At 44.5% G+C, this 72,089-nt stretch overlaps 2 protein-coding genes across 5 annotated transcripts; one reads left to right on the forward strand and one right to left on the reverse strand.

Moving 5' to 3' along the window:
- Window positions 1-14,267: 14,267 nt before the first annotated feature.
- On the forward strand, window positions 14,268-22,485 carry LOC102709506 (mitochondrial arginine transporter BAC1). 4 transcript variants are annotated; one of them, XR_005812798.1, is made up of 11 exons: window positions 14,268-14,479; window positions 14,619-14,751; window positions 15,402-15,491; window positions 16,467-16,568; window positions 18,677-18,781; window positions 18,875-18,967; window positions 19,051-19,251; window positions 19,327-19,425; window positions 19,537-19,677; window positions 21,636-21,749; window positions 22,087-22,485. XR_005812798.1 is itself a non-coding variant. In XM_015842036.2 (10 exons), exons 2-9 carry the CDS (start codon window positions 14,656-14,658, stop codon window positions 19,669-19,671), a joined length of 921 nt encoding a protein of 306 aa, XP_015697522.1. In that variant the 5' UTR covers window positions 14,269-14,479; window positions 14,616-14,655; the 3' UTR covers window positions 19,672-19,677; window positions 22,087-22,485. The 4 variants fall into 4 exon arrangements, 3 of the variants coding, with proteins under 3 accessions (XP_015697522.1, XP_006663387.1, XP_015697523.1); XM_015842036.2 differs by lacking the exon at window positions 21,636-21,749 and having other exon boundaries at window positions 14,269-14,479; window positions 14,616-14,751; XM_006663324.3 differs by lacking the exon at window positions 21,636-21,749 and having other exon boundaries at window positions 14,269-14,479.
- A 29,114-nt stretch (window positions 22,486-51,599) lies between these two features.
- LOC102709785 (serine carboxypeptidase-like 18) lies at window positions 51,600-57,157 on the reverse strand. Its single transcript, XM_006663325.3, has 13 exons — window positions 56,968-57,157; window positions 56,727-56,872; window positions 56,444-56,643; window positions 56,013-56,115; window positions 55,876-55,913; window positions 55,645-55,746; window positions 55,432-55,515; window positions 54,457-54,609; window positions 53,839-53,910; window positions 53,625-53,749; window positions 52,504-52,617; window positions 52,354-52,399; window positions 51,600-51,925 (listed from the first exon to the last, which is right to left on the reverse strand). Exons 1-13 carry the CDS (start codon window positions 57,084-57,086, stop codon window positions 51,842-51,844), a joined length of 1,386 nt encoding a protein of 461 aa, XP_006663388.2. The 5' UTR covers window positions 57,087-57,157; the 3' UTR covers window positions 51,600-51,841.
- Between the last annotated feature and the right edge of the window lie 14,932 nt (window positions 57,158-72,089).

Genomic DNA, 72,089 nt, shown 5'->3' on the forward strand with positions numbered 1-72,089 from the left:
TGGTGGGCTGTGGGTGCATGGTTTCGAGAGTCGCACCCATGGCGATTAAGGACCGGTTCACGGGAAACCCTGGAAGTAAATAAGTGCTAACCACATGCCGAAATGGGTAAGGTGGGATTTGGAGCATGACTTCGAACTATTTGACGTACCCAGGCAAGGGTAGGCGTGATGGAGTATGGACGGGCAATCGTGGTGTAACGAAAGCTTCTCCTGCTTCCGGATCTACCAAGGCACAAGAGGGGACTGCCCGACTTGGTGTAAAGGAGGGGGTGAAACCTGAAGTGTGGTACGATTAAATAGGGAGGGTTGTGTAACGGGTCCTATCACGGTCTCCTTTCCGGTATACCATGGTGGTATGTCGGCGCACGTTCAAGTGTAGTGGAGTCGTGTCTTGTGGGTACAGTAGTACACCTCTGATCAGAGTATAAACTATTCGAATAGCCATGCCCACGGTTACGGGCGAGCTCCCAGCTTCACTGTGATTAGTGAACCTCTAATAACTTGAGTAATTGGTTTTCACTCGGGACTACTGCAACGTGGTGTAACGTTGAGTAGTGGTTGGGTCTGTTGCAACGTGGTGTAACGTTGGACAGTGTTGTGGTATTTTACAACTGCTTATTTTATTTATGCTTTACTGTACTTAATTACCTTTATTCCTTAAACTCTGTTATTTATTTAAACTGCTGCTTTATCGCAACTCACCCTAGCCTGTCCTTGCAAATCCCGTTGCATCATTTATTTTCCCCTTGTCCGTGTTACTTGTTGAGTACGGTGGTTTGTACTCAGCCTTGCTTAACTTTCCCAACCCAGAGCTAGAAGCAGAGTCCGATGGAGGTGCCTCTCAGGAGTGAGCTATTCCGCCGTCGAAGTGTTGCCTGTGGACTGGAGCCGTACCCGCTGGAGCTGGTCTACCCCTTTGTTTTTCTTTCCGCTGCATTTCCGCTAGAATAAGTGTAATTTTCAGTTGTTTCTAAGAACGATGGTTATGTAATCAACATTGTCTTTTGTGTACCCTGGCTGGTCCTGGACAGGGATTTAATACACAATTAAGTTCAGAAATTCGTGTGAGGAATTTCTGGGCGTGACAAGTTGGTATCAGAGCCTCCTTTGACCGTACGATTAGCCCAATGGAAACCCTAAGAGCCCTCTGCTTTTCATGTTTGTGCATAGTTTGCGAAAGTTAGAGTGTTTTGAAAATGGGTTGGTGTTTTTCAAAAGCATGAGTGTTTTAAAAAGACAAAACCCCTTTGATTGAAAAGCGTGAGTAAATCGATTTACGGGTAAAACTTTATTTACTTTCTTTCTTTTATGGTTTATTTATCTTGAAATAAAATTTTGCATCTATTGATTCCAAATCCTTGTGCTCTTTAGATGGCTGACCACCCTTTGTATCATCGTGGCAACGGAATGGCTGGATTCGTGGTAGAGTTGGCAAGAGTCTCGTTCACAGCAGGGTACCCCTATGAGCCAGAGTACACCACGGTTCACCCTCTCGAAGGCGAGTTTCCCCACCGAGTCAGATTGGAGCTACATGGAATCCCCGGTTTCCTCCCTAACTTGGAAGCAGAAGGAGCTGGAGGTTCGCATGAGCATGCCTGCCAGGAAGCTGCCTACAGTCTGATGACAACGCTCAGGGCCAGGCATGACCTGACGTTTCGGCATTCGGCTTACCGGTATCACCCTGGTCGTGGACCCAATTCCATGGTCAGTAGGTTTCGGTCTGCCCGAAGTGAGCAAGACCCTACCTTCGGTAGGATGTGCACGGTGCTGCAGGGCCTCGACCAGATGCATCACGACCTCCACGAAGCGTCCAAGGCTCTGAACGACGCCAAGCTCACCCAGATCGTTCGTCTGCAAGATGAGGTCGATCGGTTGAAGAAGGAGAACGCCAGGCTCAAAGGACTCCCAGAGCCCGGAGGTGCAAGGTGTCGCACGACGGCAAGGAAGCGAACCCGTGGGCCGCCAAGAGTTCAGTCTTACCCTGGTGCCCCAGATGAACCAAGAGCCCTGATGCAGATGGTGCCAACCTCTCCGACCCCAGTGCCTGAGGAAGGTGTCTCCCCGTTCAACACTGCAAGGAACCGCAACAGGGTCGTCTCAGTCTCTAGCAGCAGTGAGTCCTCTTCTGGCGAAGATGAAGATGGTCTCCCCAGCAACTCAAGAAGCCGCTCTGAAGACGAGGAAGAAGATCCGTCTCCGGTCGTCGATCGTCGCTCTCCTTCCGTGCCCTAGACGCCGCCCTTAGCTTCGTTTTAGTCGTTGTGTGCTAGTTTTGGTGTGTTAGGTTTACTTCGCTTGGGGCTAGTGGTGAACCATAGCAGTAGTGGGGTTATGGTTGTGCCGCCAGGAGTTGTTTGGTTTTTAAGTGTGTTTCTTAAGCAAGACAATTACAATTCACTAATTAAATAAAGCCCATGTTTGCTTAGTCGTTTCTTTTTCTTCTTTCTCTTTCTGTTCCTCCCGCCCCGCAGATGGTGAACACCCGCCACGGCCACCGCGACACCGACCAGTCCAGCACCGGAGGACCGCCCCCGCCGCCTCCACCAGAGAACCCGTCGCTTGCCCAGATTCTTGCTAGCCAAACGCAGATGCTCTCTTGGATGATGCAGCAGATGCAACAGCAACAGCAGCAACACCAACAAGTGCTCCACCAGCTTCTAAATCAGAACCAGAATAACCAGCAACAGCATGGACCACCCCCTGTGCAGTCCAAGTTACCGGAGTTCCTCCGTGTTCGTCCCCCGACCTTCTCAAGCACCACGAACCCCATGGAGGCAAGTGATTGGCTCCATACCATCGAGAAGAAGCTCAATCTACTGCAGTGCACTGACCAAGAGAAGGTTTCCTTCGCCGCACATCAACTGATGGGTCCCGCCTCTGCTTGGTGGGATAATTTCCTGGCTACCCGCACCGCTACCACGGAAGTGACTTGGGCGGAATTCTGTCTTAATTTCCGCAAGGCCCATATCCCCGACAGGATAGTCACCCAGAAGAAGCGTGAGTTCCGCGCTTTGCAGCAAGGTACCAAGACGGTGACTGAGTACCTTCATGAGTTCAATCGCCTAACGCGATACGCTCCCGAGGATGTCCGCACTGACACCGAAAGACAAGAAAAGTTCCTCGGAGGCTTGGATGATGAACTGAAAAAGCAGTTGCTTTCGGGCGACTATGCTGATTTTGAGAAACTAGTAGACAAGGCCATCCGTCAAGAGGACCAGCACCTCCAGATGGATAGAAAGAGGAAGGCTTCGCAGTTCAGGTCTAACCAGCCGCCTCCTCAGAAGCCCCGATTCCACACCAGCTCCTATCCTCAGAATCAGCAGCACGGGCAATCAACCTTCATTGTCCGCCAACATCGTCCTTACAATCCCAGCAACTTCTCCAGTGGTTCGTCCCAGCGTGCTCCACCTCAACGTGCTCTTCCTGCACCAGCTCCCCGGCAACAGAATGTTCCTCCACCAATAGCTCAACCTCCTCCAGCCAGGAAGGATGCAGGTGCAAAGCCTAGGGTGTGCTACAACTGTGGCGACCCAGGTCACTTTGCTGATAAGTGCCCGAAGCCGAAGCGCAGTGGGCAAAGGTTCGTGCAAGCTCGCGTGAATCACGTCACCGCCGAAGAAGCACAGGCTGTGCCAGAAGTAATACTGGGTACGTTTCCTGTCAACTCCGTACCTGCTACAGTACTTTTTGATTCTGGTGCTACACACTCTTTTATTTCAAGGAAGTTTGTGGGAATGCTTGGGTTAAAAAGGGAAAAGTTAAGAGACCCGATGCGGGTTAATACTCCAGGGCATAGTATGTTTTCGGACCTTTATAGCCCTGATGTGCCCATAGAAATCCAAGGGACACCCTTTCTAGCCAATCTCATCCTTCTCGAATCTAAAGACCTAGATGTCATTTTGAGAATGGACTGGCTTACCAAGCATCAAGGAGTGATTGATTGTGCCAAGCGTACAATCACCTTGACCAGCGAAGAAGGTAAAGTGGTGACTTATCAGTCGCTGGAGTCAGTGTCAACCAGGACTTGTTTGAATCAGATGGAAGCCAAGAACAGCCCTCGGAAAAAGTCAAAGACCCAAAGAAGTGGGAAGACATACCAGTGGTTTGTGAGTATCCGGAGGTCTTTCCAGATGATCTCACAACGATGCCGCCAGAAAGAGAGATCGAGTTCCGTATCGACTTGGTACCCGGAACCGCACCGATCTATAAGAGACCCTACAGGATGGCCGCCAATGAGATGGCAGAAGTGAAGAAGCAAGTGGATGAGCAGCTTCAGAAAGGTTATATCCGACCGAGTACCTCGCCTTGGGGTGCCCCGGTTATTTTTGTTGAGAAGAAGGACAAAACCAAGAGAATGTGTGTGGACTATCGTGCTTTGAACGATGTCACTATTAAGAATAAGTATCCTCTGCCAAGGATTGATGACCTATTTGATCAGTTGAAGGGAGCCAAAGTTTTCTCCAAGATCGATTTGAGATCAGGGTATCACCAGTTGAGAATTCGAGAAGAAGATATCCCTAAGACGGCATTCACTACTCGCTATGGCTTGTATGAGTGTACGGTAATGTCGTTTGGACTTACTAATGCCCCGGCATTCTTCATGAATCTCATGAATAAGGTGTTCATGGAATACCTGGATAAGTTTGTGGTTGTCTTCATCGACGACATTCTTATCTACTCCAAGTCAGAAGAAGAGCACGAGCAACATTTGCGGATTGTGCTAGAGAAGCTAAGAGAACACCAGTTGTATGCCAAGTTCAGCAAGTGTGATTTTTGGCTGCATGAAGTGAAGTTCCTTGGCCATGTGATCAATGCCCAAGGTGTAGCAGTAGACCCTAGTAATGTGGAGTCAGTGATCAAGTGGACCCCGCCAAAGACGGTTTCCCAAATCAGGAGTTTCTTAGGACTTGCGGGCTATTACCGCCGGTTCATTGAGAATTTCTCGAAGATAGCCAAGCCAATGACACAGTTGTTGAAAAAGGAAGAGAAGTTCAAGTGGTCTAGTGAGTGCGATAGGAGTTTTGAAGAGCTCAAGCAAAGGTTGGTTTCGGCACCCGTGTTGGTTTTGCCGGATCAAACGAAGGACTTCCAGGTTTACTGTGACGCATCCAGATCAGGACTGGGATGTGTGCTAATGCAAGAAGGAAAGGTGGTTGCTTACGCCTCTCGTCAGTTGAGACCACATGAGGGTAACTACCCGACTCACGATTTGGAACTAGCAGCTGTGGTGCATGCCCTAAAGATTTGGCGACACTACTTGATCGGTAACAAGTGTGAAGTATATACGGATCATAAGAGTTTAAAGTATATCTTTACACAACCGGATTTGAATCTCCGCCAGTGAAGATGGTTGGAATTGATCAAGGATTATGATTTAAGTATCCATTACCATCCAGGCAAAGCAAATGTGGTTGCAGATGCCTTGAGCCGGAAGAATTACTGCAACGCTGCGATGTCAACAGAAGTATGTGAGCAGTTACAACAGGAGTTTGAACGACTAAATTTGGGTTTAGTCGAAGAAGGTTTTGTGGCAGCCCTAGAAGCGCAGCCCACTTTGGTGGGTCAAGTTCGCCAATCCCAAGCGAATGATCCGGAGATAGCCGAGCTAAAGAAAAATATGCGAGTTGGTAAAGCTCGAGATTTTTTCAGAAGATGAACATGGGACAATCTGGATGGAAAACAGGTTGTGCGTACCAGATGACAAGGAGTTAAAGGAGTTGATACTTCGAGAAGCTCATCAAACCCAGTACTCTATTCACCCTGGGAGTACTAAGATGTATCAGGACCTCAGAGAAAAGTTTTGGTGGGTTAGTATGAAGAGAGAAATTGCAGAATACGTCGCCTTGTGCGATGTTTGTCAACGAGTCAAAGCAGAACACCAAAGGCCAGCAGGACTATTGCAACCTCTCCAGATTCCAGAATGGAAGTGGGAAGAAATCGGGATGGATTTCATCACTGGTTTACCAAGGACCGCTGCCGGTCATGACTCGATTTGGGTAATTGTTGATCGATTGACAAAGGTCGCTCATTTCATACCAGTTCACACTACCTACTCAGGGAAAAGATTAGCCGAGATTTACTTGGCTAGGATCATGTGTTTACATGGAGTACCGAAGAAGATCGTTTCTGACCGGGGAAGCCAGTTTACTTCAAAGTTTTGGCAGAAGCTATAGGAAGAATTGGGAACCCGACTGAACTTCAGTACAGCCTATCATCCCCAGACAGATGGTCAGACAGAGAGGGTAAATCAGATTCTTGAAGATATGCTCAGAGCTTGCGCTCTCGACTTTGGTGGAACTTGGGATAAGAACCTACCGTATGCAGAGTTCTCATACAACAACAGTTATCAAGCCAGTTTGCAGATGGCACCTTTTGAAGCATTGTATGGGGGAAATGTCGCACACCCCTCTTCTGGGATCAAACAGGAGAACGTCAAGTTTTTGGGACTGATGTTTTAAGCCAGGCAGAAGAGTTATGCAGATAATCGTCGAAGGGACTTAGCCTTCGAAGCAGGAGACTATGTGTACCTCCGTGTCACACCTTTGCGAGGAGTACACCGGTTTCAGACCAAGGGAAAATTGGCACCACGTTTCGTGGGACCATACCGGATAGTGGAACGTAGGGGAGAAGTTGCGTATCAGTTGGAACTCCCCGCTAACATGGCCGGAATCCATGACGTGTTCCATGTGTCGCAGCTCAAGAAGTGCCTACGTGTGCCTGAAGAACAGACCAACTCCGAGCACATCGACCTGCAGGAAGATCTAACTTATGTGGAGAAGCCAGCACGGATTCTAGAAACCAGTGAAAGGAAAACTCGGAACCGTGTGATCAGATTCTGCAGAGTTCAGTGGAGTCACCACTCAGAAGAAGAAGCGACATGGGAAAGAGAAGATGAGCTCAAGGCCGCCCATCCGCACCTCTTCGCCAGTGCCTCCGAATCTCGGGGTCGAGATTCCGTTTAAGGGGGTAGGTTTGTCACACCCGGAGTTTCGTCCTAAGCCTAAATCGTAAAAAGAAATCCGTAAATAACAATTGGCTTAATTAACTCAGGAAAAATCCCTCTAAAAGGAATTAATTCAATTAAATCGAGGCTCGCAAATCGACTAACAGGATTTAAATTCAAATTGCAGAAGTATAAAATTTGGCCAAACAAATTAAGTTAAAACTCGGCAAAAGTGGGGTTTTCCTTTTTCCCTACTTTTTCCTTTCTTTTTCCCTTCCTTCTCAAATTGGGCCGAAGTCCAATTTTCCTCCCTCTCTCTTTTTCTTTTTCTTTTTCTTTTTCTTTTCCTTCCCGGGCCGGCCCAGCCGAGCCGGCCCACAGCCTCCTCCTCGGCCGGCCCAGCCGCGCCGGCCGCTCCCCTCCGCCCGCGCGCGCCCCGCTTGGGCCGCCGCTCGGCCCAGCTCGCCGCTCGCCCGCGCCGCGAGTCCGCGCCGCCTCCCTCCTCTCTCTCGCGCCACTGACAGGTGGGGCCCACCTGTCAGTGACCGTTTCGCTGCCTCTCCGCCAGCTCGCGCGCCCGCGCCGCGCCTCGCCGCGTCCGAGCCGGACTCCGCGCCGCCGCCGCAACCGCCGCCGCCGAGACCGCGTCGTCGCCGACTCGGTCTCCAACCTCCGCCTGCCCTAGCCGGTGCCGCCACCCTTTAAATCCCGAGCCGACGCACGCCGTCGCCCACTTTCCGTCGTCGCTCGAGTCGCCGCCGCGCTGTCGCCGTTCGCCGCCGCCGCGCAATCTCGCTACCAGTCGCCGGTCGTCGCCGCCTAGCCACGTCATCGTCTCCGCCTCGGTGTCGCCGACCTTTCCCGGGCTCTCGTCGTCGCCGGTGGACGTCTCGCGCCCGCCGCGGCTCCTCCGACCTCTCCGCCGCTGCATCTCGCCCGTCGCCGTCACCCGTCGATCTCCGCCACCGTTGCCGATCTCCCGCTCCCACCCGCGTCGCCACCTCCGCCTCGGCCTCGCCGACCCGTTCGCGCTCTCGCCACCGCCGGTGAGCACCCACACCCTCCTCCCCTCTCTCTCCCCCTCTCCGGCCGACCGCCGCCGAGTCGCGCGCCGTCGCCGGACGAGTGCGAAGCTCGCCGCTCCCGCCGGCCGCCGTGGTCGTCGTTGCCTCCGCGTCGCCGACGTCTGGCCGCCGTTGCTTGCGCCCGCGCGTGCCGTGCCGTCGCCGCTCGCCAGTCGCCGTCGCCGCTGTCCTTCCACCGTCGCCGTGCGTCGCCGCCTCGGCCGTCGTCGCCGCCGTGCCGTCGCCGCTCGCCGGTCGTCGCCGTCGCGCCGTCGCCGTCGCGCCGCCGTCGCCGCGCGCCGCCGCCGTCCGCCCGAGCCGCGCTCTGCTCCCCTCCTCTCTGTTCCCTCTCGCTGACTAGTGGGCCCCACCCGTCAGTCACCCCGCGCCCCTCCTTCCTCTCTCCTCCCGTGGGACCCGCGTGTCAGTCTCTCCCTCTCCCCTTCTCTCACCGACAGGTGGTCCCCACCTGTCAGCCGTCAGCTTCCTCTCTCCTCGCTGACATCAGCAGCCCCATTAACTGCGCAATAATTGATTTAGGACTTTTCTGTTTAGCTAAAAAACCCAGAAAACTTCTAAAATTCATAAGTAATTCATCTAGTCTCCGTTTAGGTCCATTCAAATTTCATTAAATTCATAAAATTACCAAGAATCCATTAAAAATAGTTTCTTTTGCTGTTTCAGTAGAGTTTGTGCCTGTTTTATTTATTTTTGTGCTTTGTCGCTTAGATTCGGACCCCGCTGAAGAGCCGGTTTACTTCGAGATCGTCGCCGAAGTTCCCCAAGGGCCAGAGCAAGGCAAGTGACACTCCTCCTTGAACATATTGAACCCATTATTGCAAATTCCCCGCTTATTTATTTCAAATATGCATTGTTTTAATTAAAGTACTTACTTTATGTTATTTCGGGTAAACCTTATTGTTATGCCGTTGTTTATCCAACTTTATTCATGCTGGACCAGGGGTAACTTGATTAGAGTCAGGCCTAGGTTAATGCTTAGCCATGCTTAGAACAAATAGCTCATGGGATCACTTATAATTATGCTTAGTTCGGAATAGCTGAGATATTGATTCACTACCCGGTTCGGGTTAATGTCAACTAAAATATTGATAATGGTGGGCTGTGGGTGCATGGTTTCGAGAGTCGCACCCATGGCGATTAAGGACCGGTTCACGGGAAACCCTGGAAGTAAATAAGTGCTAACCACATGCCGAAATGGGTAAGGTGGGATTTGGAGCATGACTTCGAACTATTTGACGTACCCAGGCAAGGGTAGGCGTGATGGAGTATGGACGGGCAATCGTGGTGTAACGAAAGCTTCTCCTGCTTCCGGATCTACCAAGGCACAAGAGGGGACTGCCCGACTTGGTGTAAAGGAGGGGGTGAAACCTGAAGTGTGGTACGATTAAATAGGGAGGGTTGTGTAACGGGTCCTATCACGGTCTCCTTTCCGGTATACCATGGTGGTATGTCGGCGCACGTTCAAGTGTAGTGGAGTCGTGTCTTGTGGGTACAGTAGTACACCTCTGATCAGAGTATAAACTATTCGAATAGCCATGCCCACGGTTACGGGCGAGCTCCCAGCTTCACTGTGATTAGTGAACCTCTAATAACTTGAGTAATTGGTTTTCACTCGGGACTACTGCAACGTGGTGTAACGTTGAGTAGTGGTTGGGTCTGTTGCAACGTGGTGTAACGTTGGACAGTGTTGTGGTATTTTACAACTGCTTATTTTATTTATGCTTTACTGTACTTAATTACCTTTATTCCTTAAACTCTGTTATTTATTTAAACTGCTGCTTTATCGCAACTCACCCTAGCCTGTCCTTGCAAATCCCGTTGCATCATTTATTTTCCCCTTGTCCGTGTTACTTGTTGAGTACGGTGGTTTGTACTCAGCCTTGCTTAACTTTCCCAACCCAGAGCTAGAAGCAGAGTCCGATGGAGGTGCCTCTCAGGAGTGAGCTGTTCCGCCGTCGAAGTGTTGCCCGTGGACTGGAGCCGTACCCGCTGGAGCTGGTCTACCCCTTTGTTTTTCTTTCCGCTGCATTTCCGCTAGAATAAGTGTAATTTTCAGTTGTTTCTAAGAACGATGGTTATGTAATCAACATTGTCTTTTGTGTACCCTGGCTGGTCCTGGACAGGGATTTAATACACAATTAAGTTCAGAAATTCGTGTGAGGAATTTCTGGGCGTGACACGCGGCGCGGCGCGGGCTTAGACTCGGCCGGCGTGGGCGCGGTTGCTGGCGCGGTCGTTGACAGGTGGGCCCCGCCTGTCAGCGGCGCAAAGGCGGAGGGAGGCGGCGCGGACTTCGCGGGTGAGCGCGGGCGCGCGAGCTGGGCCGCGGCGAAGCGGAGGGGAGGTGCGCGCGGGCGAGCGTGCTGGCTCGGCTAGGCCGGCCTGGAGGGAGATGTGGGCCGGCTCGGCTGGGCCAGCCCGGGAAGGGAGGAGAGGAAAAAAAAAGAAAAAAGAAAAGGAAGGGGAGGAAAATTAGACTTTGGCCCAATTTGAGAAGGAAGGGAAAAACAGAGGAAAACGGAAAGCCCCACTTTTGCCGAGTTTTAAATTAATTTGTTTGGCCAAATTTTATACTTCTGCAATTTGAGTTTAACTCCAGTTAGTCGATTTGCGAGCCTCGATTTAATTAAATTAAGTTCTTTTAGAGGGATTTTTCCTGAGTTAATTAAACCAATTGTTATTTACGGATTTCTTTTTATGGTTTTAGGCTTAGGAGAAAACTCCAAGTGTGACATAAAGTAACTTGTAGGGTTTCCTGCCAACCTGTCCTTAATTGTCATGGGTGCGACTCTCAAAACCATGCATCCACAACCCACCATTATCAATATTTTAGTTGGCATTAACCCGTACCGGGTATTAAATCATCATTATTAGCTATTCAGAACCAGTAATGATTAATGTGTGATCCCATGAGCTACTTGTGTAAGCAAAGCTAAGCATTAGCCCAGGCCTAACCCCTAGTATAGCATGAATAAAGATGGATAAACAATGGTATAATAATAGGTTACCCGAAAAATAAATGCAATAAATACTTTAATTGAAACAATGCATGTTTGAATAAATAAAGCAGGGATTTTGCAATAATAGGTTTAATATGATCAAAGATGAATGCTACTTGCCTTGTTCTAGTCCCTGAGGTACTTCGGCGACGATTTCAAAGTAAATCAGCGCGTTGATGGGCTCCAAATCTAAGCGACAAAGTACAAAACAAAATAAAACAAGCACAAACTCTACTGAAATAGCACAAGAAAGTATTTTTAATGGATTCTTGGCAATTTTTTAAATCTGGTGAAATTTGAATGGACTTAAACGGAGACCGAACGAATTAGTTATAAAGTTTAGAAGTTTTCTAGTTTTTTAAGCTAAACACAAAGTCCTAAATAGCATTGATTACGCAATAAAGGAAGCTACTGACATCAGCGAGGAGAGAGAGGAGACTGATAGGTGGGGTCCACCTGTCGGTCAGAGAGGGAGAGAGAGGAGAGATTGACAAGTGGGCCCAAGGGGGAGGAGAGAGAGGAAGGGAGGGGGCGGCCGACTGACATGGCGGCCCCACTAGTCGGCGACCCCAAAACTGAGAGGGGGTGGCGGCTTCGGCCGGACAGAGGAGGGAGGCAGCCGATGGCAACCGGCAGGCAGGGCGTGGACCGACGAAGGGCGACAGAGGGCGGTGGGTGGCGACCGGTGAGGAGGTGTGACAACGGCGCTAAGGAGTGGGAGGCGGCCGGCTCACAGAGGCGACAACGACGGCGATGGCGCGGCGGACACGGCGGCGCTTCGGCGACGACGGGGTGGCGTCGGCGATGGTGAGGCGAGGGGGACGGCGCTAGGACGTCGTGTCGGCTGTGGCCAACGGCGCACGCACGCGACGATGGCACATGGGCCGGCCGCGGCAGCCGAAGGGGAAAAGAGGGAGGGAGGGTAGCGTGGAGGACGGCGACGAGTCGGCGTGGCGAGCGAGATCTATGGTGGCGAGCGAGATCGGTCGGCGGTGGCGGGGACATTGGGCACGACGACGGGTCGGGTGGAGGAAGAAAAACGGTGGAGGCGTGCGGGTGCGGAGAATTTATAGCGGGAGGTGGCCGGCTAGGGCGGAGACGGTAGTTGGAGACTGGGTCAACCACAGTGGCGAAAAAGGCGGCGGCGGTTGCGGCGACGGAGTCGAAGTCGGTGGCGGTGCAGCCAGCGCGGGGAGGGAGGATGGACTTCGGCTCGGGCGGAGGAGAGCTGGGCTGGGCGGCCTAGGCGGGAGGAGGCGTGCGCATGGCGGGGAGGAGAGGAGCTGGGCCGTGCTCGGCTGCGGACCGGCCTAAGGGAGAGGGAGAGGCAGGCCAGGAGGGAGAAGGCAAAAAGGAGAAGGAGGAAGTGAGGGAATTGGGCTAGGGCCCAATTTAGAAAAAGAAAAGAAAAGAGAAAAAGGTACGGAAAAAAGAAAGGAAAAAGAGGAAAAAGGAAAGCCTCACTTTTTGCTGAGTTTTAGCTTAATTTTTAAGCGAAATTTTATACTCTGTAATTTGAATTTAAATCTAGTTAATGATTTGCGAACTTCGAGTTAATTAAATTAATTCTTTTTGAGGTGTTTTTCCTGAGTTAATTAAGCCAATTGTTACTTAACAATTTTCTTTACGAATTTAGGCTTAGGACTGAAACTCTGGGTGTGACAGAAGGAGATTGAGAGAGGAGAGGAACTACATCAGGGAGAAGGAGGAGGAGGAAGAAAATGCGGTGGCTAATCAAGTGTGGGTTCCCGTATAATATATTTACTTTTATTGTTGTATGTATTGTCATGTTGGATAAAATTTAAGTTAATATGGCATGTGTTTGCCATGTAGAACAAAATCACTGTTCAAATCGCTCGGCGGGCAAATGAAAGAATCCATTTTGGAAGATAAGGGATGCGATGTACCTAGGGCTCATTCGCGAGCGACTAATGAGGTTAACTTCTTTCTTTTCCGTGCGCACGTTTCCCAAACTTGTTAACTGATGTATATTCTGAAAAAAAACTTATATAAAAGTTGTTTTAAAAAATTAGATTAATCCATTTTTAAGTTTATAATACCCAATACTCAATTAATTATATAGTAATGTTTTTTCTCGTTTTGCGTCCGCTGTTAGACATATTGATCCATGCAAATGCCAAAGAGGAGCTAGGTTTGTGGTTGAGCAAGATAAATCTTACGGTTGAGGGAGGAAAACTGGACGCTACATAAATCTTACTGTTGAGCAAGATAAATCTTACCGTTGATTAGATACTTGTATGGAAAATCCATAAGAGACTACACTCCTCGCACTCACAGTCCCTAGCAGCCGTCCTAAGGGCATGACCAATGCAACTACGTGGCGAGTGACTCAAACTCGCCACTTAGGCGCAATGCTCTAGTGGCGGAGAGAGAAGATGGGGCACAATGGTTTCATCAGGATCCTCGTCTCCTCTGCAAGGCACTATGACCTTGTCTGAAAAAAGTCTACCAACCGCCATTGGCTTGAGTCGCCGCCTACCAGTGCGTGGCTCCAACCGGCCGACCGACGCCACTGGCGCCTGAGCTCCGCTATTACTGCCTGACCACCGTCGCCGTAACCCGTCTGCTGCCGCGATCCACCGCCACTGCTCGAGATCCACCGCGGCCGCCCTAGATCCGCCGCCACGTAGCCCGATCACTACATAGCTCCGTCGCCGCCTCTGAGATCCTCCACGCGACGTCGTCGAGCTCCTGGCGGATCTGCATCGCCTGAGCTCCTCCACGCGGCGCTCGAGCTCCATAGGCGGCCACCGCATCTCGTCGACCTCCGCCGCGTCCGGGGAAGGGAAGAGGAGCACTGCGCCGGCGACGGTGGAGGGGGAGAGGAGCACGGCGCACCGGGGAGGCGATGAGAGCAGGTCGCTAGTGGCGGTGGAGGGGGAGTGTCACGCCGGTAGAATGGGAGAGGAGCACGACACGTTAGGGGAGGGGAGAGGAGCAGGTCGCCGATGGCGGTGGAGGGGGAGCGCCATGCAGCGTCGGTGGGGAAAGGGTGGAGGTTTCAGAGGAGAATCGATGGTGTAGATCTAGTATTAATATTTTATTTTAGGATCTTTATTGTAAAGATATGGATTACTATGTATATAAAAAAGATATAGATTAAAATAAAAATATATAGGGGCTGATACGAAAAATAATGTATCAATTGAAGCCACTTATACCGTGGGATGAGATTTTTTTTTTTTTTGATGAGTGGCTTCATTGGTGGGGTCTTTTGCACTGTCAATGCCCTAACCGTTACCTACGCCCGCCGCCAGCGCCGTCACCGGCGTCCCGCTGCTTCCGCCGCGTGCTCTCGCCACTGACTCCGCCCAAATCAATCTCCCTGTGCCCTCGTCGTCGGCTCCCCTCTCCTCACGAATTCGTCCGCCGCCTGCGCCGGTCTCCATCTCGCGAGCAGCGTTGCCGTCGTCCTGCGGCCTCATCCTCCGGTGAGCACCCGTGGGGATGTAAATCATCTTTCTCATCCCTCACGTTCTACCCGCACCACATTTCTCTTTGCCTTAACCTTATCTTCTCTTCTAGATCCGGATGCTTCTCTCTTTGTCTTAACCCTAATACTTACAGCAGCTTTTTCCCCAAAAATAATTTGGGGGAGTACGCGGAGATGGCCGGCGCGGGTGACGCCGCGAAGGAGTACGCCGCCGGATGCGCTGCCGGGATCGCCCAGGTGGCGGTCGGCCACCCTTTCGACACCGTCAAGGTCGCTTGCTTCTGTATTTTCCTTCACATCTTCCTTCCGGTAGCGGACATGAATCTGTCTCTCGCAATGTGGTTTTCCTGCTTAATTGGATCCGGTGCCCGAATGGCTGCTGCGATAAGATACTTGCTTAGTTGGTTTCCTTGTGAAGACGAGATATATACCATTGACTGCCGCTAAATGCTTGGTTCAAAATGAACTTATCCATAGTTTTATTATTTGTAGAGTTGACGTCATTTTAGATTTGTAAAAATACTTGGGGAAATGCTTAAAAGACCAGTGCATCTTGCAATGGTTGTGGTAACGTTGGAGATTTTGAGAGGGATACTAATTGACATCAAGATCAACATGTCCTAGTGTATCTAGCCTACATGGTTGCAAGTACATATAACACATGGGTCCAGCATTCAGTGATGATGTGTGTAAGTTGGCAAGAAAATTATTTAACCGTTACATATATGCTTTTCATTTGTTTATGCTGTACTTGTGGAACAAATACTTGTTTGAAAAGTGCATGGCATTGCACAATTTTCATTGTATCTGTTCATGTAGTGCAGAATACTGCAAGCTCATGTTCACTTTCATTTATTGGATAGAACATGTGTGTGAATTCTGGTTCATTTTCTTCTTGCTAATCGTCTGTCCATTGATAGGTCAAATTGCAAGCTCACAACACCACAGCTCATGGAAAGGTATACAGGAACGCTTTCCACTGTACTAGAAGGACACTGGTTGAAGAAGGTGTAAGTCCCTTTGTTTTTTCATCTCTCACTGAAAAATTTGTGCTTAGTTTTAGGCTCATGGGAATTCTTCTTATAAAAAATGTGTCTGGGGTTAATTTATCAGCATACACCATAAGTTTTTTTTCATCCCTCAATGCATGTGGTTCAACATTCCATAGACAATACAAGTGAGATGGGTGAAATTTACTCTACCAATACAGGGAAAAATGCCTAGGTCACATTCATTTTACTTTTATTTATCAAGTCAACTTATATCTCTATCTACTATGTAAAAAGCACAGTCGTCCATCCTCCCTGCCCCCTTGCACGTAGCAAGCTCCCACTCTGAGAGATCTGAAAGATAAAACTGCTCCCCCCACCCTAAGAAAACCGAAAAAAAACAACTGCATTCCCACTCTTAATGCATTATGTTCCTGTGGAAAACAGAAAACAACCTTTGTTTTCTACTCGATCTATCTATTGGGCCAATTCCCAATGGGCAAATAAAACAATCAATATAATCTTATAACTCGATGTCCCGTTGAAAAGAATGGTTAACTTTCTAATGTTTATGGAAGCTCAGTTAATGAAGACGACTCACATACAACTTTCTATACAAATAACTACTCTATGAATGCATTAACCATACTATGGAGTTGTACCTTTTTTGTCTTTCATCTTTTCTACACTATAGGCTGTGAATATAACATCCAAAATTTCCCCTAAAAAGATCAATGGCCAAATGATTTTCTGGCATCACTCTTCTAGATAAAGCATCATTTTATCATAGCTGCTCTGTCTGTAATAATTATTGCTAGGACTGATATTAGAATCTGCTGCTATTGAACTGAGGATTGTAATTAGATATTTATTTACATCTCTGATTCTGTCAGGGTTTAATTTTCAAGCATCTGATTCTTTGAGGGGGTTTAGTGTGTAATTTAGCCTAGCAACATAATTACCAGTAGTTAATTGTCTGACTATTTTCTCTCACAGATTAGAGGACTTTATAAAGGTGGATCATCTTCATTTATTGGTATAGCACTTGAAAGCTCCCTTTTCTTTGGTACATATTCACAAGCCAAGCAATTACTAAAGGTATTTTACTGTTCTTCTCTGATTGCAAAACTATTATAATCTGCTTGGAAGTTGCTGTTTTTCACCCTCAGTCATAAGAAAAAACCCTGTAACATTTCTTTTCCAAGAATAACAGTGACATAAAAGAAAACCTCCCTTTGGCAGGCTGCTTGGGAGAAGGAAAAAAAATTCTAGCTGTCTATATGATTTGCACAACAACTATTCTGTATTACTCTAAAACTGTGAATACTGCACCATGCATGGAAATACCAAATTGAAATCAGCACCTTCATTAAAATGAGTGCAATGGGGTTTTTCTTCATTCACCAAAATATCAGAAAGGAACATCAAATTGGACAAACCAAACAATAATATAAAAATTGGCTAGAAATTTTACACAAAATGCAAATTGGCAATCAGCTCTGGGTTGTACCTGAAATTGCCTACTACTATTCTGTATGGTGGCATTATCAATTCAATATAAGTGATGGCAGTTTATGACAACAAAGGAGTAGGGATTAAAATTGCTTACAAAAATGAAAAAGTTAAATGAGGGAAATATCAAATTCACAAATGATGATCGATATTTGCTAAATATATCATCTGATATGCCAACCTTAATTTCCTCAATAGCCTGGAAAGAAGTGAATAAAAACATGTTTCCAACTTGAAAAAACTGTTAATTCCAACTTAAAAATACTAAGGAATAATCAAGAATAAGAAATATGATACATGTTGGTATTTTCGTTCTCCCATGTTTATTATTTACGTAGTTCTGTCACTGAACTACATATGTAAATAATAATCATGCAAGAATATAAATACCAAAATTCATCCAAAAGAACCAATAGAACTATACAACTCGGTCCAATAAAAAGTTATACAATAAAAATATAGTAACTATACAATGGAACTATACAACGGATAGGTGAAGAAACTTACAGCTTTGTTGATGCGCCAGTCTGTTTGTTTTGAGTCTTATGTGACTGTAACGCTCTAAGTCCGAATTTGACTTATATTGTTCAAATCCTACTGACAATCTGAAAAAAGATATTAATAATGACAACATTTAAAGCACACATTTTAATATTAGTGTTTTTTATCACAGCCCTGATTGCCACATTTAAAGCACATCATTCCATGTCATCATTGCTATCCTCATCTATGCTTGTTGCCAATGATCATCGTTTTTGGGGCCTCTTCCTTTTGGATCCCGGTTCCCCATCTTGAACTGTGGGTGCTCCGAGGCGGTCTTTTCCTTTGGTGTAGGTCCTGTTGGTTGTCTGAGGTGTTGTGTTTGTCGTATTTGTTTGCTTTTGTGTTTGGATCCCAGTTCCCAATCTTGGATGGTGTGATGTTTCATCTTTTAGTGTGAAGGCAAGTAGTTTGAGTTGGAGGAACACGAACCGGCAAAGCTATCAGGAAAGGGCAAGTTTAGAAGTGGGTGGCATTGAGGTGGCTCAGTTATCCAAGCCTGATGCATGGCATGTGAGGGACATGCATTTGTGCACCTGGCCACCTGTGTTGTGAGCTTGCGGGTGCTCTTGCTTCTGTGCTTATGGGTGATTGGGTGGTAACTTGGGCTGAGCGGATGTGATTAAGAAGATAGGGTGGTAACACTGATTTTTTTTAATATCTGGATCATTGTGCACCCCCTTGGGCCATTAAGCTATGCCCCTGAGCCCAGGCGTTAGTGGAATTTCGCATGGAGGAAAGAAATGCTGTTGGGAACTGAAATTGAGTTTGTATATGGTGGTGGTGAAGCGAATCAAAGCATGGGACTTTGCTTCTTGCTACAGCCCTTGAATTTCTTTTGCCCCCCAAATGCGATATCAAGCTCACACTGAAAAAAGATGTCGATTGCGTCGTTTTTTTCCCCTGTTGTGTCGTGAGGCTTTTTTATTCTCCTGGTGAATCACGTCCAGCTAGGGGATTTAGTATAGAAATTGGCCCACCTAAAGAGCATTTCTTGGACAACCAGTTTTCTGTGCCTGTAATTTATTGCAGTTTCGGTTCAAAACTGGCCTTCCAAGCCATACCGTTGTTTAGCAATAGCATGATCAATGTAACTAATGTGACATGCCTTGATCAAAGTTCAACTTAAGATTTCTGACAACTTTTTATACCAGGGAAAATCTGAGGATTCTAGGCCACAACTACAGGTAATAATACCTTCTGCTGCCTGTAGTGGAGCCTTGATCAGTTGCATTCTCACTCCAACTGAACTAACAAAGGTTAGTCTACCAGTCTATTTATCCAATATAGGCTAGGAGCTAGGAGGAATGATTCAGGTGTCATTTAATGTTGTAATGCCAAGATTTTTCCAGTGCAGAATGCAAGTTCAAGGGAAGGATGCAATGCATGCTGCTAGGTACTCCAGTCCTCTAGATTGTGCTGTAAAGACACTTCAAAGTGAAGGAGTGAGCTTAATTTGCCTTACTAGCTTCTTGTTCAATAGCACTTTTGTTTTTTTACCACTTTATGAGTTGTGATTACAATGCAGGTTTGTGGTCTATTTCGTGGTGGTTTGGCTACATTGTTTAGAGAGGCAGTTGGCAATGCTGTCTTCTTTTGCACTTATGAATACAGCCGGTATTGGATGCACAATTTTCTAGATTCACCCTGGTTTTCAAGTGGCAATCACTTAGTTCTGGCAAAAGATGTTGGCATAGGAATCATGAGTGGTGGCATGAGTGGGATGGCGGTAATTATCTACACATATCCTGAATCCAACACAATATTCTTTTCCTGTTTTGTCAGCAATCCTTCTGTTCTGCAGTTCTGGACAGCTACTCTACCACTTGATGTTGCAAAAACCATTATCCAGACTGATCCTGACCCTCATTTGAGTCGAAACCCCTTTCAAATTTTAAGCATGGTACATGCCCTTGCTATGGTTCATGATTTTTTTTTTTTACTTTCATTGGCTTTGTGGATCATTACGAATTTATGCTTGATTAAAGTAGATCACATGCTTGAAATGCCACAGGTTTACAGAAGAGCTGGAATGGGTGGCTGTTATGCTGGCCTGGGTCCGACTCTAGCAAGAGCATTTCCTGCCAATGCAGCAGCAATTGTTGCTTGGGAATACAGTGCTAAGATTCTTGGTATAAGGCGTGACTAGCATAAGGTACTCACATTGTCTGAAAGTCGTGTGTTTACCTTTTACGTCTCAAAATCATAACATTTTGATCAGATTTCCTTTTGTTAGTGGACTAGGTCTGTTCTCCGTTTTATCATTGTTTCAGATGCGGCAAGCTGAATTGTTGATCATTTCCCATAACATGCTAGGGTGTAGGGAGCACACCTGATTAATCAGTTTTTTCCTGGGATTGGTGGGTTTGATAGGAAATGTTTATATTTGGTCCCTTAACTCGTCACGTGGTTCAACTTTTACCCCTCAACTCCAACTATTAAAAACATGTAAATAACGTCCCTGGACTGGTTTTGTGGGCACTTTGAGTGAGATGGCTGCCACATCATCTTGACACATCAGACATCATACCTCTTTAAATTAATTGAGACGAGGAATATGAACAAAGGTGGACAACTTTTTTTGTTGTTTCCATTGATTTGTTTTCCATGTTGGTTATATACTTGTGCATGTCATTTAAGTGGTTATTACATGTGAAAGGATGGCATTTAAACGTTTTTGACGGTTCAGGAACGAGTTATGATAAATAAACCACAAAAGAGTTCTGAAATAGCAAATAATGATTAAAAGATGCTTCTTGAATAGAGAGGTTTCGTTAAAACTCGGCGGATGCCTTTTTCAACGGAGGATGTTTCATTAGGGTGGCAATTTTATCCACGGGTTCGGGTATCTATGGGTAGCCGACCCAATGGGTCTGGGTATGAGGTTAATTTTTGCCCGTAGGTACATCCGCCCGTGACCCAAAAATCTAATGGGTAGTAGCTGGGTTTTATATTTTACCCGTGGGTAACCCATACCGGACTTGAAATTAATGTAGATGTTGATTTTGTTCTATCTCATACCTATTTTCTATTGACCTATCAAAATCTTGAACTTCGATGAAATAATGCTAGCTTATTTATAATTTGCATTACTCTTTTAAACCATTGGTGATAATTTTGCAATTTATTGATTTTATTGCTCTTTATTTAATTACCTTTGTATTGAAATATTAATCATATAAAACCCATTGGTACCCATCGGGTATACCCGTACCTTATGGATATAGGTGTGCGTATGGATTTCTACCCGCCAATCCTATCGGGTATCAACCGGGTGGGCAAAAGGGGTATCGGGTCAGGCACGAACTTGCTCTACTCATACCTGACCCATTGACATCCCTGCAACAACAGCAATGCTCATCGCTAGCCCAAACTCACGGGGTTCACAGAAGTCCTTAGCCCACAGGATAAAGCCATTAAGAAAGTATTACTAAGATAGCCTGTCCCATTCCAGGTCATGTGATAGACATGATCGCTACGGCACTTGCATACCATATGGCAGTTGTTAGTTAACCTCATGATGTACTCCAAAACACACAAGTATCAGTTGCCAATAAATAAGATCATTAAGGGGCTGATCCACATATATATACATGCACATAATTAACATTTAAAATTAAAGTTTTGGTTTTCTATGCAATGGTGAACGTTATATAGGTTGCAAATACTTGATATAACTATCAATATGATCAAGAGATGGACTTGATAGAAAACACAATGAATACCCTCAGATTCAGTCGAAACAGATGATTTCTCAGGAACTCAAATTTCTAAAAAAAAAACGGAAGTCCGAATAAAGGACATATTCCGAACGCATAATTTACTGCATGCAATGCATATAAATGATGTATTTTAAATAACAAATATAATGATCAGGTGCTAGTATATAAATTTATTTTGTTATGTTCAGATTTTATTTTAATACTCAAATCCAGAATTTAGAAACATCAATTGATATGCCCTGTATACTTGCTCACGTTATGCTCAAAAATCAAAAATCTATTTTCCTGCATAGCAAGTACGATCAATACAGTACAGCCCACAGAAAAATAAATACAGCCCACTTCCTTTCTCCTCTCCTCACGTTCTCTCCTGTGCCGCCTCCCCAACCAGCGTCGCCTACGCCGACCAGCGCCGCCTGCGCCGATGCTCTCCTTCACTCTGGCTGCCATGCCCCACTCCGGCGACCTCTCTAGCAGCTGCCACAACCCTCACCAGTATCTCCAGGTTTTATTTTCCCCTTCTAGTTCTCCGTTCTATTTCTCATAATGTCTCACAATAAAAATATTGGTTGGATGTGTGCTACTGTAAACTTGTAATGCAAATAATATGGTCTCTAGATTCTTGATTTGAAAATAATCCGATTTCTAGTCATGATTATATGCCATGGATGATACTCGCATGAATAAAAATCTGATCAAGTGGACCTTTTGGTGGCATCTCTGCGGGGGAGGCAAGAAAAAGAGGGCAGATGGCAACATTTTTTTACAATGGGTCGGTCTGTTGGTTGTTTTTTCAGTTGGTTGCCTATAGTTGTGTTATGTACTAATTGTGAACTATGTAGGGATGGTCGCATGGAATTTGCTGATGGATGCCCTTGCGGTTGAAGGAGCTGCTCCATGCCGAGGCGTGCAATGGAGTGGGGACTGCCCAGGAGCTGCTGCATGCCCAGGCAGATATCAGCAATTGAGTGGAACGAGTACTGCTTTCAGGATGCTGAAATTCCTTTGTGCGAAGCTGGGCCTTGCATTGGCCGAGTGTATTGGTCCTCCGTAAACAAAAGTTATATTTTATGGGGCTATAGCACATAGGACATTTAAATTTCTAGGTGGTTGTGACAACCTATGACACGAGAATTTGATGATAGTCATGTTAAATGTGTGATACATGCAAGATATTTTTATCCATGGCTATGTTGAGCAATTTTTGCTGTCATGTTATAAGCTGATCTTATGCCATTTACTCACCCTCCTTTTGTTCTTTGTGCTGCCATTTACTCTACTTACTCTGTGTTGCTATGTCGTCTTCTTACTCATCGGAAGGCGACCTTAATGAAGATGACAGCAAAGGTTTTACAATGGAAGATTACATAGCCCAGCAACAAAATTTCAGTCAAGCAGTCTCCCAAGTTGAAACGAATTTGTCACATCTGCTGAATCCATCCACTTCCAGACGTCCAGGATGCAGTAGGAGCGTCCAGGATGCAGTAGGAGGTACATTCGCTTGGATCAGGAGGGAGGACATGCACAGATTTGGGCAGACTATTTCTCTGAAAATCCGGTGTACAATGAGCAACTGTTTAGACGTCGCTACCGGATGAATAAGTCTCTTCCGTCAGGATTGTGAATGCACTTGGTGAATGGCCGCCGTACTTTACATATCAGACGGATGCTCTCGGTCGCTTAGGACTCACTAATTCAGAAGTGTACAATCGTCACGAGGATTCTCGCATACACTGTCTCGGCTGATCAAGTGGACGAGTATGTTCGGATTGGCGCTACAACAGCTGGAGAATCATTGAATAAGTTTTGTGAGGGTGTCATAGAGATATTTGGGTCAGAATATGTAAGGAGGCCCAATGTCGATGACGTACAAAACTTACTCCGGAAGGCCGAGGCAAGGGGTTTTACAGTAATGCTAGGTAGCATTGACAGTATGCATTGAAAGTGGAAGAACTATCTGGACGGTTGAAAAGAGATGTACACAAGGGGAGATTATAGGGCTGCTACATTCATTTTGAAAGCAGTGGCGTCACATGATATGTGAATATTGCATGCTTTCTTCGGTGTTGTCGGTTCTAACAATGACATCAATGTCCTGAATCACTCACCAATTTTCGCCGATGTGGTATCTGGAAGATCCACAAGGGTCATGTATACCGTCAATGGCAATCAGTACAGTTTGAGCTAGTACGTAGCCGATGGGATATATCCTGAATGGACGATTCCTATGAATACCATTCAGCTACCCCAAGTTAAAAAACACAAGTTGTTTGCGGCATACCAAGAAGGGTACCAGAAAGATGTGTAATGTGTGTTTGGTGTCCTCAAAGAACACTTCAAGGCGGTGGCTGTCCCAACTCACTTATGGGAGCAAGCATATATCGGTAATGTTACGATATTTTGCATGTATTATAATGCATAATATGATCGTAGAGGATGAAAGGGAGCTATATGGCTTGTGGAAGACGGGCCCTGGGTTTTTGAGGGGGAAGCACCAGAGTATACATATGGATCAGCTCTACCGGCGTTTGTCGAACTTGTTGCAAGAGATGCCTAGGTGTACGACCGTGCAAGGCACAACATGCTCAAGCAAGATCTAGTTGAGCATGTATGGCAAATGTAGGGTAATTCCGATGACTATTAATCTATATTTTATGCAGAAGTTCTCTTAAAATCTATTTGTATGTATATTAACTTTTAGCTATGGTACTTTTAGAATTATTATGTAGTTTTAGTGATCTAATTAGACTCTAATAATGGATTCATCTCAATTGAATCCAAATTGTAAATAAATAAATAACGGCACTTGAGCCTTGTGTATAAATAAAGCTCGTGTTTGCTATATTAGCACAGTCAACTTGGTTAGCACACACAAAGCCAAATGCTTCAATAGTATGACATGATAATACTTGCAGAGATCACATTACAGCAATTTGCGACTTCATGAAACAAAATTGCAAGGATATAACACATAGGCACACAAGCTTTTATATAAATAGGTTGCGATAATAAGGAGCAGTCATCTACAAGTTTGCTGCTACAAAAGTAACAAAAATACTACCATCATCATCCAAATTACCAGATTACTTAACTAACAGCCCTTGGGCAAATACTAACCCAAACCAAGCTAATATGTTACAGACATGACAGATAGGCACAAGTCGTGTCCAACAACCCATCCACTCCAAAAGCCAAACCGCAACAAACACTTAGAAGAACCAGGCCGCCACGACGCAAGCAACTGCCATCAAGCCAACCGCACACACTGCAATTCTCCCCTGCATCTTCATCTCCTCACGAGTCCTAATGAGCTGCTTGGTCAGGACCTGGACCTCAGCATTCTGATGAGGGACTATAGGTCGTGCTACGCCGACGGTGGAGTTGCCTGATCAACCTGTAATAAGTCGAATGCACAATTTATTACCAAACATAAATAGGACTTCAAAAAATCCGGCATTCTCTAGCATTCACATCAATTTGGTTAGCATTTCTTCTACAGCAATGAGCACAAACAACAAATATCCTGCACTGATCGAACCCATTAACATTGCAACATGGATGCCACACTCAAGTTAAAACAACAAAATCAATAATCATGCTCCATGTAACGAGTTTGGTAAAATCCATAATCAATCATGCAGCCCTGATTCCGAATCAAGAAAGATCTAAAATTAGGACTTTGTTTAACATTCCACACTACTTTTCACCCAAATGCAATATAGGAAAAGTCAGCAAACAGGACGCTCAATACCTTAACCTGGGTATCACTGGCGTTGGGAACCAATCCGTCCAACGGGATTTGCCTGTCCTCCTCGGACGCGTCTCCTTAGTACCCTCCACCGTCCATGCCCCGTGCCATTGCTGCCCCAATGCGGATGCCTGGCGGTGGTCATCGGATAGTCCGCCGTAGGTCCAGTACGAGTAGGTGCTGCTCGAGCTCTCCAGTACTATCAACGTCTACCTCATCGGTTCGGTCTAGACAAGAATACAACTTGGTTTTTTTTTCATTGAAAAAGCCAAAAGATGACCCCCCATATGCTCCTACACCCTCTACAAGCCTTGGTCGCATGCTTGACCATTATGACATGAACAATATAAGCCAATAATGACATTAATAATACAGTAAATATATCATGTCAAATATTTTGGTCTATTTCAGATGGAGACGTGTGCCTCTACACCCTTTTCAGGCCATGGTCACCAATCGCAAGACATGCCACCCACCTCCTAATCCACCTCTCTCTAGTGGCGACTGTAAAACGGACGGGATTGAGGAAGAGGGAAGAAGCCAGGCGGGGAGTGGTGAAGAGAAGAAAGGTCTATCGCCACATGATGCTCCACGACCTTCAGCCTGATGTGCCACCGGAGAAGGAGAGGTGGGGTCGACACACGCCAACTCGATATGTGTCAATAAATCCCCATCTACGTTATTGTTCCTTCCATGGATCTAGAGGTATGACTGCCGCCTCTCCTTCCGCCAGTCACTCTATAGACCACCGCTCGACAATCATCACTTCACCAGCTCTACCGCTAGCCTCTGTCCACGTTGGAGAATACTAGAGAAGGAGAGGCAGTAGTGTTGAGCTCAGAGCAAGGTTTGGGAGAAGTGGCAATGAGGTGAGGAACAGAAAGCGGCGGATAGCATAGAGAGAAGATATGCGGTGGAGAGGATAGAGGTAGTGCAGATATGGTGGCGATGAGCTTAGAGCTAGGATCGCTGGTTTGTTCGAGATGGAGGAGTTAAAGTGGACAAAGAATAAATGGTTGCTTTTGGCTTATGCTTATGCTTATAAACCAAAATTTGGATTTTTAATCTTAAATTTGGAGTTTTTTCATCGAAGTTTGTTTTCTAGCATTGATTTTCATATCGCTACGAATACATATATAAAATTTTTATTTATAAATTATTGTTCATTATTCAAAACTATGCCGTTTGTTGTTTTTCATAAAAAAACCAACACGTGACCCCTAGAGTTTGGATTGCAAATTTGTTCTATAAAAATAAATATAAAATAATTACATGAGCCAAAATGAACAGAGGAGGTCTAACCTGCATAATTTTTTGTACGGGTCCATTTAAAGTAGTCTACATGGTGGAAAGAATATATGTGGCTTTAGTTTATGTGGCACCATCCTTTTTTCGGAAGATCACTAGCATTAGTGGCTTGCTTTATGCATGCCTTATACAATGGTCTCAAAGGTCACGTTGTTAGCATGCAGGCTAATACTATAATAGAAATTATATTTTATAATGCATAGTAGCTCTAAGGCTATGTTTGATCCAACAAAAATCTAGGGCAACTTCACGACACGTAAAAAGAGTTAAGCTATTAGCACATGATTATTTAAAATTATTTTAAACATAAAATAAGTTTATTTGATTGTTAAAATGACTTTTCTATATAAAAATTTTAAAAATGCACTTTTAGCCATTCAGTAACCGTGATAATAGAACGAAAGCAAGTCGCTAAGGCGAGTTTGATAGATCGAACTCGTCATAAGTGGATGCTTTAATTTTACATCTCAACCCCTTACACTTTCTACTTTAACCCTCACATTATATTCTTTTAATTGTATATATTCAAAATTTTGTAGCACGGATAAGAGGTCCAACAACTAATATAAAATCACTATGTAAACAGTAAAGACAACAAAAATCTTCTTCCACACTGGCCGCCGCTTCCCTTCTCGAGCCGGCTGCCTGCGACGCGCACGAACCAAGTCCAACTCACAAACCCTAATTCCCCCTTACTGTTCCACGCTTGCATATTGAGACCATTCATATATCTTCTCTGTTTGGACACTTGTTTGGCTCCCAAAAAAATATACTCCTTATATTTCCTAGTCCACATGCATGTTTGGCTAAGTTTAGCCAAGCACGTTTGTTTCTAATTTAAGTCAGAATTCATATTTGTAGTTACCCAATTATATATGGATATTTTTATCTATATGCATGCATTTTGAGTTGTTTTCATGTTCCCATTAATATTTGTTTTCATACCCGTGTTCAATTTTATTCCATCCTTATTAGCATTTGGAATAATTCATATTTATTTTTGCATCCGAGTTATCCATAGTTATTTCCATGTATAAGCATTACTAGCAAAATGCCACGTGCATTGCAACGGGCTTTAACAATATAAGTTTATTTTATTTTTAGAACTAGTACAAAAATTTTCATATCAATGAATTCAACTATTTAGTGTCAACTTCAATTCAATGCTGAGATTTTTTAGAAATTTCATCCCTATCGAAATATGTGCTGCGAATGTTGAAAATATTAGTGGTACCGATTATAAATATTGATTCAATGGTAATTTTAAAAAAGTGAAGTCTATTTCTTTTTTTAATTTGGGAAGGTGTTTTTATTTGATTGGTTGAATATTGTATGTACTGGTAATAAACTTTCGCATGGGCTTCTGAATACCTTGATCAGATATGTTGTGATGAAAATATATAAATTCATAAATTTAGAATTTAGATTCAGCAAAGTAGATTAAAGGCATCAGCAATATCGTGAGAACTTATGTATACTCCAACCCTCCTCTTCTACTAGTGTAACATACTAGAAATTATAGGGTAAAATTTTTGTGAAAATATTTTAAACTTTCGTTCCTCGTTTTGTCGAGTTGGAGCTTTAAAACTCTTCTATCCTTTTTCTTTCATCTTTTCATCCGTTACCATCTACTCAAATATCAAACATCAAATTCAAATTCCCCTATAAATATTCGATATCAAATCATCGCCACCAAAACCTCGAACCATACACTCTCTACTCAAAAATTTTGAGTCCAAATCCAAATCTCCGATATTTATATTTCATCCAAATATTACAAATCTTCTAAACTCATCTCAAACAAAAATTTCCATGTTCTTTTATTTCGATTTACCACTGATCTCGGGTGAATCTTCGTTTTGTTCATTCATCTATCCATACAATCCATCCATTCAGCCAGCCATCCATCCAGCTCTCTCTCTACACCACCTCTAGCTCCTTGCCCCTATTTCCAGCAAGGCAGAGCAAGCAGCTGCAGCCGCAGCCGATGGCGGCGTTGTCGTTGCCATCCTTATCGCCTTGCCGCGCAGCTGCTTCAACCACGCAGCTGCTTGAGCCACGCTGACGTCCACGCGTCGCCGTCGTACGCACAGCCTCGCCACCGACGTAGCCAAACCGACTGGAAGTCGTACTGCTCCGTCGTCATCACCTCGCCGCCGCTTCTCCTCGCCACCACGTTGGTCTCTCTCCAAACTTCCTCTTCGTCTCTCTTTTCCAGCCGCCAACCACAGAGAAAGCAAAGCCCTTGCCTCCCCTCATCCTCTCCCCGAACCTGCAAGTGCCATCGTCGCCGGAATTGTCGTCGCCAACGCGAGGACGCCGTCGGCTCCATTCTAGCCGCCGAGGCCATCTCCTCCGAATTCGCCACCACGGACTCCCATCCTCCGAAATCAAGGTAGTCATCACTGTCTCCACACCCATTCGACTCTTTCCCCTCTTTTTCCCGAGCCAAATCACCGCCGGAACCCACCGGCGTCGCTGCCGCCATCGCTCCTCTGTTCGTCCTACACCGGTGCACGTCGCGCCGCTTCTCCCGGCCGCCCCTGTTAGGATTTATCTTGTTGTTTTCATTTTATTATCAAGTTTGTTGCTGCATAGAGACGTGCAGTGATTAGTGGGTGGTTAAGTGATGGAGTGAGTGGCCGGATGTGCAGCCAACGTGCTGTGCGTGTATGCTATTTAAGCAGTGTATTAGCTTGTGTTTAAGTAGAGAATAAGAAAAGGAGTTGTGAGTTCTTGTGTGGTGCTGGCGTGCAGCACTAAAAATTCTCTACTCCAGTTCTCTACTCCAGTGTGTTTGTGCTTCTTCTGTGTGTGTGTTCGTGTGAGACTAGGTGAGCTGGGCCATCAGCCCCGACCTCAGATGAGGCTGCAGAAAGCTTCACCTCACTTCCCTGGACCTTCCTCGGCCGCCGCCCTCACCGGAGATCGCCGGAGCCGGCGCCTCCATGGCAGCCGCCGCCGGCCCTGCCGGCGCTGTCCTGAGCGTCGCCACCGAGGGGAATGGAACCCCCTTGGCCCCCTGGTCCCGTAGCCGCCCTCCCCTCGCCGGTCCGCTGCCCACCTGGCCGCCGGTGCTCTCCGTCCGATCGATCTCCGCCTGTGACCGAAGGAAGAAGAAAGAACACAGAAAGAAGAAAGCAGGAGAGAGAAAGGAGTAGGAGAAAAAAGAAAAGAAAGAAAAGAAAAGAAAAGAAAGAAAAAAGAAAAGAAAGGAAAGGGAAAAAATAAAAATAAATAAATAAATAAATAAAAGGGAGAAAGAAAATAAAATAATTGGAGTCCATCCTAATTTCTTTTTCTATTCAAAATAAATTCAAAAACAATTCTTTCCTCCGATTCAAATAATTCTTTGACCTTCAAGTCTCAGATTTAAAATCCTAAATCATCATTCAACTCCTTGAGTCACTCTGAAATCAACGGCGACAGTTTCACCACCATCCGAAATTTCAGAGGCATAGCCCTAAATTCTATTTAGTCTTACTATTTATCCAAATATTCCCAAAAGTTAACTCCTTGAATTATTTCGGATCCAATGGCGTCGATTTCATCACCGTCTGAAACTCCGAAGTTGAAACCCTAATTTTAATCCTAGGGTTACTATTCATTAGCACCGGCGAAACCACTCGAATTCAACTCAACTTGACCTTTGACTTGATGTATTATTATTTGGTTAACCACTCCGCTATACTAAATAATTTATTTATGCAATCAAATCCGAAGTTTATCCTAATATATCGACGATATTTGAAATGTCGATTTCATGTTATTTCTTTCGACCCAACCTCTTTTAATTCCTAAATTATTTTATTCTTGTAGTTAAACCATACACAATTCAAGCCATTGATTTAATTCAATAACTAAGTAATCTACCATCATTGTCTGACCATGATTGTCTGATCATTCCTTTGATTCGATCCAACCATACCTGATCCACTTATTCTCTTTCAATACGTATTTTAATTTTAAATGTGTATGCAATTCACACGGTTAATCTTGTTCCCAATTTAATCATCCCATTCACCGACTATAAATCCATTTATATTCCTTTATCTGCAACAATTGTCATGTCCATGACAATATCTTGGGTTAAACACCAAGTTTACTTGGTGTTTAACACATGAGATTACACACTCATCTTATAAAGCCACATGTGATCACACCATAACCACTCCACCCTATAATTCTAGTTTCGGCTATTATCATCCACTACTACAAGCCCTAAACCATATCTATTCAAACTCTCAATCCTAATCCTACTCTTCGAAGCAACTAGAGCCTATTCAAATCCATCAATATTTCAATTTATTATGATATCTTTTATAACCACTACTTCAACTGTCATTCGACTATGATCTCACAACTCATACATTAACCTAGCCATCGATATCCTCATGAATTAGAGTTTATGTTGTTTATCACCAAAACGACCTCGTTTAAGTTATCGTTTTCTCATTTGACACACTACCATATAGCCTCTGCCATATATAGTTTACTCTTATTCCTATACGTGTCTACCACTTAGCAAACCTTAACCTTCAACCAACCCTTGTCTATCTGTGTTCCCTTTCTATTCTAATCAACCTTTGTCCTGAGTTATACTTAATCTTCATTTATGTGGTACATTGTCGTGCCTTGAGTTTTACCCTTGCTAAAACTCAATTAAATAATATATTAATAATAAATTGTTAATTAAAGTTCAAGAGAAAACCCTGTGTAAATTAATTTAAGTTAATTGGAAGCTTTTCGGATGTTCTAAAATGTCCCGAAAGCATTTTAATTTATTAACAAGATTTAAATTTGAATTGCAGCCAATAAAATTTGCTCAAATCAACATAATAAAAATCGGCAAAATTGGAGGCAATTTCTTTTTTTCCTCCGTCCTTTTTCCTTTCTTTTCCTCATTTTTTCTCCTATTTTTCCCTTTTCTTTTTGTCTTTTCTTTTTTTTCCCCTCCCAGGCCGCACTCCTCCTTCCCCTTCTCGTGTGTGCGATCTCTCCTTCCTCTCCAGATCGCACGTCTCCCCCTTCCCACATGTAGTGCCGCACGTCCTCTTCCCCTTCCCAGCCGTGAACCACACCAACTCCCCGAACAGAAAAACAAATTCCTTATCTATTAAGACTTTAATTTTTATCCCAATGAAACTTTATCTATTCCTTTTTAATAGGGGATGAATAACTAGATTTATCTCTAGCTCTCCCCTATAAATACCCCCTAGGGTCTCGCCTTTTTTCCTCCCGTGCGCCAGCCCTGCCGCACCCAAGTCCCGGCGGAGCCGTGCCCTAGCCGTCGCCTCCCTGCAGCCAGCCCTCTCCTCACCACCCCGGCCATCCACAGCACCTGCGTTCATGCTGCTCCTGCATCCAAGCAAAGCCACCGCCATCTTCCTGCCTCCTTTATATGCAGCCGTCGCTTCACTGGAGTCGTGCGAAACCCTGTTTTCTAACAGGTTTTTGCCTCTGCCAAGCTGGTGCTCCCCTGCTGCCCATCCCTGTTCGCAGCAGGTATTCGTCACCAATCTCTCCACCGAATCTCAGATTCGCATACGTTTTACTCATACGAATCAATCTATTATTGATCTACCGTGTAATGGCTTAGATTTTCTAATCTAATTAGCTAGTGTAAAATTGATCTACTGTGCGGAGTTTAATTTCGTACGTAAATTTATTTTACGGTAAAGTAGTTCAATTCCAGTTTAGCGAGTCGTTAAATCATGATTTAACGGGTTGTTAAATCTTGTCGTCTTCCCGCTAATAGTTCATAGTTCCGCGTTTTGGATCTAATTCGTCGTGTCAATCTCTCATTCGTGCACGTTTTTGTTCTGTCAAGCGAAGGTGCGTTCTGTTCGAACCTTCCCGAGCCACGGCCCAACGTGCGCTCAAAGTCCCCATCGCCTCCCACAGCCCACTACTTCCCCTTTTCCCTGCCTTCCCGACGGCCCAAGCCGCCACGGCCCAATTCCTCCCCTCTCCTCTCCCCTTCAGCCCATCTCCCCTTCTCCTCTCTCTTGGCCTGGCCTACTCACCTCCTCTCTCCTTCCCTCTCTCCCGCTGGGCCGACCCAGAGGCCACGGCACGCTCCGCTCGCCTCTCTCTTTTCCATCCTCGCGCCCGAAGTCCACTTCGGCCCCCCTCCCTCGCTCGGGACACCGACAGGTGGACCCCACCTGTCGGGCCCGTCCTCCACCTCCAGTCAGCGCCTGCGTCCGTGCCCTCACGTCGCATCGGTTGCGCCTCGCCGGTGCCGTCGCATCGCGTCGTTGGTCGCGCCGCATCCGCTCGCCGCCTCTGTCGCGTCGCGCCCTGTGCCCGAGCTACGCTACCGCCTTGCGCACGCTGAGCCTCGCCTCGCTGCCGTGGCCAAGCGTCGCCGGACCGTCGCACCCGACCGCCTCTCCGCCCCTCTTGGCCACGCATGCGCCGCCGCGTGCCTGTCGTCCTCCTCCAGCCGTGGCGCGCCCTTGTGTCCGCGCGCCTGCCCGCCGCGTCGCCGCCTCCCTCGCGCCACCCGCAACGGCCGTGCGCAACAAATCGCGCCGCTTTTCCCGTCCGCCGCCAACAACCTCCCACGTCCTCCGTGTTCGCGCATCACAACCGATGCCCGCAACCGCCGGCCGTGATCCGGACGTCGTTGCCGCGTCACCACCTCCTTAAAAACCCCAGGTGCGCCACCGCTGCTCTCCCTTTGCGCCATCGCTCTCTGCCCTCTCTCCGCCGCCCCACCGATCTGTCACCGCGTCGCCTCTCTCGCTGCCGCCGCTCGAGCGCCGATGCCGACGCCTCAGGACGTCGCCGTTCGCCACTGCGGAGCACCGCCCTCGCCGCCCTCGTCGCCCGTGCGCCGTTGTCCCCACGTCGCCGAACGCCGATCGCTGCCCGTGCGTCGTCGTCTTCGCGCCTTCACCATCGCCGTCGTTCGCCCGGTGAGCTCCCGCTCTCCTTCCCTTTCCTCACCTCCCTCTCGCACTGTCGCCCCACTCCTATCTCGCCGCCCGGCCGTCTCTGCCGCCGAGCGATCTCCGCCGCCAATCTACCTCGCCGCCGGCCGTCACCACTTGTCCTCGGCCCTTGCCGACTTGCTGCCGCCGTCCCCATCGCTGGTAAGCCGTCGCCATCCTCCCTCTCCCTCTCTTTTCCTCTGCCCGTGGACGCCGAGCCGGTGCCGGCAGCCGCCGTGCTCTCGCGCGCTCTGGCTGTCGTCATCGTCCGTCTCGGCGCCATCTCCCTCGCCTCACCATCGCCGACGCGACCCCGCCGTCCGCTGGGTGCGCCCGCATTCACCGCATCGTCGCCATCTCTGTCCCACGCCGTCGGCCGATGTCCTCCCTTCGCGCGCCGCAGCGCCGCCCTCGGGTCGCTGCCACTCTGCGTCGTTGTCACCGTCGTCGTTGTCCCCGGTGAGCCCCTCTCCCCTTCCTTCTCTCTCTCACTCGATGCTCACCGTCGCACGCACACCGTGTGCTGCCGTCGCCGTCTAGCTGCGCAGCCGGCCGACTCGCCGCCACGCCGCCCCAATCCCTCTCCCTCTCGGCCGTGTCTCCATGCCGCCATTCCCTACTTCGCCGCCATCGCCGTCGTTTTGCCACCCTCGCCTTCTCGCACTGCCGCCTCGCCGCATCCCTCTCCTCTTCCTCCGTGCGCGCGCCGCCCGGCCGTCGCCGTCATGCGCCGCCTGAGATCTCCGCCGCACCGGCCTCGGCCGTCGTCGTTCCCACCGCCGGCCTTCGCCATGCGCCGCTCCCCTTCGTCGTCGCTGGTCGACTCGCCGCCGCTCTTCCCCCTCCGCTTGTTCGTCGCCATCACGGCCGCCGCCTCTCCTCTCCTCTACCACCGCCACTTAGCCGCTCTGCTTGCCTTCGCCACCGCCGGTCGCTGGTCGTCTGACCCCGCCGCCACCGCTGGTCGCTGACCGCCACCGCCCGGCCGCATGTTCCCCACCTCTGTTCGGCCGGAGCAGAGCTCCCCCTCCCCTCTCTGTTTCCCCTCTCTGCCTTGTGGGCCCAGCCCGTCAGCCCCCTATCTCTCTCTTATGGCTGGACCCCACGTGTCATTCTCCCGTTCACCACTCCCTCTCTCCCCGCCGTGGGACCCTTTGTTAGACTCTCCTCCCCTCCTCTGGGCCACTGCCAAGTGGGGCCTAGCTGTTGGCACTAGCTTCTCCTCCGCTAACGTCCGCCCCTCCAATTAATTGCGCAATAAATGCATTAACGTTTTCTGTTTAGTTTAAAAACACAGTTAATCTTCTAAAATTCATAGCTAATTCATCTAGTCTTTGCTTAGGTTCATTCAAGTTTCATTAAATCCGGAAAAATGCCAACAGTTTCTTTCTCTGTTTCAGTAGTTTTATAGCCTGTTTCTTATTTTGCCTTGTTTGTCGTAGGTTTTGACCCTGTCGCAGCGCCGTTCGTTCTTGAAGTCGTCGCCGAAGTTTCTCGTGGGTCTGAGCAAGGCAAGCGGCACCCATCTTTAATCATATTGAACCTATGATTATAAAATTCCCCGCTTTTACATTCAAACCTGCATTGTATTTAAATATATTTACTTTATTTATTTATTGGGCTATTACCTTTATATCTGTTGATTCCCATTGATTATTATTGTCATCCAAGGGTTAATTTGACTAGAAATAGGTTTTGGTAGTGCTTAGCTATGCTTAGTTCAACTAGCTCACCTGATATTATTTAATTATTGATTAGACCTTGATAGACCTTTAATGGTTGTGATCATGATTAATCTCCTGATATGGATTAAACACAACTAAAATCTTGCTTATGGTGGGCTGTGGGTGCATGGCTTTGAGAGTCGTGCCTATGGCAATTAAGGACCGGTTCTCGGGAAACCCTGGAAGTCTTACACGTACTAACCACAAGCTAGAATGGGCAATGGTGAGACTTGTAATCTAGCTTGTCCCTATTCGACGTACCAAGGCAAGGGTAAGCGTGATGGAGTATGGACGGGCAATCATGGTGTAACAAAAGCCTCTACTACTTCCGGATTCACCAAGGCGCAAGTGGGGACTGCCCGACTTGGTGTAAAGGAGGGCGTGAAACCTGAAGTGCGGTGCGATTGTCTAGGGAGGGTTAGGTGAAAGGTCTTATCATGGTTTCTGTACTGAGGTGTCATGGTGATACGTTGGGGCATGGTAACATGCTTGGGAGCCATGTCTTGTGGGTAAAGTTGTACACCTCTGCAGAGTAAAACTATTCGAATAGCCGTGCCCACGGTTATTGGGCGAACTGACAAATTCACTAGGATTAGCTGAACCCCTTTAATAACTTGATTAATTTTGGAATTGGTTTGCCCTGCATAACGTGGTGTAACGTTGGCAGTGGTTTGGGTCTGTCGCAACGTGGTATAACGTTGGACAGAGGGTTGACCCTGTTGCAGTGTGGTGTAACGCTGGACAGTGGTTTGGGCTTGTTGTAACTTGGTGTAACGTTGGACAGTGGATGATTATTTTAAATATTACTTTACTTCTTTTTAGTCTATTTTATCTACTGTTTTGCTAAATTACTGCTGCTTTTGTGCAAAGTTAACCTTAGCCTATCCTTGTACCCAATTGCATTCATTATTCCCCTCTCTTGGGTGTTACTTGTTGAGTACGGTGATTAGTACTCAGCCTTGCTTAATTTTTCCTCACTAGAGAAAGTGTCAGAGCATGTGCCAGAGTTTCAGTCAGAAGGTTGTTCCCAAGGTTGAAGTGAGGTTCAGTCCGCCACCGAGAATGCCTGTGGTGTGGAGCCGTCATCGCCGGCTGAAGCTGAAGATTAGATGGTTTAGTTTCTTTCTTTTTCCACTGCATTTCAACAGATAATTGTTTTTAAATCGTGGAACTGTGTATTGATTTGTCATAGTGTGTACTCGGGCTGATTCCTGGACCGAAATTTAATACATGCTATTGTTCATAAATTTGGTGTAAATTTCTAGGCGTGACAAGTTGGTATTAGAGCCAATCTTGACCGTAGGATGAGCCAAATGGAAACCCTAGGAGCCCTTCTGTCATATGCATTGGGTTTTGCAAAATTTGAGTTGTTTGAAAAAAAAGTCAAGTCTTTTGGTTTAAAAATTTAGTGAGCATACTTGCTTCTCAAACCTTGGTCTTTATAGATGTGTGGCATCCCTTCAACGAACCAGTGCCTTCGCCGCAGCAGTCGTCAGCAACTTCGGTCGATCAAGTGTAAAGTCCGAAGAGTCAAGTTCTGCCACAGGTGAAGAGTCCGACATTGGCAACTTCAAGCGCCGATCTCAAGATGAAGATGGAGTCGATCAAGAGTCAAGCTTCGTTTCGTCAGCCGTCGCAGCTGCTTTTGAGCCGTAGACGTTACCCTAGCATTGTCTTTTAGTCGTTGCTTGGTAGTTTGTGTGTGTAGGTTGTTTTGGGTTAGCGGTTCACCATAACAAGTTGTGGAGTTATGGTTTACCACCAGGGGTCGTGTGCCCTTTTAAGTGTTTTAATCCAGATCAGAAAACTACAGTTGAATAATTCAGAAAAGCCCTTTTGCTTAGTTTTCTCCTATCCCTTTGTTCTCTCCTTCTGCTCTGAAGATGGTGAACACAAGGAACGGCAACAACGGCAACAACACCAGTGCAACTGGAAGTGAAGACAACCAAGGAGGCGTTTCTTCAAACTCTAGGCTGCTTATCTGCATCTCTTTAACAGCTCCTCCGAATCTCGGAGACGAGATTCTGTTTATGGGGGTAGATTTGTCACGCCCTAAGATTTACCCTAGCTAAAACTCAATTAAATAATGCATTAATAATAAATTGTTAATTAAAGTTCAAGAGAAGACCTTGTGTAAATTAATTTAAGTTAATTGGAAGCTTTTCGGATGTTCTAAAATGTCCCGAAAGCACTTTATTTTATTAACAAGATTTAAATTTGAATTGCAGCCAATAAAATTTGCTCAAATCAACTTAATAAAAATCGGCAAAATTGGGGGCAATTTCTTTTTTTTTCCTCATTCCTTTTTCCTTTCTTTTCCTCATTTCTTTCTCCTATTTTTCCCTTTTCTTTTTGTCTTTTCCTTTTTTCCCCTCCCAGGCCGCACTCCTCCTTCAACTTATCCTGTGTGCGATCTCTCCCTCCTCTGCAGATCGCACGTCTCCCCCTTCCCACATGCAGTGCTGCACGTCCTCTTCCCCTCCCCAGCCGTGAACCACACCAACTCCCCCAACAGAGAAACAAATTCCTATTAACTCCAATTTTTATCCCTTTGAAACTTTATCTATTCCTTTTTAATAGGGGATGAATAACTAGATTTATCTCTAACACTCCCCTATAAATACCCCCTAGGGTCTCGCCTTTATTTTCTCCCGTGTCTCTCCCGTGCGCCAGCCCTGCCGCACCCAAGTCCCGGCCGAGCCATGCCCTAGCCGTCGCTTTCGGCCCCCTCCCCTTCTCCTCTATCTTGGCCTGGCCTGCTCACCTCCTCTGTCCTTCCCTCTCTCCCACTGGGCCGGCCCAGAGGCCACGGCCCGCTCCACTCGCCTCTCTCTCTCTTTTCCCTCCTCGTGCCCCAAGTCCACTTCGGCCCCCTCTCCCTCGCTCGGGAGTAGAGAACCACTTAGTTATTTTATGCATTATTTACTTGCAAAGTTATTTTGGTGTATTATTACTTTTAAATAATCATGTTACATTAGTTATTGCCCTATAACTTATTTATTATTATTGCCATACCATATACTACTATATCCTATTCCTTGATAACCTAGGTATAGGTTGTACACTTCATCAGATAAATATTGTAGTGGATAGTACCACCAAACTTCCATATACATACATCTATTTTGCTCGTCGTCACATGATGATGCTATCGGGCTGCACAAAATATTGTTTTGACACAAATCACTCGCCTTGAGTGATAAGGAAGGAGACTCCGAGTGAAGGTTGGTATTCTGATGTTATGACATGTATTATTGTGTCTATTATATGCAGGTATTGTGTTAATTTATTTGCTTCCCCGGATATAAGGATAAAAACCCTCTTTTGCCATGGAAAATGATATAGTTTGCGCCCATGCATAGGACCGAGTAATCGGGCTTAACCTAGTACGTGGTCCCACTATACGAACGACTCTTAGAGGCTCTAGGAGCATATAGGAGTGGACATGTGTAAGAGGCCACAGGCCAAGTTGACATGATCTCACAACAGTGGCACTCGTGAAAGCAGCGATCTACTATGCCTTGCTTGTGGCCGAGCGAGTGCCCGACTGCTTGGACGAAGGATATCCCATTGGATGGTGCTAGTAGTAAGTGGTACTAATGAACGGTTCTGTTATCTCGACTCTAATCCAGTCGTGGTATTGTGTGGGTAAAGCTGGGCAGACGCTGCAGAGTCGTAATGTATTCGAATACGCCGTGCTCCCGGTTAATGGAGATGTGTCATTGGGTGATTCCTATTTCTTATGGTATGAGTAGATTTTATAATTAAAATTTGGATTGGAATAAGATGAGAATGATGGTGATTAATATTGCTACGTTTTAAACTGTCGATTTATAAATGCTTGTAAATAAATTATTTATTAAAGTAGGAAAAAACTATTTACAATAGGCTTGTTATCAACCCATCTTGATGAACCCTATATCCTTGTACTACTTACATGTATTCTACTTGTATTATTGGATCATGGTTTGCTGGGTACGTTTGTACTCACTCCTTGCATAAAATGTGGTTCAGAAGAGCAGGTCTTTGTCAAGGTTGCTCGTGTTAGGATTGCTTGCTACGCTCAGGCTCGCCTATGGAGTTGTTGGTTCTTCTGCTTGCTGCCTGGCTGGTCTTTTCAAAAGCTAGGCCGACGTGTCATATTTCCACTGCTAAGTAAGTTTTCTTCACTGAGCTTGTGCTTTTATACCTTTTATGTGTGCAACTGAACCCTGGACAGTTGTGCATGTGAGATTACTGTTTATCTCAGGTACATCCCCACAACTGGGTAGAAGAAAGGGCCAACTGGCCAGACCAAGTTGAACATGTTTGTCTCTCCTATTCGACTTAGGTAATGTGTAGAGAAACCTCCTGCAATCATGACTCGGAAATTAGATCAAGAAAAGGAAACAACAGACGAAATCTGGAAGTAAGGCGTGCAAACAAATGAAACCAAACATACAACGTGTGTCACGTAAAAAAATGGTCGTGAAAAAATACGACATCAAGAGTGAATGAAGCGGACATGAAAAACTTACGGCTGGTACAAGGATGAACTAATTACATAGTGAAAAAATACAATTGAAATCTAAAAACATCCGCTTGGATCATTATTTGTTACTATATTTTTTTATTTAACACAAATTGCCTTTAACCATTCATATTATTTAAAAATTTAAATAATTATTAATTATTTTAAATGCAACAGCTATGTGGTGGAAGAAATATTCACATATGTAACAAACAATAAATCAAATAGAGGAGTCACTATAGTATAGTGGTGAGCTCACGTGGGTGACCTGGGTTCGATCCTAGGCAACGACTCTTTTTCGCATCTTTTAAGACGCGAGTGGCCAACGGTGAGCGCGGGAGCGAGTGGGCATGCGTGCCACAAGTGGGCCGATGGCCTGACAGCGAGCGCTAGCGGGCCGCCGAGTACTATGCGAACAGAAGCAGGCTGGCACGGGTGCGCGTGGCGCAAGCGGGCCGACGGCCTGGCGCAAAAGCGGCCCATGGGGCGACAGACGAAAGTCTGCCAGAAACGTTACCGCTTTTTATAATAGTATGGATTCATCCAAATCTGGTCTGATCAGTGGTTACGGGCCGGAATCGGATTAGGAAAAGCCCCCGAGGCCCACCAGTGCGATATAAAAGAAGAGGAACCCACAGGGACACTCGTGTGGCTTATTCTCGTACTCGAAATTCGTCATTGAATCTCTCCCGATCAGAGACGCGCTGGAAGGGTTTTGTGCGGCGATTCTAGGGCAGTGTCGTTCGAGACCCAAAAGCCGGAGGTTCGGAATAGATCACCGGCAATCTAATATCGCCAGAGACGAAGGAAAGAAGAAAGAATTGAAAGAATGGAAAGAAGGGAATCATATTGCTTTATCTGTAGGTTTATTTAATTTCCGCATTTGTAATTAATCGGTGGTCATGTATAGATTAGGGTTTAAATTTGTAATCTGTTATTTATGGATGAATTAAATTATCTAACATTGTGGTATCAGAGCCTCCCTACTCGTACTTGATCCCAATTTAATTTATTTTGACATGTTCTTCTGTTGGATTGAACTAGGGTTCATCTTTACTCTTACTATGCAATAGTTTTGTTTCATGCTCTGTTCGCATATCACAGGAAACCCTAGAAAATTAATTAGAATCCGATTCAATCTAATAGATGAAAATTTCCAAATTCAATCAATCAATAAAACCCTAGATTCAATTCGGCTGAATTTGTCGAAGAAACTCACCGGATTGGAAACAGTCGTCGGTGTCACCGTCATGTAGGCTTCAGCCACAGCATGATGCCGCCGCCACTGCTATATCTGCGCCAGGGAAATCGACCGCACGCCGGCACCGCCGTGTGGTCTTCAGCCCGTGCATGCACGCGCGTGTGCATGATGGACGCGTCCCATCGCCGCCGTGCGGGCTTCGGCCCATGCGCACCAGTCGACAGCATTGCCACCGCTCTCCTCCTCCGACCGTGCCAGCGCTGCCACGCATGTGCCGCCACCTTCGTCGGGCCACCGCGTCGGACGGGAATCAGCCACCAGCTTGGGTCACCGCCTCCGGGTGCCCTCGTCCTCTCCAGCCAGCGAGCGCCGGGCCGCATCCTTGGTGCACGCCGTCCCCACCGGACCACTGCACCGCCACCATCTTGCGGCGGGCACTCGCCGTCCACCGCCGGAAAAGAGGAAAGGGGAGAGAGGGGACCGATTTTTTAGGGGCTAGGGTTATGGTTTCGGCCGCCGGGGTCCTTGATCTCAGTGCGCCAAATCTGGGTCGTCCGATTTGATCGAACAGCCACGGGCTGATTGCCCTACTCCTGGGCCGTCACCGTTTCGTGGGCCATCTCGGCCGCATGGGCCAGCGCCCTCCGCGTGCTCGCGCACTGCCTAACAGGCCAGCCTCTTGCGGACCGGCTCGGTATTTGGATAGGCCGAAAATTGAATTTAATTTTTTATTACTTTTAATTCCAGAAATTACTTTATACCTTGTTTGGGCCATTGAAAATTACTAAAAAATTAACAAAAATATATTTTATCACCCAAAAATTATTTCTAATCAAATGGAACCAACGGAAAGTTTGCTAGAAAGAATCTATGATGTGAAATTATTTATTCACCAACTTATTTATGATTTCACGTCAATTTAAATTTGATTATTTTCCCCTTGATTATTTGTGCCCAACGGTGATATAATTAAGGATTTATTTTATTATTTTCTAAGTCTTTTCTGCTCGACGGTGACTAAATTTGGAGAAGTATTATATATATATATATATTATTTTATTTTGATCGATGTTTTATATTATAAATTTTTATTTGCAGCTTTGTCACATGTTAAAAGGATTGAGCCACTTGATACGGCTAACTATGCTAAATGGAAAACAACATGCTCCTTAATTTAGGGCTGTTGGAAAATGATCTTGCACTTAGGACATGGATGAGAATGATGAGGCTTACGATAAAAAGTGGTCTGCTTGGGAGAAATCAAATAGTGTCCCTAATGTATATTAAGAGCAACATCTCTCCGTCCATTACAGGGGGGATTGCTGACTCTGACAATGCTAAGACGTACCTGGTCAACATTAAATCAAACTACAGGGCATGTACCAAAACTTATGCCAATACTCTTATCATGAAAATGAGCTCCTCTGTCTATGATGAAAAGGAAGGCATCCGACAACACATCATAGAAAAGTCACACATGACTCATTAACTAAAGACGATGGACATGGAAATTTTAGAAGCCAATCTTGTTTATTTAATCCTTAACTCACTAAACTCTGATTATGATCCATTCAAAATTCATTACAATACTCAAATAGAAAAGTGGACCATTTCAGAGCTTATCTTCCACACAATGGAAGAGGAAGAGCGACAAAAGGCCAAAAGACAGAAACATATAGACCACCTCAACCTCGTCAACTCTAAGGGCAAGAGAAAGTTCCATCAAGGAGAAGTCTCTAGATCAAAGAAAAAGGGCAAGCTATCTCACCCTCCGAAACAAGGAGGGAGTAAGACCGCTCAATCAACTGCTCGACCTTCAGTCGGGCCTGAATTCAAGAATCCTCACTTTCAGTGACAGTGATGGACATTGGCACAAGGACTGCCCCCGCATCAAGGAGAGTTGGCCCATAAAGGTATAAATGAAATTAATGAAATATCCAACGTTAATGAATCCCTGTTTATTGAGTTTTCCCATAATTCTTGGTGGGTTGACTCAAGTGCCATTATGCACGTTACTAATTCATTACAGGGATTGAATGACGTCCAGACGTTAAGAAAGGGGAGCACATCCTAAGAGTAGCTGATGGAGCAGAGATTAAAGTGAAGGCTGTTGGAGACCTCGCACTCAAGCTCCCCAGTGGCTACAATTTAATACTTAATAATGTCTTAGTTGCTCCTTTCGTTAAAAGGAATCTTATTTCAGTTAGTGTCCTAGTAGAGTCAGAATATGACTGTTATTTTTCCAAGGGAACTTGTTACATTAAACATCTTAATAAAGCAATTGGTCTTGCCTTCGTGCGAGACAAACCCTACATGTTCTCTTTAGATGATGATACTGTGATGAATTGTAACATACTATAAATTTTAGGGTAAATTTTTTGCGCAAATGTTTTAAGTTTCGTTCTTTGTTTTCACCGAGTTGGAGCATCTCAAACCCCTTTCGCCTTTCTTCTTTCCGATCAACGTCATCGATCTGAAAGTCCGCCATTAAAATTTATTTCCTTGGGAACTATTTATCTTAAAGTCCGTGCCACAAAATACTAGTGGTTATAAAAGTTCCTAATCAATGCCATACGGATATCCGAAAATCCTAGACTTATTTATTTAATTTTGTCGTATCCAAATCTTATTCAAGTTCCATATTGAATCTCTACTTAAACATTTCTCATTCTAAATTTATCCCATTCACGGATGAATCCGTTCCGTCATCTGGTTCTGAAACACCTACTTTCCTCTGGTTGCCGATCTAATCATCCGTCCGGCTGTTCTGTTATTTTCTTTTTCTTGCTTTCTTCAGTTTAGCCTAGACCGTCCCAGATTGAGTCGGCCAGAACCAGCCAGGTCAGCCCTCCACCGCCTCATCTCTCTCGATCATGCTCTCTATCTCTCTCACGTAAGCACTAACGTCGTCATTGCCGACTACGCCATGGCCACGCAGCTGCTTGGGCCACGCCAACCTCCACGCGTCACTGTCGCACGCGCAGCTGCACCGGGAACCGACTCGAAGCCGAGCTCAATCGTTATCCCGTCGCCGCCGCCTCTCCTTGCCACCGCCTCTGCTCTACGCTCTCAAATTCCCTTCTGTGTTACTACTCTCTAGTTGTCGCCTCAATCCTCTCTTCTCCTTCCCCTAGAACCAGCAAAGCGTGCGCCGCCGGAGTTGCCGTCGATGACACCGTGACGCCGCCGGTCACAATGCAGCCGCCGGCACCGTTTTTCAAAATTCGTCGGCCTCGTTGTCTCTTCTTCCAAATCAAGGCATCCATCACCTTCTCCTTGACTGTGTGCCTCTTCCCCCTCACTTTTCCGAGCCCAATCGCCGCCGGAACCCACCAGAGCCACCGCCGGTCGTCGCTTCCCTGTTCTGCCTTTACCGGCGCACGTCGCGCCGCTGCCCCTTGCCGCCCCGGCCTCGGATGAGGCTGCAGCAAGCTTCTTCTCCCTCGCCAGAAGCTTCCCCATCCGTTTCCCTCGCCGGAGCTCGCCGGTTCATCTTTCTCTCTCCTCCGGAGCTCAAGCTCTTTTGGGTACGTTCTGGTCGCCGTTGTCATTCCTAGCTCCGGCCACTGTTTCTCATGGGTGAGCCGTCCTGTGGGACACATCATGCCGAGGTTATCGACGTCGTTCCATTACTTGGACACAGGGGGCCCTTGTCCTCCTCTTCTCTGTGCTCACGTGATAGCCAGGGAAGAAGATGAACAGTGCCAAACAGACACTGTTCCTATTTGACTCAGCCCAACCACAATCCAATTGACTTGAGCCCAGGTAAAACCAGCCCAAATTAATGCAGTGAACCATCTATATAGTTTATTTTCAGTTTACTGTCAGAGTGATCAAAATTATTCAAGTCTCCCTCTCTACTGTATACTGTATAGTATATGAATCCTAGATTACAATCATCCATTTTATTTGCCACTAAACCGAATCTTGAAATCAATCTGTACGAGTTAAATCGATTCAAGTTTCGGTTCATCTTTGATCCAACCATCTCAAAATACAATCTTACGCTATATCTTGAAGTACCTGAACCTCGTAGGCAATTATCCCTTCACATCATATTAAACACTGGCCCAAAACCAAGCCACCTTTTCGACACATTCCACATTTTAGTTCAATCTTTTTCCAGAAGAAAATAATTTCAGAAATTATTTATTCTCTAGTTCACTTGGTTCACTAATCCTTTAACCTTGGAATTAAATCCAAGACACATTCTTAACTCCATGAATTATTCCGGATCTAATGGTGTTGATTTCGTCTCCATCCAAGACTCAGAAGTCATAAACCTTAATTTTGATCCTAGGGTTTACTATTCATTTAGTACATTGAATCTATTCAGATTTCAGTCCAACCCTCGGTCTGATGAACTCTTTTGGTTAACTGTCGTCATCTATCTAAATTATATTACTCAGATCTAGAGCTCATCTAAAAATATTGATGCACATTCAGAGCGTCAAGTTCATATCATTTATTTTGACCTGGCCTCATTTAATTCCAAATTCTTTTGTTCTTATATGATATACCATACATAATTCAAGTTATTGATTTAATTCAATAACTCGGTAACCTATCATCATTGTCTAACTATTCTTTTGATTTGAGCCAAGCATACCTGATCCATTTATTCTCTTTCAATACGCATTTTAATTTTAAATGCATATGCAGTTCACACGGTTAATTTTGTTTCCATTTTAATCATCTGTAACCATTCACCGACTATAAACCCATTTATATTTCTTTATGTTCATGACAATATTTTTGATTAAACACCAAGTCTGCTCGGTGTTTAACACATGAGAACACCCACTCATCTTATAAATCCACATACGATCACATTCTAGTCATCCCATCGAGTGACTCTGGCCTCCACAATTATCATCTGCTACTATAAGCCCTAAAATATCATCCCATCGAGTGACTCTGGCCTCCACAATTATCATCTGCTACTATAAGCCCTAAAATATATCCATATGGACTTCCAATCCAAATCTTATTCTTCGAACCAGCTAAAGCCTATCCAGATACATCTATCTTTCAATTTGTCACAATATTCTTTCAAACCACCACTTCAAACTATCGTACGACCATATAATTACAGCTCATATATTAACCCAATTGTTGTCATCCTCCTGAATCCAAGTTTATGTTGTTTATCACGAAATAACCTCATTTGGCCTATCGTCTTCTTTTTCGACACACTACTACATAGCCTTTCTTATATATAGCGTAAATTACAATCCCTATCCAAGACTCGATAAGTTCTAATCTTCATTCGGCCATATTGTCTAATTGTACTCCTTTTTACTCGAGTAAACCTTTGTCACGAGTTATACTCGATCTTTATTTATGTGATATTTAAATCAATCACGCATTATGTGAAGCCACATAAAATCATGTCACAATCTTTCGATATGTCTTACTTTGAAATCTATCATACACCATTCTGACTTTAGATCATGACCATCTAGGCATACAATCATAATCTTGATCTTATATTAGTCCCAAAGCCTTCCAAATCCCTTCCATTACTTATCTGATTATTGTCTCTTTCTAGCTCCAATTTGAGTTGTTATTTTATTGTTTATTTATAGCTTTTAGTTTTATGGTTTTGTTTATTGTTCGTTCTTGTGTGTTCTTGTGTGTGCGCGCTAGATCGTATAGAAGAGAAGTCTATCAGGTCGCCGCAGGAGCTGATGTGGACCCAGATGGCTACCTTGAAGCTCCCAGAAAACCACATATTGCAAGGCAAGCCATTAATCTGTCCTTGATCCACTTGAGAACCTAAATAGAACCACTTAGTTATTTTATGCATTATTTACTTACAAAGTTATTTTGGCGTGTCATTATTTTCAAATAATATTGTTATATTAGTTATTGCCCTATACTTAATTTACTATCATTGCCAATACCATAAACTATCATATCATGTTCCCTGGTAACCTAGGTATAGGTTGTATATTTTATCAGATTAATATTGTAATGGATAATACCACCAAAACCCCATATAAATCATGTTTTGATATGAATCACTCGTTTAAAGTGATATGAAGGTTAACTTCAATTAAAGATGATATTTTGAATTACTTTACTATGCCATGTGAAGTGGTGTAATTGTGCTCATCTGCATGATCGAGATATTCAAACTTAGCGTATACTGCTCCAGTGAATTGATGATCTACAGCCTATCTGTGTATATGGCAATATCGGCCTTAGGTGTGTACTGTCCACTGAGTGTTGGTGAGAATTGTATTGAGTGAGGGTGTTGCGTGTACCCAAAAGAGGTCAGGGGGAGCTGGTGTGCCTCTGAGACGCTCAATAGTGGGTGGAAGTTGTGGCAGGGTTGGGACACACCCCCTCCGACGTTCGGGACGGGGCCAATAGCTGCAACATATCCTTTAACCCGCTAGGTGGATCTTAGATGAGCTTGGGGCAGTATTACGTTATGTTATTTATAGTCTTGCAAATTGTGGATATCGTGCGAGTAAAGCTGGGCAGACACTGCAGTCATACAGTATTCGAATACGCTGTGCTCCCGGTTAATGGAAATACTTCATAGGGTGATTCCTATTCTCATGGTATGAGTACTCTTTTATAATTAAAATGTGGATTTGATAATGTTGAGAATAACGGTGATTTAATATTGCTATTGTTTTAAAATATCGTTTTATAACTCCTTATGAATAAAATGTTTATGAAAGTAGGGCAAAACTATTTATGATAGGCTTGTTATCAAACCCCCTTTGATGAACCCTATTACTTTTGTACTACTTGCATGTATTATACTTGTTTATTTACGGTTATAGCTAGCTAGGTACTTTTGTACTCACCCCTTGCATAAAATGTGGTTCAGAAGAACATGTCTTCCTCAAGGTTGTTCGTGTTAGGGTCGCTTCCTTCTCTCGAGCTTGCCTGTGGTGTTGTTGGATCTTCTGCTTGCTGTCTGGTTGGTGTTTTTGAAAAGCTAGGCCGATGTGCCATATTTTCGCTGCTAAGTAAGTGTACTTCGTTGAGCTTATGCTTTTATACCTTTTCTGTGTGTAACTGCATCCTGGGCAGTTGTGGCTTGTGGGATTTCTGTTTATTTTAGGTGCACCCTCACATGAATGTAATAAATGCATGCAATGATAAAAATGAGACTTCATCGAAATTGTGGCACCGTAGCTTAGGCCACATTTCTAGGGGAATCGAACGTCTCATTAAAGAAGAATTGTACTCCCCTTAGATTTTTCTAACGCTGATCATTGCATAGATTGCGTTAAAGGAAAATTTGCTAAATCAATTAAGAAAGGAGCCACGAGGAGCACGAGTCCACAAGAAATAATTCACATTGATATTTGTGGACCGTTCCCAGTGACATCTGTAGATGGTTTTGATTCATTCATCACATTTACAGATGATTACTCCCGTTATGGATATATTTACCCCATAAGCGATCGTTCCAAATCTCTCAAAAAATTCAAAATATTCAAAGCAGAAGTTGAAAACCAGCACAACATGAAAATTAAAATAGTGAGATCGGACCGTGGTGGTGAATACTATGGGAAACATGCTCCATTTGGGCAAAGTCCAGGTCCATTTGCTCAATATCTTTAGATCCATGGGATTATAGCTCAATATTCCATGCCTGGAGAGCCTCAACAAAATACAGTGGCACAAAGACGCAATCGAACACTCATGTATATGGTGTGGATCATGCTTAGTCAACCAACTTATCAAATAAATTGTGGATTGAGGCATTAAAAACGGCTGCACACATACTAAATAGAGTTCCAAGCAAGTTGGTGTTGATAACTCCGTTTGAATTATAGACCGGAAGAAAACCGACATTGAATTATTTAAAAGTGTGGGGCTGGCGTGCATAAGCAAAATTATTCAACCCTCAATTAAAGAAATTATATCCTAAGACTGTGAGCTATCATTTTATCGATTATTCGTCAGATTCTAAACGATATCAATTTTATCACCCAGACCGTGTCACTAAATTTGTAGAAACCAGACCAGTTGTCTCCCTTGGAATATTATGAAATGGGGAGTTCATAGGAAAGGGAAATTAATCTTGAGGAAATTATGGATAGTGTTTCTTCACCTCCGAAAATCCAACAGAGTAATGTCCTTATTATTCATAATGTACAACAAACTGTATATCCTACTACTGGTGCTACGACTACTGCTAAGGAAAATATTGAAACCCATGCAAATAATGAGTCTCGACAGAGTCATACGATACATAATGAAGAAAAAATTCCACAACCTGATCCTAAACTGTCTATGGTCAATAATGAAAATCAAGAATTAAGACGATCGTAGCGGAATAGATCTACCATCCCTGATTACTATAAAATTTACATGGGTGAAGATATTGGGAAGGTAGACGACCCAACCTCATTTAAAGAATACATAAGCAGTCAAAATTCATCCAAGTGGATTCAAGCCATGGAAGATGAACTCCAATCGATGAGTCAAAATAAAGTACGGGATCTACTAGAAATTCCTAAAGGAGTAAAAGTAGTAGGCTGCAGATGGGTCTACAAAACTAAATTAGACTCCAAAGGAAATATTGAACGATTCAAAGCAAGATTTGTGGCGAAGGGTTTTTGGGAGGGAGAAGGAATTGATTACAATGAAACATTTTCTCCTGTCTCTAAGAAAGACTCATTCAAAATAGTCATAGCGCTAGTGACACATTATGATTTAGAACTCAATCAAATGGATGTGAAAACGACATTTCTAAATTGTGACTCAAATGAAAATATTTACATGACTCAACCAGAAGGTTTTGTTGTGGAAGGAAAGAGTCATATGAGATGCAAACTTAAGAAATTCATCTATGGACTTAAACAGGCGTCAAGGCAATGGAACCTTAAGTTCAATGAAATTATCAAGAAATTTGAATTTAAGGAAAATAAGGTGGACAACTACATTTATAGACAAAATTAAAGGTGGGAAATTTATTATACTAGTACTCTATGTAGATGACATTTTATTAGCATGCAGTGATAAGAATTTGCTGCGAGAAACCAAGGAATTTTTGTCATCAAAATTTGATATGAAAGACCTCGGTGATGCGTCATACGTCTTAGATATTGAGATTCGTCGAGACAGGTCCAAAGGGCTGCTAGGATTATCTCAGAAATCATATATTTCTAGAATTTTGGAAAGATATAATATGAGCAAATGCTCGACATTACCTGCTCCAATAATGAAAGGGGACAAATTTGGTTCATTCCAATGTCCGAGAAATGAATTAGAAGAAAAAGAAATGAGTTAGGTACCATATGCTTCAGCTGTCGGAAGCTTAATCTATGCTCAAGTTTGTACGCGACCAGACTTGGCATTTGTAACCAGGATGCTTGGCAAATATCTGTCTAACCAGGTATGGTTCAGTGGAAGGCAGTAAAGAAAGTATTGCGTTATTTGCAACAAACTAAACGTTAGATGCTCACATACAGAAAATCTGATAAAATCTGATAAGCTTGAAGTTATAGGCTATTTGGATGCTGACTTCACATGACGTTTAGATACCAAGAAATCCACTTCTGGGTATATATTCACTCTCGCGGGGGGAATCATTTCATGGAAAAGTACTAAACAAACACTGACTGCATCCTCGACAATGCAAGCAGAATTTGTGGCATGTTATCATGCAACGGGGTAGGTTGTATGGCTGAAAAATTTTATCCCGAGATTACAAGTGGTTGACAGCATTGAAAGACCACTGATAATACACTACGACAATGAGACCGCAGTTTTCTATACGAGTAACAACAAGTCAAGTGAAGCTGTCAAACACATTGACATTAAATAACATGTTGTGAAAGATAGAATACATGATCAAACAATTAAAGTTGAATACATAAACACTAAATCAATGCTTGCGGATCCGGTAACTAAAGGCTTACCTCCCAACTTGTTCAAAGAACATATGGCCAACATGAGATTATGTAATCACCTTGAAGAAGATCCTGAAAACCGGGGCTATTAAGTTCAATGAACACCCGCTTAATTAATCTAGGGTTTATTTATGTGATATAGTGAGCTATAAGTCTTGTTGTCTCAATGATGCTAAATGTTGTCGTGGCACATTGCTTTGGGGAGTGCATTATATGATGGACTCGTAATTAATCTTTAAATCAAGGGAGAATGTTGGTTGATTTATCGGTTAGCTGATATTTAGGAAAGGATATAACCACCATAATCCTATCCGTAATTTATCTCTATCTCTAAATTCGTAACCCTCATGGGCCGTAACTGTGATCGGTGGTTACAGGCCAGAATCGGATTAGGAAAAGCCCCTGAGGCCCACAAGTGTGATATAAAAGAAGAGGAACCCACGGGGACGCTCGTGTGGCTTATTCTCGTACTCAAAGTTCGTAATTGAATCTTTCGATCAGAGACGCGCTGGAAGGGCTTCTGCGGCGATTCTACAACAGTGCCGTTGGAGACCCGAAGGCTGGAGGTTCGGAACAGATCACCGGTGATCTAATCTCACTGGGGACGAAGGAAAGAAGAATGAATTGAAGCAAAGGTAAGAAGGGAATCAGATGGCTTCATCTGCAGGTTTATTTAATTTTCGCATTTGTAATTAATCGGTGATCATGTATAGATTAGGGTTTAAATTCGTAATCTGTTATTTAGGGATGAATTGAATTATCTAACGGTGACGACAATATATTTAAAAAATTATCGAAATTTTTGTACTACTTAAAACATGCCTAGTGGTGGTGACGCGAAATCTGCCATCCCACTACTTTCTACAACTTTTAGCCTTGATATTTCTTAGATATTATGAAATAATTCATATTTGATTCAAACAAATGATATTTGCACAGATCATAATAAATTTCTATGATATTTTGTAATATGTTTCCATGGCTAAGCATGGGTATTTTGCTCGCTGGTTTAAAAAATATAAAGAGGACATAGCTCAAATTTATACCACACAATGATATGATCTGAGTCAAATTTATACCACAGAGAGAGATGATCTAAGGATCATTTTGAACTCTTTTCATATTCACTCTAGTACCATACAGAACTTGATCTGGTCCTCTCTGACATGTACTGCCCTGTGCTGTGGCTGCTCTATGACCATATTGTGCACTGCTAGCTACCTCATTGCCCGATGAACATGACAGAGGATTATACCTTCATTAGACACACAATCATATATATCAAAGTGGTTTCTCAGAAATCCAACGCCCAAACATTGCAAGACATCTCTCTGGCTGGTACTCTGGTGCAGTGTGTCCACCACCCTGGGTTCAGTTGAGCAACATATACATACCATGTTAATTTGCAGCATATAACATAATGCACAATCTTGTATTCCTGCGCGTTATGTTCACGTCATTTGGGTTGTCCAGTAAAAATGGCACAATTCCGTGTGGCAATTCAGTTTTCCACGAGAAGATCTGAGAGATCTGTAAATTGACTGGTTTTCCCTGCCACCTCAACTAAAAGTCTTAAATTCCTCTGGTTTTTGGTTGTTTCTGAAGTTTTTTAACGTCTCGTAGTGGAAATAACTACAGCAGTAGAGCCCACCTTGAAAGTGTTAAATACTTTTGTTCACTTTTCTGATTAGTTTAAGTTTTTGAGTTGAACTGATTGGTTTTCTTTCAACAATCACATTGTTTTCTTTCTTAGTTTTGATAGAGAGGGAGAGTAGCTTGCAGTACGCTGTTACCTTTATAGTAGCGAAGGTCAAGCTATTTGCATATGTTACGGTGAATCTGTAAATCAATTTTATTAAATATGAAAATGTAATTAGGTAACAAAAGGATTGCATATATAATTGCTGCCTATGCCTTCTGTAAATCAAGTTACAAATTCTCACCCTGCGGACTGACCATCCGTATGCCAGGCTCTCCAGTCATCCAAAATTGGATAGTTGAGTGATCTCACCCAGGCCTGTGTGCCGAGAAATGGAACGATGGAATCGTGGTCGCCACTGTACATGAAAGAAAAATAATAATTAAGTTGAATGAAAAGCCTCTTGTCTAGGAAAAAAAAGTTGAAAAACCAAAAGAAACTATCATCTTTGTGGTTGAGTGGTTCTAACTTGTAAAAGTCGCCATATATACTACATAAGGTCCAACCCTCCGTTCCGAAAGGATGATAAACATTAACAATGTGAGATCAAATTATCTCGGATGGTGATTGTTTAGCCTTTTAACAGAAAAAGAAAATAATATATTTACAAACGAAAACAATTTAAGAACAAAACTTTCTTTATAGATAAATAATCTATAGAAAGACTTAGGAATAAAATACATTAAAAAAGCCCTAAAATCAACTCCAAATTTAAGATTAAAATTTAAATTTTGTCTTATAAGCACATACACAGGAAAATATGAGACTGTAATTTTACACCTCCAACTATCAAAACCATTGAAATATCACTGAATTTTTCGAAAACCACAGTCATATGAGATTTGGCATATCCCATGAACCACCACTGGTAATGTGCACATATCTAACGGTGCAAGATGGGAATTATTTCAAGAGACGCATGCATATCATCGAGAAAAAACAAAATTCGCTTTTCTAAATGACGCATGCATATCATCGAGAGAGACGATAATTAACTAAATAAATAGATATCACAAATGTTATAATCAATACATAGCTACTAAATAAATAGATATCACAAATATTTTTAGAATATGAATGCTGTACCAAAATATAATTATTTCAAGCACAATTCACAGACCTGGTTATCTGATCAATCACTTCTCATTTAAGATTTGATTACCCTATCTACCCTTACGTCTTCCTTCGTTCATAATTTATTAAGGAACATCATTTTTTATAAATTTGTAGTAACCTTAGTATCTGCTAATTAACCTTATTTTATAAGTGCACACGCACGTAGTTACATACCGTGCGTATACGTACATCAGCCGTTTCGTGACTTCAAAGCGTACATGGTTCAAATTAATTAAGGGCCTTAGTTACCTGTATACCAAGACACGATAGCCTCTAGATGTAAGATTACGATGGTACTTAATAATGCTCCCAAGGTCCCCAGAATAAGGCAGTAGTCCATCGTCATCGCACCTCACCCACTCATCCACAGTTCCCTTATTTTATCAACATCAGGAGAAATTAATTAGAATGGTGTGATGCCATAAACTGCAAAAGAATTTAAAAAATTACTAATCTAATTTACCTTCTTGATACGAAGGGTTTCTCGTGTGATGTTGCTGTTAGCCCAGAAATAGGACAAATAGTTGGGATAGGTCTGTAGATAGAAGAAATGATGCTAAGAGCTTCATTTTGAAATACAAGGTATATACTATCATTTTGATTTTGCAGTGCTCTCTATGTTTCCATCTTTGTTAACTTTCCATAATAATCTATTAGTAGCATAATATCTTAAAAAAAGTTGTATGTTTGTCTGGAGCTCTTTCATTTTTTCTCAAATTCAATTCTCTGGTTGCTAAGAAATTGAACTGTTATTCATGCATTTGGTTATCTAGAAAGTTTAATTTCTCCATTTCAAAATGTCAATGTTTGTGGCATGGCAAGATAACGCTGTCATGCAAGCTGGTTGGTGCGACATGCTTGACATGCCACCGACATTGACGTAGCAACGTTGTCCTGGCATGCCAATGTCACATGTATCTGCCATGCCAAACACGCTGTGTAGTAGTTGTTGTCTTGCCAGCTTAGTATTGGTGGAGTGATCAAAAGGTTTATAAGGTGAAGATATTTTTATTCGAGATTTAATAATAAAATTATTTATTAAAAAGGTTTTAAAATAAAAAATTTCTAAAGATCGAGTTACTTGACAATCCATTGCCGGACGTGGTGGCAGACGGTTTTGCACCACAATTTCCTCCTTCAGAATCTTTCTTCCAGCAGTAGCATCATCTGGTTTGGGAGACGCATCAATGCAGTTCTTATACAAAATGTGTGCCCCCCAAACTTCTCCAATGAGCTGCAGCGAATAATCGATCAATTAGTCACCAGGAATTCCGAGCTGTGACCCATAGTCGTTCTAAAGAAGTACCTCGAGGTACCGGTACCTCGCGGTATTAAATCGTTTCTGATCATTGGATCTAACAGCGCACATCCTACTCAGCTAAATCCAATGGTGAAAAATAATTTGGTACCTCGAGGTACTTTTTGTTAGACCGGAGCTAATCTCTTGCAATAAGTTGTGGTAGTTTGTATTGAAGCAACTGCCAGATTTTATCCATAATGTTTAAAACAGAAGTCCTAAAGAAAGTCGAGGTACTGTAGGATGCAGCTACACCCCTCTATGGATTTAAGAAGTGTAATTTAGGTAATTTCATTTTTCCAGTTCTTTTTGCTTTTTTACGTCATACTCGTACTATTTTACTTCTTCATAATTCTCGTGCGTAAAAAAACATCAATATATTGTATAAGCAGGTATTCTTTTGTTATTTGAAACATTAGGTGAAGGCACTGGAATTTTTCTAGGGAAAGGGGCACTGGAATCTCAGGTAAATATAGTAGTTCTGCCAAAACTTCTGAACAATCAAAGGCGGAGCTGCATGTGGCATAGGGGTGTCCTGGAATCCTGCCCAAAAAGGTTTTTAGCTATAGCTTATTTATTTTCACCGTATATACACCTATTTCAATTTAAATCTAGACATCTATGTCAAACTAAACTCGGTTTAAAGTAGGATAAAGCAATTGATTGACACCCCATCTGTTTGACTCCAGCTGATCTACCCCTGTGAACAAGTGCAAAGCTTCCCTGAAAACAGAGCATGATCTGTTTAAGCCTGCTTACATCATTGAACCTGTTCATTGCTTGAGCGCAAATTCCGTTCTTGGGATTGGCATAATCCCCTCTCCCGCAATTCTCCAATATCGTCTTGATTTCGTCGATCAAAGTGCATGCAAGATGGAGACAGAAGAATCAAACATTTGTCCTAATGGAATTGTTACAACATAGTAGCACATGTTTATTGCTAGTTTATTAATCACAAAAAAATTAAAGAACCTCGTATAGTTGATCTGAAATGATTCCGACACCGTGAGCGTAAGGCACGACGGTGTCGTGATCGATGCTTTCGCCTGTACTTGGGTTACCAACCAGATATCCCTGATCCAATCAATCAATCATTGTCTACAGATCAGTGAAGAGCTGTTGCTCTACCATCACAAATTCAGATAGAAATCATGTCTCTTGAAATTCTAGTACAAATGTATGCTTTTCAAATTAAATGATTACCTTGAGATTAGGGACAGGCTTGACTCCAGCTTCAGTGTCTAAGTACGGATCATCATTACTAAGAAGCATTACTTCGCAATTGTCTGATCTCTATCAATTGTTCGTCTATTCAGAAAGAAGAAAAACGTATGCATTACCTTCTGAAATCTTCTGCACGAGAAATGGGACTAGTTTTCCAGCGTAGGATTCTCCCCCAACGTACAACGGATTCGCCAAGAATTCAGGATGCTCAACGAACCACTTGATGTTAACAAGGAGAAGAACAAGATCAGCATGGATTGATAATTCAGCTGAAGCATATGAAATACAGCACATGGATTCTAATGTCTCCAGGATAGTTGGGGGTAAAAATAACAAATTAAGCTCTGACTAGTACATGCATATTTACCGCCATATTCATAACTTTTGTGTATATATTGAAATTGAATTTACATGTTTACAAAGTAATATAAAGCAACTTAATCTATCATGTTAAACTTTTTAAGATTTTTGATGAAATGAAAAAAAACGAGGAGACGAACTCTCGAGGCATTAATGAGTTTCTCGTCGAATATTTATTTCTGAGCACCTTGTTGACAAATTTCACGAGCTGCAGCGTGGAGGAGACGTCGCCGACGTTGTAGCCCCCGGGGTCCCGGGAGAAGGAGAAGCCGGCGCCGACCGGCGAGTCGACGAAAATGATGCTGGTGACCTTGGTCCACGAGTAGGGGTGGTACCGCAGCCGCGGCAGGCCGCCGTTGTAGGGCTCTATCACCAGCTTCACCGGACCTGCGCTACGGACGCATGCGGTGGTCGTTAAGCGGAAGAGAGATGGTGGCTGGCCCCGGAGGACAGCGGTTCAGTTCGCTCACCGATCTCGAAGAAGAGGGCGCTGAGGACGGAGCAGCGGTTGCCGCCGTTGAGCCAGAGGAGGACGGGGTCGGTGCCGGGATCGCCCTCCGACTCGACGAAGTAGTAGAAGAGCTCCGCGCCGTGCTCCTCGTCGACGGTCACGTACCTGATCAACCAGAGTCGACGCACGCACGCACCTCTCAGCGCAGGGGCAACCCGGCGTACGGAGGGAGGATGACTGAGGGACGGCGCCGCACGTACCCGGTCTCGAGGCGGGAAGGGAGCGCGCCGTCGAGGCCCGGGAGGGTGGCGACGTTCGTCCGGTCGGCGGCGGCGAGGATGCGGCAGCAGAGCAGGAGGCAGGCGAGCCGGACGGACATGATGTCGTCGCCTCGCCGCTCTCTGCGCGAGATTTTCCTCACTCGTCTTCTACTACCACCACCACCGCACGCAGGCTTATCGGCCATGTGTGATCTACTGCTCCGTATTTAATAATTATTTTTATTTATTGTATCATTTTTATTTTCCTACTTTCGTGACACGTGCATCTATCTTTTCGGTTCTGTTTATACCTACGAGCTGAAATTTAAATTTTCTAAATCTAGATTTGATTTTAGAGTTTTTCATCGAAGTTTGTTTTTCAACTTTGTCTTTTACATCGATAAAAATACGTATATAAAATTTTTGTTACTAAATTATATTTTATTTATAAATATGTTGCTTGATATTTTTTTGTATGCGCTTATAATGCTCGGACAGCTGCCCCTGTGAATGCACATACGTAGATGCCCTACCTCTAACAAAAATCAATAGTGACACATGCCTAGCGCTGGATACCTTAATAGTTTGTATCTTGTTTATGTGCGTTTGCACTGTTTAGCTCGTTGGGTTTACCATGCTACCTAGTAGCTATTTCCTTTATTCTATAAGATATTTGATTTTTTACTTATAATGTTTAATTATTTATCTTATTTAAAAAATTATGAAAATATCATTTATTTTGCTTGTTACTTTTTTGAACTTTAAGCACGACTTGTTATTTTTTATATTTATACTAAATTTTCAAATGAATTAACTAGAAAAGTTAAACATCTACATTATGAAACAGGGGCAGTATTTTGTAACTAGTTTTGGACTCATAACTTGCTTCGGCGTTTCTAGTGTTTTGGTTAGATATTTCACAACGGAACCGCAACAGCTGTGTGGAAACGGACAAAATACCAATTCCAAAAGAAATTTGTCAGTGTAAATTATTTTAGATTTGTCCTACATCATCATTTCAAGTAGGTCTGTCTTTTCGAGGAAGTTACTGGTAACCACAGCTAGAGTATCCCAACAGTTTATCTAAATTAAGCTAAATTTTATCTATATCTTCATTTGGATAATCATCTAAAACAGTTTTATCATTCATATCTATTTGTACTCCAATGATCATCCATATATAACATCTGAGAGCATCCCCAACAGTTCATCTATCCCATCATCTATTCTAAAAATAGAGAATGAAAGGTAAAGATTAAGCTCCAGTAGAACATCCATCTCATTCTCTATTTTTAGATGTTATCCATATTTAGAGAGAAACTCTATATTTGGGTGTTCTCTCCATCCTCTAAAGAAATATGTAGGATGTCATATATAGATGATCTGCTGGAGTACAAAGAGATATAGAGAATGAAACTGTTTTAGATAATTATCCAAATAAAGATATGGATGACCAAATTTAGATGATCTGTTGGGGATGCTCTCATATCTCCATGGAGAGAGAATCAAAATATGACTTTTCTCTCTTCTATTATGGATGACATTCAAAAATAGAAGATGCGATGGATGGTCTGCTGGAACTCCACTTTTACTCTCTATTTAACGTTGATAGTTGATCCGTAGAGGATGCTCTTATATCCATTTTTATCCATATTGGGCTTAATAAAAATAATTTAACGTTGTAGATGTTATTAATTTTGGTACAAACTTAAAACACCATCTTTTCGCTTCTCCTTATAAACCAAAATTTAAATTTATAAACTTAAATTTGGAGTAGAATTTAGGATTTTCTATCATAGTTTATTTTTCAGCCTTAGCTTCTAGATCGCTAAAAAGACATATATAACATTTTCACTCATAAATTATTTTTATCTATAAATATGCCTTTTGTTTTTCCAAAAAGGCCAACCCCGTAGTTGAACTAGGAAAATTTTAATTTAAGATAAATCTATAATAACTTACTCCCTCTATATTTTTTTATATGACACCCTTGAATTTCAGATTATTTTTTATTGCTCATCTTATTTAAAAAATTTTATTTAACTATATAAAATTATAAATTATACTTAAGGTTCATATAATAATATATCAAATTATAATAAAATAATTAGTAATAACGACGTCATATAGAAAAGCAATAGAGGGACTGTAATATAAAAACGAGGCTACACAGGGAAAGCTATGAATCTATATAGGGCTCTAGGCGTCTCACTCACCACAGCGGTGCTGCGTACATCAAGGCTAGCCGACGATGCGGCTTTGGAAACAGGACAAAGGCCCCAAGAGGCGCCATGGACTAACCGACGTGACGCTGGCGCACTCGCCCGCATATATACAACGTCGAGCCTATCAATAACTGCATCGTCGCAAAGGCGATACAGTAACTTGGGTTAGGGGCTGTTTAGTTTTCAAAAACATTTTCTCAAAAATATCATATCAAATTTTTGGATATCTAAATAGAGCAATAAATGTAAATAAAAAAACTAATTACATAGTTAGGAGAAATCGTGAGACGAATCTTTTGAACCTAACTAATCCATGATTAGTCACATGTATTACAGTAACCAACCTATGCTAATGATAGATTAATTAGGCTCAAAAATTCGCCTCGTAGTCTTCGGGTGAACTATAAAATTCGTTTTCTTATTCGTGTCAGAAACCACCTTACGATATCTGCAGACGTGATATTTTGTTTGGACGAACTATAGTGATGCCACGTGCCGTCGTCGACCGATCAGTCGTACTACATACATCCGTCTGGTTGTGTGGCTTGTGGGTGTGAGGTAGATAAAGGATGGAAGCTATCCATCACACCATATTTCTTTTATTTTACACAACACAGTGAAATAAAATACAGTGTAGATATATATAACTACAACTACAGTGTAATTTGTTTGTAACTGGCAAGGGAGGCTATTGACCGTTCAGAGTTATTAATTAGCAAACATGGAATTTGTGGCAAACAATGTATCCTCTCCAATAAAAAATATCCTCTCCAATAAAAAATGTCCTCCCCAATGTACCCCTTGCGAAAAGCTTTTCCCACCAGTGTTCTGGAAGCCGAGTGCGCGCCGCATTTGCCTTCGTGGATCTCGGCGAGGAGTTCGAGACCCTAGGCCCGAGAGATGCACTTCATGAGGACTCCATTGGCGCTGTGTCGGTAGAGGGTCCCTGGTACCAATGCGTACCTTTTGAAGACGTGAGTGACACATTCGCTTCCTTCACGGTCTTAGGGCAATGCGTCTTGCAGGTAGGCCTGGATTTTTGCCATCTAGGCCACCTGTCTAGAGACTTCTGGCCCGACGGGTCAGAACTTGGCCGATCCATCGGGGTTAATGCACTGGGCCCCGAAGGCTCATGGGGCGTCTCCGGCCTGGGATGTTGTTCGGGGCACGGCGATAGTTGAGCGAGCATTTCTTCAAAGGTGCCTGGAGGGGTTGGGGCTCGTACGGACACGAGCCTGGAGAGCTCATCGGTCAACGTGTTATCCTTTCTAGGCATGTGCCGAAGTTCGATCATGTCGAATTGGCATTCCGTACGTCGAACTTCTTTGATGTAAGCTTCCATCTGAGGGTCGGAGCATTGGTACTCTTTGGAGACTTGGTTGGTGACTAACTAGGAGTCGCCTAGCACTAGGAGGCGGCGGATCCCCATGCACGCCGCGGCTCGTACTCCGGCAAGGAGCCCTTCGTATTCTGCCATGTTGTTTGTTGCCCGGAAGTCGAGGCGGACAACATATCGGAGCACGTCATCGGTAGGTGACATGAGGACGACGCCTGCGCTGGCCCCTTGTAGGGTGAGGGAGCCGTCATAGTGCATCGTCCAATGTATGGCTCATGACCACGATCCATTATGCCCTCGGGACTGGCGGCAAGGTTCGCTAAGGATGGATCGGGCTTAATCAACGGGGTCCATTCTACCACAAAATCTGCCAGTGCCTAGCTTTTGATCGTGTGGCGAGCCACCAATTGCAGGTCAAACTCGGAGAGCTCGATGGCCTGTTTTACCATACACCCAGTCCCCTCTCGGCTGTGTAGTATCTGGCCGAGGGGGTAGGATGTTACCATTGTTACCCGATGCGCCTAGAAGTAACAGCGTAGCTTTGTTGAGGCCACAAGCACTGCATATAGCAACTTTTGGGCCTGTGGGTAACGGGTGATGAGGACATCACCGCCAACGATACATCCAAGCCATCTCCTCCTGTCGTTGTTGGTCCTATTACCCGTTCTCGTGCTAAACAACTTAATCCTCAGGTGAGTTCACTCCTGAGTTCATCCTCATCATATTTTGATTGTGGAAACCCGTGCACTCTTCTTTTGATTAGGAATCATGGAGAGGACCGAGAAGGAGTAGGATTCGCGCAGCCTGGATTCGGACTGCAGAAAAACATCGACTTGTGATGGACGCCACGGTCGCATACGGACCCCAATTGGGGCGTTCAAGTACTTCACGGAAATCTTATCAAGTCTAACTTCCAACGGATCCGACCTAGCGTCCATATTTTTTCGGAGTCAGCCACAATCGTCTATTTTGTGCCGAGATGTTTTCTGCCCAAGATGCTGCGTCATCCTATTTTGGCCCAATGGGCCACGTATCATGTTGAGTCCATTATGGACGCATCCTAGGGTTTGAGCACGACTCCAGCACCCCTGTGGTCGTCCTCCCTTGTCTTCTTATACCCCTTAGCCGCTGCCAAGAATACTTGGGTTTTGTTTAGATCAAGTTTAGCCATTGCTACTTGCTTGTAAGCGCGCATGCTGGTCCAGCCACCTGTCTTCGAGTCTTCGGAACCCCACTTCGTTTGTGATTGAGTTTGAGATTGAAACACTTCATTCCCATCTTGTAATTTCAGTACTTGTACCATACTTGTTCTTGCTAGTTCTTCGATTGCTTGTAGGACAGGTGCCCTAGTGGCCGGGTGACGCGCTCCCACAAGATTGCGGCATCCATAGGAGGTGGTGTATCGGTTGGTAAGGTGCAGCGTCCATTGGAAGGTTGTAGTCAGGCCAAGAATGCTGTCTCCTCCAATAGAGTTATCCCCCACGCCTCTCATCGAAAGATCGGGCACAAACCCTAGTGGGTTCCCATCAACGGGTTTTGGCATCCCTTAACGCCTCCCCGATGAAGTAGACTGGCCGCTGCCCCTTGGGGAGGGCCTTCGCTACTTTATCTGGGGCGTCGGGGCCCGGTGGCTCGGGCTCAGAGGGGCTGCACACTCCTCGGGCTGGTAACCACAGGATCCAGAGCCGTCGGGCTGCCTGGCCCCTCAGGGGTCACGTGGCCGCCCTAATGGCCAGGGTCATCCAAGGCCACCGAGCAAGGGGGCAAAGGGCCGCTTGGCCACCACTCGGCCTGAGGGCTTCCTCCGCTGACTCCATCCTGGGTTGTTCTACCGCGAGGGTAGGTTTCGTCAGGATCATCGGGGCAGGTTGTGCCTCTCCACGCTCCACGACGAGTGTCGCACTGATGACATGCGGTGTTGCTTCTATGTACAAGAGAAGTGGTTTCACTGTTTTTGGGGCCACAAGGGTGGGCGAGGAAGAGAGATAACGCTTGAGATCACACAAAGCTCGTTATGCTTCCTGTGTCCATAAAAACGGACCTGACTGTTTTAGTAACTTGAACAGGGGTAGCGCTCACTCTCCCAGTCTCGATATAAATCAGTTTTGGGCGGCCATGCATCTGGTGACGCAATGCACGTCCTTGAATTTTTTGGGGGCCGCATTCCACGAATCGCTTTCATCATCTCGGGGTTGGCTTCTATGCCCCGGGCAGAAACCAAAACCCGAGAAGCTTGCCCGCAGGACCACAGACTATCGAAAGTCTTGGCTAGATCAAAGAGCAGGATCTCTCGGTTGTGTGTTTTGATGACAAGGTCATCTACGTACGCCTCGACATTGCATCCTATTTATCAAAGTAATATGAGTAGAACACTGAAATGTAGGGTCTGCATTCTTTAAACCGAAAGGCATGGATACATAACAATAAGTGTCAATGGGTGTAATGAACGTAGTTTTCTCCTCATCCTCCCTAGTCATGCAGATCTGATGGTATCCTGAGTATGTGTCTAGGAAACACAAAAGGTCGCACCCCGCGGTGGAGTCGACTATCTGATCTATGTGTGGTAAGCGGAAAAGATCAATGGGATATGCCTTGTTGAGGTCGATGTAGTCGATGCACATGCACAGTTTGTTGTTGGTCTTGGGGATGACCATCAGGTTAACCAGTCACTCCAGGTGCATCACCTCCCAGATGAAGCCGGCCTCCAAAAGGCGGGCCACCTCCTCACGAATGAAAGCCTGCCGCTCCGGGACCTACAACCTTACCTTCTGCTGAACGGGTCTTGCGTCCGGTCGCACGACCAAACGGTACTCAATCACCTCCCTAGGGACCCCGGACATATCCGATGGTTTCCAAGCGAACACGTTGGCATTTGCCCATAGAAAGGAGACGAGCGCGTCTTCCTATTTGTCATTCAGGTTGCCGCCAATCTTGGCGGTCTTGGACGGGTCGTCACCAAGCTGGATGAGCTTGATGGGCACTTCATCACCCGAGGTGATCCGCTTCTTCGGAGCCCGCGGAGCTATTGCCTCGGGCCCATGGTCAGTGGATTCTATTGCGGTGGCTGCTCCGAGGGTGTCGGCACGTATCGACCCTGCATCTTTAGCTAGTGGTAGGTGTAGTTGATGGCCACCATGAATTTCACCAACACCGGCCTGCCAAGCACGACATTGTAGGGCAAACTGAGGTCCACCACATCGAAGTCGACCCTCTCCGTACGGAAGTTGGCAGGCCCTCCGAAAAAAACGGGGAGGAAGTTCTGCCCTAGGGACCATACTTGCCCTGATGTTACCCTAATGATGGGGAGGGATGGCTCAAGGTGCATCCCCGTGGCCTTGATGGTTTCGAAGGCCTTGGGGGATAGGAGGTTCAGGGCCGCACTGTCGTCTATGAGAATGCGACCCACGTTAACGTTGCAGATGGTGGGAGAGGTCACCAGGGCCAGATGGGCGCTGCTGGTGACACTCATGGGGTGGTCGGACTGCTCGAAGGTGAGGGGCACCATAGACCATCGTGACCGTCGTGACGCCTCGTGACACGACACTGTGGCCAGGAGCTTGCGCTTCATGGCCTTGAAGCTACGACGGGAAACACGGGCACACGCTCCTCCATCCATGGTGGCGACAACATGCTCGACTTCCTTGAAGCTGAGGTCATCGTCATCATCGGCGGGGGCCGGTTGTTCAGCCTCCTCTCATTGGTCATCGGCAGGGGCCAATTTCTTGGCCTACAACTACAACAAGAACCCCTCTCTAGCAATACATGCTTACCAACGCATTGACCATCTGTTGTAAGAAAACAAACTTAGCAACACTTACTAGTAGGTGAGGTGAGTTTCCAATGGATAATTCACGTTACAGCACATGCGTTGCAACATCTTACATAATTGGCAATAAATAATAGTATATATTGCTAGTTATGTGTTGCAAAGGATGAGTTGCGTTGGTAAAACTTTTAGGACTAGATATGTCAATCTCATTTGTAGTTAACCAAAAAAATTCTCATATATAGAAAAAATAACATATTTCGATCTTATCCGTAGTTAGCCAAAAAAATCTCATTCATGAGAAAAATAAGATATTTTAATCTCATCCGAAGTTAGCCAAAAAAATCTCATTCACGGAAAAATTACATATTTAAAAAAATTCTCATATATAAAAAATAACATATTTTAATCTTATCCGTAGTTACCGAAAAAATCTCATTCATGGGAAAAATAACATATTTTAATCTAATCCGTAGTTAGCCAAAAAAAATCTCATTCACGGAAAAATAACATATTTCAATCTCATCCATAGCGAAAAATAATCATTCATAGAAAAAATAGCGTAAAAGTGCACAAGTCCAGGCTCGAGCACACTACCTTTAGGTTGAAGCATTGAGTCACTAATCAAGTAATCAATGTGTGAAGACTTCATATAAAGAGTACTTAACTTTTCTAATAAAGAGTATATACCAGAAGTGGATTAGTCATTCACGTTCATTTAACAAAATAATACGTTTTATTATAAGTTAAAATATTAAATTATTGTACATGTACGTACGCGGGGGTACATGTCAATAATTTAAGAGAAAATTAACAAAATAATATTTTTTATTGTTAGTTAAAATATTAAATTATTGTACATGTATGTACTCAGGTATAGGTCAATAATATCTAAACTAGAATAATATCAAAATATGTCAGGAGCTCATGAACCTAATCATTATATTTTAGATCATTCTCACGCTCAAGCTGACTACATATTGAGATCTGGTCCAATGGGTAGGGCGTCCCTCCACAAGCAAGAGGTCCGAGGTTTGATTGTCGTCTCCGGTCTTTCTTCATTTATATTTAAATAATAATATAATATAATTATAAATATAGTAATAAAATCAGAAAACTAGAGGAACAGAAAACTGTTTATTATTGAAATTAACTGCGCATAAATATATTGCTACAACTTATCTTCTTTATTGCTAACTAGCCATGCTTATTGTCACATACTACTAACAGTTGTGCATGTGTTGTAATTGATGTTAGCAACGGCAGCAAAGACAACGTATATTTAATGCGTTGGTGCAGACCCTGGCAATACTTATTTGACGTTTTAGCCATATATATATATATATATGTATTGCTAAAGGGGGTTTTCTCTAGTAGTGCTAGCGGCATTCGGCGAGGCTATGGCGGGAGGTGTTGTGCACGGAGCACCATTTGTCCGCCACCCATTCCTTGTCAGCGGACTCCTCGCGGCTGGTCGTGGCTTTCCCCTTGCGCTGGGAAAGTGCAGCGCTATCGGTGGCGAGGATGTGCTCCTCCTCGCCGTCGCACTATGATTTCTTCTTCCGCCGTTTGTTTCGTCGGTCCTCGTTGGACTCAGACGTTGCCGTTGCGGGGGTAGATGTGGCCGGCCCAATGGGGTTCTAGGCCTAGGTTTCCTTGGAGGTGATCTTATCTAGCATGCGGTTATGCCGGACACCGTTCATGAACGCATAAATTACTGCATGAGCAGGAATTCACGGGATGTTGTTCCATACCTGGCAGAACTGCTGGATGTACTAGCAAAAGGAATCGTCGTCCCGTCGCTGCACCGTGTGTAGTTCCGCCTCCTCCCCCGGGCGGTGGAACATGCCTTGGAAGTTCGTGATGAACTGCTGGCACAGGTCCTCCAAGGAGTGCAAGGGAGGTTCATTAGCCAGGCGCACGCCTGGCCCTTCAGCACCATGGGAAAGAAGTTCGCCATGACGCGGTCATCGCCCCCCGCCGCCTCGATGATTGTGGAGTACATCTGGAAGAACTCGGCGAGGTTGACGCTGCCGTCGTACTTCTCGTTAGGTGGGGCCAAAACTTTGAGGGCTAGCGGACACTCCGCAAGCTTTCAACAAAGGCTCTGCACCCGTCCCTGGAGGAGGGCGACGGCGGGGGGCGTGTAGCCATTCATATGGAGCGCACCTCTCTTTGGGGAGACGCTACCCGTGGTGCGTGCAAATGGGGGCGGTGGGGTCCGCGTCACCGGTCGGCGGGTGTGCTCCTCGAGAGGAAGGGGCGCAACCCCAAGACCTGCACGTCGCGCCGCCTCTCGATGCTCAGGCAAGCATCGCTCTTTGTGTAGAGCTCGCTCGCCTGTGCATCACCGGCCATGGACGGTGGTGGGGCTCGGAGGGCTCGAGCTACCGAGGTTGTTCTCCGCGCCCGCTGTTGTGCCACGGTTGATACGGATGCCGCGCTATTAGAGGTCACTATGGACGAGCAATCGACAATGACCAGCTGTTGTTGCAGCGTCGTGACCAGCTTGGCCACGTCATCTAGCCAACGCTAGGCACTAGTCCTCGGGTTTGGGGTGATTGCGGGGTGAGGTAGGAGCGCTTCAGCGGCTTGGAGGGGCGCCCTGTAGGGTGCCTAACTCCAAGCGGCGGTGCTCCTCGCCCCTGTGTTGCTCGCCGACGCGTTCGTTGAGGAGTAGCCAAGATGCGGGCACGCCAGCAATGGTGGCTTGTGCTGCTGTGGGGCCTTTGCCCGCCGTAGGGGCCCCGGACTGTGGTGGCGGCGGAGGAGATCCACGAGGTCGTTTGCGATGGCGATAGTGGTGGCTGTTACCGCCCTCACCAGCCACATCGATGTCGTTCGACACGTCCTCAACCACCACATTCTCCGTCGGCTCGCGAGGCGATGGCGGAATGCGGTTCTCCAGACCTTCCACCATGGCTGGCTGAAGGCGGTAGTGAAGAAAAGAAAGGTCCCTAGAGGGCGGGAAGAAGGGATTTCAAAACCCAAACACACCCCTTTCCTGGCGTGCCAGCTGTCAGAGCGTGAGCTCCTCAAGTGGGAGTCTGAGAGACCCCCATTTCGAGTTTGGCCCAGGGGTGCAAGTCAGGGCCCAAAAGCCTCGGCGAGAACGAAAAAAGATAATGCAGGGTGGATCCGGGAGGTTGGGCTCCTCGGCGAACAGAGATGAGTTAGACAGGTTTAGATCGCCGTGAGGCGTAATACCTGACTCCTATTGCTTGAGCACTATGTGGGTAAATGTGTTAGAAGCTTATACTGAAATGTTCTGCTCCCTTTGTCCATTGGCCAGGGCCTCCTTTTATACTGGTAAGGGGACACGACAACGACAATGACACCTATCAATGGCTGTTACATAGGTCATCATTCAGCTAAAACGTTCGGTCCCATCGGTCAACGGGTGGGCAACATGGGCAGCGTCCTTGAAACTCGGCTGTCCGAACAGTGCCGCCACCCTTGCCTCCTAGCAGTTATCCTCCGCATTCAATGTGACGCTGACGGAGGGGGACAGGCCATCCCTGCGCCATAACAGAGATGTCACAACAGGACGACTTGTCCTTTCCCATCTTTTCTGCGTGAGGGGAGTAAAATGGGGGGCGTGTGCCTGAGCCGCATTTAATGCGTTTCAGACGCATGCCTGCACCCATCATTAGGGTGGCACGGTGCACTACTCCCTCCCTTTGCATTAAAACCGGTGGTTGGGTGCCGATATCACCCTTGTTGCGAGTGAGTCCTGCCCAGGATGCCGAGGGGGTTGGGTCCCGAGACCTCCTCGGCGCTCGTCCATTCCCTCCTTCGGGCCTGACCCCGGGGACATGCGGTCTCCCGGAGCCCGATCCCTTCTTCCCTTTTTCCTTCAGGATTTGCATCCTTGGGTCCACTGTCGCCGTGCACCGTCCATGCATAGGGGATACCCCTGGGCCCATTTATCTGATAATGTTTTAGCATGGTATTAGTGGATGGTTGCACATGTTACGGTGCGGTGTAACACGACCAGTGTATAGTTTAATTTTGATTAATAATTAGCAATATTTTTTCTTTGCTAAATAAATGTTTCGAAATTGTTGTTTCTTGCAAAATAACCCTAAGACTTCCATTGTAGTCCTATGATTCTATGTTACATTTGTCGGTGTGACTTAAATCTTCCAAATTCAACCTTTTCTCTACAAGAAGGCTATGAGTCAGAGGATGTCCATTCAGAAGGTTAAGGCCTTTTTTCACTCAAGCATGCGTGTTGGTCGCTTCCATGAGAATTAGTATTGTTTAGACTATGGCTTTGTAAGACTCTATTATTGTAATTGCTTTATAAGACTATGGCTTTTGTTATTAAAATGTAATAGTGCGCACTCGGGTGGGTCCTGGTTCAGGACTTAATACATGCTTTTGTTTGGAAATTGGTTGAATTTCTGGGTGTGACAACTATACACCTAAAGCCCAATATTAAGCCATACCTTAGTTGATCTAACAAAACTGTATACCATTAACTCATTACAAGCTCAGAGCTCAAAAAGTTATGGATGAGTAGAATAGTGTTCCCACCCAATTTAATGAGTTGAATAAACTAAGCATGGCGAAGTATGCAATTATACAACACATAAAGAATCCCATTTCAAAACAGGATACACCATGATCAATGACTTGCCTTGAGACTCTGAACTTGCTTGAGCTACGACTTCGTAATAAAAGGGAGCGTTGGAATCATCGAAATCAACAACATACAAGTAAAAGTACTCAAAACTATACAAAGAGTAAAAGAACCATTTTTATTGCATTCTTGACACTTTTTTTTGGATTTACTTAAATTTGAATGGGCGTACATGGACTTTGGATGAATTAGTTATGAATTTTAGAAGTTCATGGTGTTTTCTACTTAAACTGGAAATAGAATAATGATTTAACAGAAGGCGACAGAAAAACGATATTGTGGATAGGCCAGATTGAATCTGACTATGATCCCACAGCCAATGGAGTGACATGACATGGTGGCTCCAAAGCCAACGACAACTTATGCGCCTCCAGATCGGAACCATGACCACTAGACCGGCTATGACGAAACGAAAACAATGGGAAGGAAGAACAAAGTTTTACCACTGTGATAGCGATGAGGGAATGACAACGTTGTCAGAGAGTCGATTCACAGCAGTGGTAGTGAAACAACAATGATGGTGGCGTACGACATAGCGGTTGTGGCAATAGGACGCGACAAGGGTGGCGATCGGAGGCAGCAGCTGCTGGCCGGCGGAAGCAAGCAGGCAGAGCAGCGGCGACTGCTTCAGGGCATGCACGGTGCATCGTAGTTCTAGGAGTGGTTTTAACTGGAGTGAAGCTGCCATGTGGGATGAGGGTATCTACTCTACAGTGCAAGTATCCTGAAAGGATGTTTTACAGTTCAGACCTTATCATTTGCACTTCAACCCTTACTTTTCTCTAACTTTACATGTTGGTCCAAAATTTTGCAACTAGGACCTTAAAAATCAGAAATTATTTAATATATGCTGACCCAAATCAGAAAAATCCCGACCCACCCACCCAGATCTGTCTCTCCACCGACCGTATGCCTCCTTCCCCCATTCTGGTGATGATGGCAGAGCTGTCGAGCACAAGGTGCGCCTCTCTCCTCGCTCCGACGTGCTCCTCTCCATGGCGCGACGGCTCCGCGCCCCTCCTTCCTCCTCCTCTGGCATCCCCATCTCTCTCTCCCCTCTCCGACGTCCTCCTCTCCCTAGAAGCGGTGCTGGATGAGGGGGCGGCGGCGGACAGAGCCAGGCGACGGCGGACAGAGCCCGGCAACAGCGGATGGAGTCCGGCGTTGGCAGATGGGTCCCGACGGTGGCGGCCCCTGTCCCGATGGTGGTGGCGGATGGAGCCTGACGATGGCGGCACTCCGGCGAATCGAGCCCGTTCTGCTACTTCTCTACGCCTATCCACCTCTCTGACAAGGCCGCTGGCATCGCCGATCCGACGTGGTGGGCTATGGCCACACGCCACATCTTCCTACTGTGCATGCCATCACTAGCATTCAGGTCTAGGGGCAACACAGGGCGGCTGGAAGCAGGTACCGCCGTTCATGGCGGCGGATGTAACGGACTCAAAAGTTCTCAAATTTCCGAAGAAATATTTTTGTAAAATTGTAATAGTATTCTATTTTTATTAATTTATCTTTATCTTAAATCTGGTTTTCTATTTTATTCAAATTTTAATCAGAATGTATTATCTATAATTTATTTTCTCCAAATATTTAATTTTGAAATCTATAATTTTATAAAGTCTATGAAAAATTTTTATTCTTTTAGAAGTCTAGTAATAACTTCTTTATTCAAAATCTTTCAAATTTCCATTTCAAAATCTTCCTTTGAACTTTTCTATCCAATACATTCCTTCCAAGTTCACTATTTCTTCTCTTCCCTTCTACAGGAGATAAAATTTTCCGTGGACTTTCTCAGCTTCTATTTTTTTGTAGTTCTTATTTTGCTTTTTATTTTATCTTGTAGTTTTAATATTGTTTTATGATTTCTTGTAACCGAAAACCCTAACACTCATCGAGGAGCTGACGTGGATCTCGCCGACTTCATTGGAGCTTTAGGATATCTTGTTACCCAAGGGAGTATATATTAAAATTTGATCAGATAGAACTTTTTACGTTTACTTTACATATTATTAATTTTTATCAATCCATTTTCTGTCTTATAATTTTATGTAATTATGTACTTCTTATATGCATACGTTTGTACTTAAAAGTAATACTTCTTTTTAACTAACTATTATTTTATGTGACTTTATACTTTCTACAAGCATAATGTTATACTTAAAAGTAAATTTCTTTATAAATATTATTATTTTATGTAATCTCATACATTGTAATATTTGAATAAGTTAAGACATGCATTTCATCATTTAATCACTATCATTTTGGAGATGTGGTAAAATACACGTTTTGGATGAGGATGTATATGATACATAGAGGTATCATTTTATGTCGTTATCCCCTTTTGGAACGCTTCTTTACAAATTTATGTTTCTGGTGCAATGTTTTGTGGTTGGAGGTTATGTGTACGCCGGATATGCATGAACCAATGTTAGAATGGTTGGTCACCGGATATAAACAGCCCCCTTATTCTATTAAAAATATACATCCATGAGTTTAACTCCTGTAATGAGTTAAAGATAACTAGAGTTGTGAGAGTACAATTATCCACGGTAAATTATCATGGTAATGTTGATTTTAATACCGTACCTATGCTCACGTGAATGCAAGCCCACATCTAGCCACAAGGTTCGGTCCACGTGTGCAGGTACGTATACAGAATCAGTGTTTTTACTCGTTCCTCCTATCGAGCTCTTAAGCATATTTGTATAGTCCAGCCCATGCATATTTTTAATAGAATAATGTTAGCATGCTCCAATCCTCTTACGAAACTTTTGTATGCACTAAAGCACGCCCTACACGTATCCCTACTTCCTATAAAATTAATATCATTATTTTTTCTCTTAGGAAGCCACATCATCTCAATTGCTTTTAGCCTTATGATGACATATCAAGGGTGTAAATTAAGCCACATCATCTCAATTGTTTTTAGCCTTAAGATGATACATCAAGGGTGCAAATACATCTCTTCAGATTACCTCAATTGTTTTTAGCCTTTGGCTGATTCATCAAGAGTGTAAATTGTTTTTAGCCTTTGGCTGATTCATCCAGAGTGTAAATAGTATCTCATTTCCCAAAAAGCACACCATACAACCCAACCATTTATAACCTATGGATAATTGTTAAAGGCATAATAGTATATAAACACAT

This window comes from Oryza brachyantha, chromosome 11, assembly GCF_000231095.2.
Source record: "Oryza brachyantha chromosome 11, ObraRS2, whole genome shotgun sequence".
NCBI classification, from domain to species: Eukaryota; Viridiplantae; Streptophyta; class Magnoliopsida; order Poales; family Poaceae; genus Oryza; species Oryza brachyantha.

Bases quoted from the DNA above. Each gene is read 5' to 3' on its own strand.
- LOC102709506 (XM_015842036.2), top strand. From the start codon at position 14,656: ATGGCCGGCGCGGGTGACGCCGCGAAGGAGTACGCCGCCGGATGCGCT. The intron at 15,492-16,466 runs GTAAGTCCCTTT...TTTCTCTCACAG, and splicing joins GGACACTGGTTGAAGAAGGT to ATTAGAGGACTTTATAAAGG. The intron at 19,426-19,536 runs GTACATGCCCTT...GAAATGCCACAG, and splicing joins CCTTTCAAATTTTAAGCATG to GTTTACAGAAGAGCTGGAAT.
- LOC102709785 (XM_006663325.3), bottom strand. From the start codon at position 57,086: ATGTCCGTCCGGCTCGCCTGCCTCCTGCTCTGCTGCCGCATCCTCGCC. The intron at 55,914-56,012 runs GTAATGCATACG...ATCCGTACTTAG, and splicing joins CGTGCAGAAGATTTCAGAAG to ACACTGAAGCTGGAGTCAAG. The intron at 54,610-55,431 runs GTAAGCAGGCTT...TATTCGCTGCAG, and splicing joins CAATGAACAGGTTCAATGAT to CTCATTGGAGAAGTTTGGGG.